Here is a 72,089-nt window from a genome sequence, read left to right on the forward strand (position 1 = left end):
CCCACGGATTGATAAACCTTAGGTCATCCACTTGAGGGAAATTTGCTACTATCCTACAAACCTCTGCACTTGGAGGCCCAACAACGTCTACAAGAAGAAGGTTGCGTAGTAGACATCACGTACCCTTGTGGGCACAAGCCTGGTGCGCCAAGGTGGGTTGTGCCCACTGATAACCCACAAGTATAGAGGATCGTTTGTAGCCTTTTTTGATAAATAAGAGTGTCAAACCCAATGAGGAGCTAAAGGTAGAACAAATATTCCCTCAAGTTCTATCGACCACCGATACAACTCTACGCACACTTGACGTCTGCTTTACCGAAAACAAGTATGAAACTAGTTTGTAGGAGTGATGCTAGAACTACTTTGCAAGAATAAAACTAGAAGTACTTTGCAAGATAATAAAAGTTAGGTGTTTAATTAGTAAAAGGGTTTGTGTCAACCAGAAAGTTATTTGTCCCTAGGCAATCGATAACAAGTACCGGTAATCATTCTTGTAATTTTATATAAGGGAGAGGCATGAGCTAACATACTTTCTCTACTTGGATCATATGCACTTATGATTGGACCCCTAGCAAGCATCCGCAACTACTAAAGATCATTAAGGTCGTGAAACCCAACCATAGCATTAAGTATCAAGTCCTCTTTACTCCCATACGTCATACCCCACTTACTCGGGTTTAAGCTTCTATCACTCTCGCAACCCACCATAAGCGAACCATGAACATATTGCAACACCCTACAGCGGGGGCCCCTCACGTTTGCGCGAGAACCGAGGGCACCGTAGGATAGCACCATAAATAAAATATACAATCATACAACCAAGATCACGATTAACCCACAGGACAAAGCGGATCTACTCAAACATCATAGGATAACCATATATCATTGGGAAATAATATATGGAGTTGAGCACCATGTTTATGTAGAGATTACAGCGGGGGGAAGAGGTGTTACACCGCTGCATAGAGGGGGAGAAAGTTTCTGTTGATGGTAGCAAGATTGTTGATGTAGATCGTCGTCCCGATCGTTGCCCCAACGGCACTTCGGCGCCACCGGAAGCGAGGGGGAGAGATCCCCCCTCCTTCTTCTTCTTCCTTGGCCTCCCCCCTAGATTGGAGGATGGTTCCCCCTCTGGTCCATGGTCTCCATGGTGGCGGAGGGGTGGGATCCCCTCCGAGATTGGATCTCCCTCTCTGTTCTCTTCTGATTCGCGTTCTCCAGATCTGGCCGAAAACTGTTTCTTATATTCCGGGAGATCCGTAACTCCGTTTGCGCTGAGATTTTAACACGATTTTTTCCGGATATAAGCTTCCTTGTGCCCGAAGTAGAGCTCCAACCGATGTTCGAGGAGGGCACAACCCACCACCATGCGCCAGGGGCCTCTGGCACGCCCTGGTGTCTTGTGGGCTGTGTGGGCCTCCGTTTGCGGTGATTCCAATTCCCAAAAATCACATATATTCCAAAATAATTCTCTGTCAAATTTTATTGCATTTGGACTTCATTTGATATGGATACTCTGCAATACAAAAAACATGTAGAAAACAGTAACTGGCACTAGGCACTGGATCAAGAGGTTAGTCCAATAAATCATATAAAAAGTTGCCAAAATTATGTAAAAGTTGTATAATATTGGCATGAAACAATCAAAAATTATAGATACAACGGAGACGTGTCAGCATCCCCAAGCTTAATTCCTGTTTGTCCTCGAGCAGGTAAATGATAAAAAGATATTTTTTTATGTGGAATGCTACCTAGCATAAACTTGATCATATATCTTGTCATGGCATGAATATTAAGACATAAGTGATTCAAAGCAATAGTCTATAATTTGACACAGGCATCCCAACAAACAATCATGTCTTTCAAAATATCAACGCTAAAGAAAGCTATCCCTACAAAATCATATAGTCTTGTCATGCTCTATCTTCTTAACACAAAGTATTTATCATGCACAACCCCGATGACAAGCCGAGCAATTGGTTCATACTTTTTAACGCGCTTCAGCTTTTTGAAATCTCACGCAATACATGAGCGCAAGCCATGGATATAGCACTACGGATGGAATAAAGTATGATGATAGGGGTAAATATAAAGAATACAAAAAGTAAGAAAGTCTCACATCGACGCGGCTAACCAACGGGCTATGGAGATGCCCATCAATTGATATCAACGTGAGGAGTAGGGATTGCCATGCAACGAATACACTAAGAACTATAAGTGTATGAAAGCTCAATATGAAAACTAAGTGGGTGTGCATCTAATCCTATAATGAAAAATTCTCACTAGTATATGAAAGTGACAACCTAGGAGACTCTCCATATGAAAAACATGGTGCTACTTTGAAGCACAAGTGTGGTAATGGATACTAACAATGCCTCTTCTCTCTTTGTTTATTTTTTTCTTTTTATTTTTTTCTTCTCTCATTGTCCGGAGTCTCATCCCGACTTGTGGGGGAATCATAGTCTCCATCATCCTTTCCTCACTGGGGCACTGCTCTAAAAATGAATAATGATGATCATCACACTTTTATTTACTTATAACTCAAAAGAAACAAAAATTACAACTCGATACCTATGACAAAGTATGACTCTATATGAATGCCTCTGGCACGTGCAATGATCTAGCGTAACATGTATGAAAAATGATGAACGGTAGCTGAGCCACAACTACTATGTCAGCTATATGTTCATGCAAAGCAATATGACAATGAATGCTCAAGTCATCAAACGGAAGCGGTGGAAGTTGCATGGCAATATATCTCGGAATGGCCATGGAAAAGCCATAATAGGTAGGTATGGTGGCTGTTTTGAGGAAGATATAATAAGGCTTATGTGTGATAGAGCGTATCATATCACGGGGTTTGGATGCACCTGCGAAGTTTGCACCACGTCTCGAGGTGAGAAAGGGCAATGCACGGTACCGTAGAGGCTAGCAAATTGCGGAAAGGTAAGAGTGCGTATAATCCATGGACTCACATTAGTCATAAAGAACTCATATACTTATTGCAAAAGTTTATTTGCCCTCGAAGCAAAGTACTACTACGCATGCCCCTAGGGGGATAGATTGGTAGGAAAATACCATCGCTCGTCCCCGACCGCCACTCATAAGGAGGACAATCAATAATAAATCATGCTCCAACTTCATAGCATAACGAGAGACTATACGTCACTACTAGGAAAAACGCTACCAGTAGCGTAGGTTTTTTGCATACTAGTAGCGTGGGTACCCGCGCTACTACTAAGACGCTACAGCTAACTTTTAGCAGTAGCGCGTTTTTACCCCACGCTACAGCTAAAAAAGTAAGTAGTAGCACAGTGCACCCATGCTACCACTATTCAGCACCTATGCTACTACTATCTAAGTACTAGTAGCGCCCCACTTACACCTACGCTACTACTATCCAAGTACTAGTAGCCCCCCATTTTTCCCCCACGCTACAACTAACTAACAAGAAATAAAAAAACAAAAAGTCAGATGCAGTATTCATGGATGGAAATCAAGACACGTCCAATATAAATAAACTAAGTTCACAGAACCATCTTAGCACTTGCAGCATTCATGGATACAACATTGAACATCTCAACTCGAGATCACGAGATCCCATTTAACATCAGATGCAAACAACTAGACCACTTCTCTAGATGTATCTACCAATGCTCGGAGTTCAAACGTCGATGGATCCGAACACTCCCTCCCGCCAGACGGTGACGTCGAGGTCCTCCACCTCGGAGACCTCCGGTGTCGCAATGACCTTTACGATCATCTATGTGGCGCGATCGCCGGGCTTCATGATGAAGTCTGCCTCCGAGTGGTTGAAGAGTACGACGCCCACCAAGCCGCAGTAGTCCACGTCAATCACCCCTACGCCCACGTCGGAAAGTGAAAATTTGTTAGTTGGCGTCCACATCCAAATCTGTTAGGGTATTTTCTTTCTTTTTAGCACATGCACATGAATCAATAGTAATGCCTAATAACAAGAAAAAATAACCATGAATCCTAAAAAAATATCATTCTCTGGGCCAGGTTGATAGTTTCGAGGCACGAGAAAGGATAATATTGGTAAAAGTCTTAATTAACTAGAACAAAGTACTATAATGCATATGAATAATCATAAGTCACTCTATAAAAGAGAGAACAATTATGGAAAAATATTTAGGACCAGGAGCTCAATACAAACATTAGGACCTCAAAATGCAAGTTGAATTATTTTCTACTAACCACGACCAGAGTACATAACATGATGTAGTGTTCAACTGTAGGAAGTAGAAACTACCTAAGCAGGAGTATCAATAGCATACATGGAATACACAAATTAGATACTACAGTTATGTGATCGCATCATTGTTCAGCTCACCAACTATGACAATGTAAGGTAATCGTGGTGATGCTCCACAGTTGTAAATAATGTAAGATTGTCCTTAACGTGAGCAACTTGTGCGAGTGATATGCTCATTGACATCGAGAACTAATGCAGGGTGATTTAGAGAGGTATGAAGAGGCAAAAAGTAGTTACAGTAGTCCTGTCACAGAAAGGAGTATAAAAGTACTTGACATGTTTTGGCACTGAATCAACACTATCACTCGTTCATTTAGCGATTAATTCACAAACAGAAAATGACAGTTCCATGGAAATACAGCAAACATATGTCATCAGGATTACACATCTTTAATTGCACAAATGATTTAGGGTAATTCAATGTAGAAATATCCGACAAACAATATTGCATGGTAGCAAAAAAATCATTCCAATATTGAGATCGAGCATACAGAGAGGATGAGTGTATATTACTAGTCTGCTAGCTGCAAGTCAATTAGGAAAATAAAAAGGTACCCCTTGATAACCCATTGAAGTTTGCACCTGATACATTGGAATAAAAAAACTGCTATGTTTTGTACTGTACAAAAAATAAATGACAATATGAGGAGATGACCCTTTAAATGCAGCATATAAACATTACTGTAAATCATTTTGACCTCTGCACCATATATGATTGCGTACAATAAAATTTATAAGTATTGTATTAGTAACCCCCTAAGGTGCGGAACAAAGTTTCGAATAATAAGATCAGAATGACTCACAATCATGTTCTGGCATAACTCCCGAACTCGCTCGTGCAATCTGAATAATTTAACACATGGGTAAATGTCAGGTAGATCTAATCTAGACAGATTATTAGAACTAAGCTATCAGCTGATAAAACTGCAGCAGGCAAGTATTCTCACCTGAGTGGATTAGTGTTGCGTGTGAGGGCAAGCAGCTAGCTTGATATTTAGCCATGGATGCATAGTGTTGGCCTAGTCGACGCCGAGTACTTTCCGGGGACGACGGCGGCAACGATCAATGACAACAACGATGATCACCATGACAAATCGACGATGATGACCACGACGGTTGCAACACATAGAAACACACTCCGTGCATGCATTAATCCAAAAGCAGTCCAACGAAAAAACTGACTGAAACTTTAGTTTCAGTCCAAACTATTCACAGGCTTAAATACACAAAAGTAATTAGGTGGATTAGTAGTAGAAGAAGTGACCTAGGTAGTACCCAAGTGAGATGCTAGTAAATTACTTGTGCATAAATTATGGTGGCTGGGTAGAGAGGGAATTATGGGCTTGTTTAATGAATAAATTAACAGTCAATCCGTGGACTAGTAAGCGTCTATCTATAAGCTATTTCCTAGTAGTGCGTGCATACTTTGGGAATCACAAACCTTAACACCAATATTCCTACTAACCACAACCGTTTACTAGTACCTCCACATATTATCATCTCTATATCGCAAAAATATTGCAAGGAATCAAACATATCATATTCAGTGATCCATAAGTTTTATGTAGGATTTCATGACTAACCATGCAAATGACCAATTCCTGTTGACTCTCTAAATAGATATAAGTGAAGCATGAGAGTTTAATTCTTTCTACAAAAGACCATGCTCTAACAAATATAAGTGAATCAAAAGAGCATTCTTCAAATAACGGTTTTCCATGTGAAGAGAAACAGGCAGTCCAAACTTCAAATGATATAAGTAAAGCACGTGAAGCATTCTATAAAGGGCATACTCAAAAGATATAAGTGAAGTGCAATGAGCATTCTATAAATCAACCATGGACTATCTCATACCAACATGGTGCATAAAAGAAAAATGAAAACTAAAATCAAAAGACGCTCCAAGATTTGCACATATCACGCGAATGAAACGAAACAGAAAACATACCGATACTTGTTGAAGAAAGATGGGATGCCTTCCGGGGCATCCCCTGTCGGGGAACGCAGTATTTCAAAAAAATTCCTACGATCACGCAAGATATATCTAGGAGATGCATAACAATGATACGGGAGAGTGTGTCCACGTACCCTCGTAGACCGAAAGCGGAAGCGTTTAGTAATGCGGTTGATGTAGTCGAACATCTTCACGATTCAACTGATCCAAGTACCGAACGTACGGCACCTCCGTGTTCAGCACACGTTTAGCACGATGACGTCCCTCGAGCTCTTGATCCAATTGAGGACGAGGGAGAGTTCCGTCAGCACGACGGCATGGTGACGGTGATGATGAAGTTACCGGCGCAGGGCTTCGCCTAAGCACTACGACGATATGACCAAGGTGGTAAACTGTGGAAGGGGCACCGCACAGGGCCAAGGCAATTGATCTTGTGTGTTCTAGGGTGCCCCCTGCCTCCGTATATAAAGGAGGAGAGGGGGAGGCTGGACGACCCCTGTAGGGCACGCCAGAGAGAGGAGTCCTACTAGGACTCCAAGTCCTAGTAGGATTCCACTTGGTGGAAGGGGGAAGAAGGAAGGGAGAGGGAGAGGGGAAGGAAAGGGGGGCGCCGCCCCCTTCCCCTAGTCCAATTCGGGCTGTCAGGGGGGGACGGCCAGCCCCTTGTGGCCCTCATCTCTCTCCAGTAAGGCCCATTAGTTCCCCGGGGGGTTCCGGTAACCCTTCCGGCACTCCGATAATTACCCGGTACCTCCCGGAACTCATCCGGTGTCCGAATAACATCGTCCAATATATCATTCTTTATGTCTCAACCATTTCGAGACTCCTCGTCATCTCCGTGATCTCATCCGGGACTTCGAACAAACTTCGGTCATCAAATCACATAACTCATAATACAAATCGTCATTGAACGTTAAGCGTGTGGACCCTACAGGTTTGAGAACTATGTAGACATGACCGAGACACATCTCCGGTCAATAACCAATAGCGGAACCTGGATGCTCATATTGGCTTCTACATATTCTACGAAGATCTTTATCGGTCAAACCGCATAACAACATACGTTGTTCCCTTTGTCATCGGTATGTTACTTGCCCGAGATTCGATCGTTGGTATCCTCATACCTAGTTCAATCCCGTTACCGGCAAGTCTCTTTACTCATTTCCTAATGCATCATCCCGCAACTAACTCATTAGTCACATTGCTTGCAAGGCTTATAGTGATGTGCATTACCGAGAGGGCCCAGAGATACCTCTCCGATATACGGAGTGACAAATCCTATTCTTGATCTATGCCAACCCAAAAAAACACCTTCGGAGACACCTATAGAGCATCTTTACAATCACCCGGTTACGTTGTGACGTTTGATAGCACACAAGGTGTTCCTCCGGTATTCGGGAGTTGCATAATCTCATAGTGAGAGGAACATGTATAAGTCATGAAGAAGCAATAGCAATAAAACTAAATGATCATTATGCTAAGCTAACGGATGGGTCTTGTCGATCCTGTTCATCAAATGACAACACATGTCTATGGTTAGGAAACATAACAATCTTTGATTAACAAGCTAGTCAAGTAGAGGCATATACTAGGGACACTCTGTTTGTCTATGTATTCACACATGTACTAAGTTTCCGGTTAATACAATTCTAGCATGAATAATAAACATTTATCATGATATAAGGAAATATAAATAACAACTTTATTATTGCCTCTAGGGCATATTTCCTTCAGTCTCCAAGCTTAGACGCTTGAGTCTCCTTGAATATTTACTTGGGTGCCTTGGGAATCCCCAAGCTTAAGCTCTTGCCTCTCCTCCTTCTCCTCATATCGAGACCTCCTCGATCTTTGATCACTTCATCCACACAAAAACTCAACGGAAAGCTCGTTAAGATCCGTTAGTATAATAAAGAAAATAACTACTCTAAGTACTGTTGCAAACCAATTCATATTTTGTTTTTGCATTGTAGCTACTGTAATATAACTTTTCCATGGCTTATACCACCGATAGAATCGATAGTTTCATCAAAACAAGCAAAACAATGCATCAAAAATAGAATCTATCTTAAACAGGACAATCTGTAGCAATCTGAACATCTACCATACTTCTGGTACTCCAAAAATTCTGAAAAATTAGGACAACATAAACAATTTGTATAGCAAGACTGTGCAAAACGTTTCAGAAACGTTTGACATTCTAGTAAAAAAAAGAAAATTCATGCGCTACAGCCAAAGTTTCTGTTTCTGCACTTCACATACCAACAAGCAATCTAATCATCCTAAAGGCAAACCTTGGCACATTATTTTTATAATACAGTGGAATTGTACAACGGGATAATTATTTTTGTTGAAAAGTTTCTGTAATTAAGATTCACAAAGTTTTTGTGAGCATGAACAAAGTTCAAGGACGTCCCCCACTTTCACAATGCTTGTCTCTCTCACTTTCGCTTTTCTTTTTGTGAAGTTTTAAGGTTCCCCCTTATATGTTTTTGTTTTTAAACTATATAAAAGCACTCAACAGAAATAAATGACTCTCTAAAACTTTCGGGTTGTCTCCCTGGCAGCGCTTTCTTTAAAGCCATTAAGCTAGGCATAAAGTGCTCAAGTAATGGATCCACCCGGATCCCAAGGTATATCAAAGCCAATTTGAATCAACAATGATTTAGCATTTAGTACTAAGCACAAAGCAACATATATCAAGCAATGACGAAGTCTAACTCTCTTCCTATGCATCCGCATGTCATACAAGAACAATTCATGAACATCAAGTAAAGGCCAATACATAGCATAAGCAGTTTCTTGCCAATTTTTCGTGTTGGAAACATAAAGAGGCAGAGATGTAGTTCCTCTCTCATAATAATTGCAAGTAGGAGCAGCAAGCACATGCATACTATATTCATCAAAATCATCATGTGCAATGGTAAAAGGGAACCCATCAATACAATCCTTAACAAGAGCAAACTTCTCCGATATAGTGTAGTTGGGAGAATTCAAAAAGATAATAGGACTATCATGTGTGGGTGCAATAGCAACAATGTCATTCTTAACATAAGGAACTATAGCAACTTCATCTCCATAAGCATAATTCATATTGGCATCTTGGCCACAAGCATCAAGTTCATCAAAAAGGGATATTTCAAAAGAATCAACGGAATCATAGCAATCATCATAGCATTCATCCTTTGATAAGAACGAAGGGGCATTAAACAATGTATGAGTTGGAGGGTTACTCTCATTAGAAAGTGGGCACGGGTAGCTAATCCGCACTTCTTCCTTTTGTTCTTCGCTCTCCTCCTCATCTTTTTCATCCAACGACCTCACAGTTTCATCAATTTCTTCTTCCATAGACTCCTACAAAATATTAGTCTCTTCTTGGACAGCGGAGATTTTCTCAATAAATTCATCAATATCAGAATTATATTTATAATTATCATAGCGATATTTAAGGATGTCAAAATTTCCAGGTTTATAAACATCATCATCAAAAGCTTCATACTTTAAAAACAAAGATTCAATTTCATAAGCACCCTTAAAAGCAACAAATTCTTCTATTCGTTCCACATAATAATAATCATATATACCACTAGCATAAGAAGCTAAGGTTTCATTATCATTAAATTTGCATGAAAAGGGAAGGTGTGGAGCATTCATCCTAGAGCAACAAGTAAAATCATATCTCAAGCATAAATCCTGAGCATACCAATGCAACATATAAATTTGATCCCATAAAAGTTTCCCTTTTTATGTCAACCGATAATCCCTAAACTATTCACGTTGATCCAACGTTACTCCCATTATCATGTTGAATGGGGTTTTCTCAGGATTATCAAAGTAGTGCATAATATTTTTCACATAACGAGCATCGAGGGTTTTAGGAGGTTTCGCATCTCCATGAGTAGCAAGTACCACTATTTTTTTGGTGTTTCATGTTCCATATCCAAAACTAAAGATAGAGAACAACTTAGAACAGAAAAAAAAACTACTTAGTGATAAAGCAAACAAGAACACACGAGAATATTCACCCCACGCTATAACTCCCCGGCAACGGCGCCAGAGAAAAAGGTGATAACCCACAAGTATAGAGGATCGTTTGTAGCCTTTTTCGATAAATAAGTGTGTCGAACCCAACGAGGAGCTAAAGGTAGAACAAATATTCCCTCAAGTTCTATCGACCACCGATACAACTCTACGCACACTTGACGTCTGCTTTACCGAAAACAAGTATGAAACTAGTTTGTAGGAGTGATGCTAGAACTACTTTGCAAGATAATAAAAGTGAGGTGTTTAGTAAAAGGGTTTGTGTCAACAAGAAAGTTATTTGTCCCTAGGCAATCGATAACAAGTACCGGTAATCATTCTTGTAATTTTATATGAGGGAGGGGCATGAGCTGACATACTTTCTCTACTTGGATCATATGCACTGATGATTGGACCCCTAGCAAGCATCCACAACTACTAAAGATCATTAAGGTCGTGAAACCCAACCATAGCATTAAGTATCAAGTCCTCTTTACTCCCATACGTCATACCCCACTTACTCGGGTTTAAGCTTCTGTCACTCTCGCAACCCACCATAAGCGAACCATGAACATATTGCAACACCCTACAGCGGGGGCCCCTCACGTTTGCGCGAGAACGGAGGGCACCATAGGACAGCACCATAAATAAAATATACAATCATAGCAACCAAGATCACGATTAACCCACATGACAAAGCGGATCTACTCAAATATCATAGGATAACCATAGATCATTGGGAAATAATATATGGAGTTGAGCACCATGTTTAAGTAGAGATTACAGCGGGGGGAAGAGGTGTTACACCACTGCATAGAGGGGGAGAAAGTTGGTGTTGACGGTAGCAAGATTGTTGATGTAGATCGCCGTCCCGATCGTTGCCCCGGCGGCACTCCGGCGCCACCGGAAGCGAGGGGGAGAGAGCCCCCCTCCTTCTTCTTCTTCCTTGGCCTCCCCCTAGATGGGAGGAGGGTTCCCCCTCTGTTCCATGGTCTCCATGGTGGCGGAGGGGTGGGAGCCCCTCCGAGATTGGATCTCCCTCTCTGTTCTCTTCTCTTTCACGTTCTCCAGATCTGGCCAAAAACCGTTTCTTATATTCCGGGAGATCCGTAACTCCGATTGCGCTGAGATTTTAACACGAATTTTTTTCCGGATATAAGCTTCCTTGCGCCTGAAGTAGAGCTCCAACCGACGTTCGAGGAGGGCACAATCCACCACCACACGCCAGGGGCCTCTTGCGCGCTCTGGTGTCTTGTGGGCTATGTGGGCCTCCGTTTGCGGTGATGCTAACTCCCAAAAATCACATATATTCCAAAATAATTCTCCGTGAAATTTTATTGCATTTGGACTTCGTTTGCTATGGATACTCTGCGATACAAAAAACATGTAGAAAACAGGAACTGGCACTGGGCACTGGATCAATAGGTTAGTCCAATAAATCATATAAAAAGTTGCCAAAAGTATGTAAAAGTTGTATAATATTGGCATGAAACAATCAAAAATTATAGATACGACGAAGACGTATCACCCACCTGGGAGACCTTCCGGACTCTGTTTTTCTTCCGTATACTTGTCCTCCAAGATAAAAAAAATCTATATATACTTCCCGAACCTGTTAACCACTGTATCACGAAGAAATCCTCTGTTCTCTTTCCTTGTTGTTTTCTGCGCAATTTTGAAAATATGTCGTCCCAAGACTCCGACGGAGAGAGCTATGTCTCACATCTCATTGCTGACCCAAAGACCTATGGGGGTCTATCTCCTTATGGTCGAACTACGGATGGCGGGGAGGATGCTCACTTGATGAGGATCAATGATTCAAGCTCGGAGGAGGAGGATGTTCCTCTACCTCAACCTGGGGATATGCACGTGGAGTTCAAGAAGTCAAGTCTTCCTAAGAGAGTTAACCGGTCTAAAAATCAATCTATTCATTCTCGTTTTTGGCAGAAAAGCAAAGGGGATTCATGTGACAAGATCTTGAAGCTGGAGTTGGAAGTCGATGATTTAAAGGAGGAAATTGCTCTCCTCAACTACAATATGAAAAAGTTGAAGGCACAATTGTCACCACCACCACCATCATCTTCACCACCAAAGGAGAATTGAGTATCGGGTATGGCCACTCCCCTTGGCTTCCGCCAAGCTTGGGGGAGGTGCCCCGGTATCGTATCATCCCACTATCTTTTTGCCTTTACTTATTTTAGTTCGATCTTTTTGCTTTAGATAAATAAAAGTTAGTTCGATCCTTTCTTCCTTGAGAGTTTGCTTAGTAATCTATCCTTGTAATCGTGTGCAAGTTATATAATAAAGTTTAGTTTGAGTTTTTTCTTTCTTTACTTTCATGTTGCAATTAAAGAAAAGAAATAATGAAAAGATCATATACTAATCCTATGGTAGGTGATGACACCACATAAGGAAAAGTATAAGTAGAAAATTTTACTGCAGATTGACAAACATAGCATTAGTCAATGATGCAACTCATGAAAGAATTAATAAGGGAAGAGAAGATTCACATATAAATATACTATCCTAGAAATCTTTTGTGATTGTGAGCCCTCATCAAAATATTATATGCCAAAATTGTTGACGTTTGACAAGGAAGACAACTTAATGGTTTATGTTTGTTTATATTCACATAGAAGTCATTTTTGTCATAGATCCATCAACATGTGATGCTTGCCCCTACCTTTGCTAGCCAAAAATTCCGCACCAAGTAGAGATACTACTTGTGCATCCAAAAACCCTTAAACCCATATCTTATTTTCAAGTGTCCACCATACCTACCTAGGGATTGAGCAAGATCCCTCAAGTAAGTTGTCATCGGTGCAAAAAGGCAATAAACATTGCTTCTAAATGTGTGAGATCATTTAGTGTAAGAGAAAATTAAGCGTTGCACGAACTTGTGATGGTGAAGAATAAAAGCGACAGACTGCATAATAAAGGTTGCTATCACAAGGGGCAATGCAATGTGACATTCTTTTGCACTAAGGGGTTGAGCATACAAACGAATAAGCGCATGACAACCTCTGCTTCCCTCTGCGAAGGGCCTATCTTTTACTTTTATGTATTTACTTTTATGCAAAGAGTCAAAGCTTTCCTTCTATTCCTTTTTTCTCCTTTGACAAGCATTATGTGGTGAGGAAAGATCTAGGTACATATGTCCAGTTGAATATAGATAGCATGAGTTATTATTATTGACACCACCCTTGAGGTGAATATGTTGGGAGGCGAAACTATAAGCCCCTATCTTTCTATGTGTCCGGTTGAAACGTTTTGCTCATGTGTACGCGGTGAGTGTTAGCAGTCATAGAAGACTATATGATGGTTGAGTATGTGGACTTGCCTAAAGGCTCCGATGCCTGACCCTTCCTGAAAAGATGATGAATTGTAGTTGCAAAGTTGACTGAGAACATAGTTTGTTGGTTTCTAATAGAGTTTTTGCTTTATACTTCGATTGTGTGATGAGCTGTTACCTATTCATGAGAAGTATATGACAAAAGTTCTATGACAAAAGTCCTATGTTTAAATTTGTTGCTGTTATAATAATCAACATGATGCTTTTATGTCCGTATTTTGTTTTTATCGACACCTCTCTCTCAAAGCATGTGGACATGTGATATGTCTCCAACGTATCTATAATTTTTTATTGTTCCATGCTATATTATATTCTGTTTTGGACATTATTGGGCTTTATTATACACTTTTATATTATTTTTGGGACTAACCTATTAACCGGAGGCCCAGCCCAGAATTGCTGTTTTTTGCCTATTTCAGAGTTTCGCAGAAAAAGAATATCAAACGGAGTCCAAACGGAATGAAACCTTCGGGAATGTGATTTTTGGAACGAACGTGATCCAGAGGACTTGGACCCTACGTCAAGAAAGCAACCAGGAAGGCACGAGGTAGGGGGGCGCGCCTACCCCCCTGGGCACGCCCTCCACCCTCGTGGGGCCCATGTTGCTCCACCGACGTACTTCTTCCTCCTATATATACCTACGTACCCCCAAACTACCAGATACGGAGCCAAAAACCTAATTCCACCGCCGCAACCTTCTGTACCCATGAGATCCCATCTTGGGGCCTTTTTTGGAGCTCCGCCGGAGGGGGCATCGATCACGGAGGGCTTCTACATCAACACCATAGCCTCTCCGATGATGTGTGAGTAGCTTACCTTAGACCTTCGAGTCCATAGTTATTAGCTAGATGGCTTCTTCTCTCTCTTTGGATCTCAATACAATGTTCTCCCCCTCTCTTGTGGAGATCTATTCGATGTAATCTTCTATTGCGGTGTGTTTGTTGAGACCGATGAATTGTGGGTTTATGATCAAGTTTATCTATGAACAATATTTGAATCTTCTCTGAATTCTTTTATGTATGATTGGTTATCTTTGCAAGTCTCTTCGAATTATCAGTTTGGTTTGGCCTACTAGATTGATATTTCTTGCAATGGGAGAAGTGCTTAGCTTTGGGTTCAATCTTGCGGTGTCCTTTCCCAGTGACAGTAGGGGCAGCAAGGCACGTATTGTATTGTTGCCATCGAGGATAACAAGATGGGGTTTATATCATATTGCATGATTTTATCCCTCTACATCATGTCATCTTACTTAAAGCGTTACTCTGTTCTTTTGAACTTAATACTCTAGATGCATGCTGGATAGCGGTCGATGTGTGGAGTAATAGTAGTAGATGCAGGTAGGAGTCGGTCTACTTGTCTCGCACGTGATGCTTATATACATGATCATACCTAGATATTCTCATAACTATGCTCAATTCTGTCAATTGCTCAATTTGTTTACCCACCGTAATACTTATGCTCTTGAGAGAAGCCACTAGTGAAACCTATGGCCCCCGGGTCTATTCTCCATCATATAAATCTTCCAACACTTAGCTATTTTTATTGCCTTTTATTTTACTTTGCATCTTTATCATAAAAATACCAAAAATATTATCTTATCATATCTATCAGATCTCACTTTCGTAAGTGACCGTGAAGGGATTGACAACCCCTTTATTGCGTTGGTTGCGAGGATTTTATTTGTTTGTGTAGGTGCGAGGGACTCGTGCGTGACCTCCTACTGGATTGATACCTTGGTTCTCAAAAACTGAGGGAAATACTTACGCTGCTTTACTGCATCACCCTTTCCTCTTCAAGGGAAAACCAACGCAGTGCTCAAGAGGTAGCAAGAAGGATTTCTTGCGCCGTTGTCGGGGAGGCTTACGTGAAGTCAAGTCAAGATTTGACTCCCGACAACGAGCCATTTCTGGCGCCGTTGCCGGGGAGTCTACGCAAAAGTCAACATACCAAGTACCAATCACGAACTCTTATCCCTCGCATTACATTATTTGCCATTTGTCTCTCGTTTTTCTCTCCCCCACTTCACCTTTGCCTTTTATTTGCCTTCTTTTTTGTTTGCCTTTTCCTTGCCAGATCTATTGTTTGCTTGTGTTACCATGTGCCTTCTATTTGCTTGCATCTTTGCTTGCTAAAAATCTATTGATATGGATCCTCATCCCCTTGCTAATCTTTTTAAGAGATCCAATTATGATGAACCAATTGCTAGTGAGTTGTGTGCACTAGATTATCTTTATGAGGTTTTGCTTGAAATTCGTGAATCTGAAAATTGTGATGAAGAAATTTATGAAGCGATTCACGATAGCTCCTTGAATAAAAAGCATGATTGCAATGATTTTATTATAAATTCTCTTGATGTCAATTGTGCTAATAATATGCAAAACCCTAAGCTTGGGGATGCTAGTTTTGCTATGCCTACTACTTGCTGCAATGATCGTGATTGGGGTGATTCTTCTGATGATCTTGAAAATTTATTTAAGCCCCATGATGAATATGAGATTGATAATAGTGTTTGCAATAATATTGAAAGTGGGTTTGGAAGAGTGTCAACTTTAGATCCCACATATTTGGAGAATGTTCAATCTTATGAAGTTTTTGATAAAAGTGGGTTTGGAGAGGTCATGACTTTAGTTAATGTTAATCCCACTATTTTGGAAGAGTGTCAACTTTGCATACATGTGGATCGTGTTAAGAATATGTTTTGTGATAGCTATATTGTTGAATTTGCTTATGATCCTACATGTAATTATTATGAGAGAGTAAAATATGGTGGTAGAAATTTTCATGTTACTAAATTACCTCTCGTTATGTTGAAATTGCTATTGTTTCTTTCCGCTTCCTTGTAAGTGCTAGTTTTTGTTTGCCTTGATAATTTGTTTGCCTATAATATGCCTATGCATAGGAAGTATGTTAGACTTAGATGTGTTTGTCACATGCTATATGATGCTCTCTTTGTGCTTCAATTCTTGTCTTCGTGTGAGCATCATTGAAATCTTAATGCCTAGCTAGGGGCGTTAAACGATAGCGCTTGTTGGGAGGCAACCCAATTTTATTTTTAGTTTTTTTTTCTTTTTGCTTCTGTTTAGGAATAAATATTTGATCTAGCCTCTGGTTAGATTTGTTTTTATGTTTTAGTTAGTGTTTGTGCCAAGTTAAACCTATAGGATCTTCTTGGATGATAGTTATTTGATCTTGCTGAAAATTCCAGAAACTTTCTGTTCACGAAAACAATTATTAAAAATTACCAGAACGTGATATGATATTGATTCCAATTGCAGAAGATCAATAAACAAATTGTTTAGGTGGTCCTATTTTGGCTGAAATTTTAGAGTTCCAGAAGTTTGCGTTAGTTACAGATTACTACAGACTGTTCTGTTTTTGCCAGATTCTGTTTTTCGTGTGTTGTTTGCTTATTTGATGAATCTAGGGCTAGTAAAATAGTTTATAAACCATAGAGAAATTGGAATAAAGTAGGTTTAACACCCATATAAATAAAAAATGAGTTAATTACAGTACCTTGAAGTGGTGTTTTCTTTTCTTTCGCTAACGGAGCTCACGAGATTTTCTGTTAAGTTTTGTGTTGTGAAGTTTTCAAGTTTGGGGTGAAAGATTTGATGGATTATGGAACAAGGAGTGGCAAGAGCCTAATCTTGGGGATGCCCATGGCACCCCAAGATAATCTAAGGACACCTAAAAGCCAAAGCTTAGGGATGCCCCGGAAGGCATCCCCTCTTTCGTCTACTTCCATCGGTAACTTTACTTGGAGCTATATTTTTATTCACCACATGATATGTGTTTTGCTTGGAGCGTCTTGTATTATTTGAGTCTTTGTTTTTAGTTTACCACAATCATCCTTGCTGTACACACCTTTTGAGAGAGACACACATGATTCGGAAATTGTTAGAATACTCTATGTGCTTCACTTATATCTTTTGAGCTATATAGTTTTGCTCTAGTGCTTCACTTATATCTTTTAGAGCACGACGGTGGATTTGTTTTATAGAAACTATTGATCTCTCATGCTTCACTTATATTATTTTGAGAGTCTTAAAATAGCATGGCAATTTGCTTTAATTATAATATCATGAGAAATTTGATGCTTGATAATTGTTTTGAGATATAAAGGTGGTAATATCATAGTTGTGCTAGTTGAGTAATTGTGGAATTGAAAAATACTTGTGTTGGAGTTTGTGATTCCCGTAGCATGCACGTATGGTGAACCGTTATGTAACGAAGTCGGAGCATGAGGTATTTATTGATTGTCATCCTTTGTGTGGCGGTCGGGATCGCGCGATGGTTAACTCCTACCAACCCTTCCCCTAGGAGCATGCGTAGTAGTACTTTGCTTCGAGGGCTAATAAATTTTTGCAATAAGTATATGAGTTCTTTATGACTAATGTGAGTCCATGGATTATACGCACACTTACCTTTCCGCAATTTTCTAGCCTCTTCGGTACCGTGCATTGCCCTTTCTCACCTTGAGAGTTGGTGCAAACTTCGCCGGTGCATCCAAACCCCGTGATATGATACGCTCTATCACACATAAACCTCCTTATATCTTCCTCAAAACAGCCACCATACCTACCTATTATGGCATTTCCATAGCCATTCCGAGATATATTGCCATGCAACTTTCCATCGTTTCGTTTATCATGACACGCTCCATCATTGTCATATTGCCTTGCATGATCATGTAGTTGACATTGTATTTATGGCAAAGCCACCATTCATAATTATTTCATACATGTCGCTCTTGATTCATTGCATATCCCGGTACACCGCCGGAGGCATTCACATAGAGTCATATTTTGTTCTAAGTATTGAGTTGTAATTCATGAGTTGTAAGTAAATAAAAGTGTGATGATCATCATTATTAGAGCATTGTCCCAAGTGAGGAAAGGATGATGGAGACTATGATTCCCCCACAAGTCGGGATGAGACTCCGGACTAAAAAAAAAGAGGCCATAAAAAAAGGAGAAAAGGCCCAAATAAAAAAATAAAAAAAAATGAGAGAAAAAGAGAGAAGGGACAATGTTACTATCCTTTTACCACACTTGTGCTTCAAAGTAGCACCGTGATCTTCATGATAGAGAGTCTCTCATTTTGTCGCTTTCATATACTAGTGGGAAATTTCATTATAGAACTTGGCTTGTATATTCCAATGACGGGCTTTCTCAAATGCCCGAGGTCTTCGTGAGCAAGAAAGTTGGATGCACACCACTTAGTTTCTTTTGTTTGAGCTTTCATACACTTATAGCTCTAGTGCATCCGTTGCATGGCAATCCCTACTCACTCACATTGATATCTATTAATGCACATCTCCATGCCCGTTGATACGCCTAGTTGATGTGAGACTATCTTCTCCCTTTTTTGTCTTCCCACATAACCCCTACCATTATACCTTATTCCACCATAGTGCTATATCCATGGCTTGCGCTCATGTATTGCGTAAGAGTTGAAAAAGCTAAAGCGCGTTAAAAAGTATGAACCAATTGCTTGGCTAAAACCGGGGTTGTACATGATATGAATATTTTGTGTGGGGAAGATGGAGCATAGCCAGACTATATGATTTTGTAGGGATAACTTGCTTTGGCTATGTTATTTTGATAAGACATAATTGCTTGGTTAGCATGCTTGAAGTATTATTGCTTTTATGTCAACATTAAACTTTTATATTGAATCATATTAAATCTGAACATTCGTGCCACAATAAGAAGAATTACATTGAAATTATGCTAAGTAGCATTCCACATCAAAAATTCTGTTTTTATCATTTACCTACTCGAGGACGAGCATGAATTAAGCTTGGGGATGCTTGATACGTCTCCAACGTATCTATAATTTTTTATTGTTCCATGCTATATTATATTCTGTTTTGGACATTATTGGGCTTTATTATACACTTTTATATTATTTTTGGGACTAACCTATTAACCGGAGGCCCAGCCCAGAATTGCTGTTTTTTGCCTATTTCAGAGTTCCGCAGAAAAAGAATATCAAACGGAGTCCAAACGGAATGAAACCTTCGGAACGTGATTTTTGGAACGAACGTGATCCAGAGGACTTGGACCCTACGTCAAGAAAGCAACTAGGAAGGCACGAGGTAGGGGGCGCGCCTACCCCCCTGGGCGCGCCCTCCACCCTCGTGGGGCCCATGTTGCTCCACCGACGTACTTCTTCCTCCTATATATACCTACGTACCCCCAAACTACCAGATACGGAGCCAAAAACCTAATTCCACCGCCGCAACCTTATGTACCCGTGAGATCCCATCTTGGGGCCTTTTCCGGAGCTCCGTCGGAGGGGGCATCGATCACGGAGGGCTTCTACATCAACACCATAGCCTCTCCGATGATGTGTGAGTAGTTTACCTCAGACCTTCGGGTCCATAGTTATTAGCTAGATGGCTTCTTCTCTCTCTTTGGATCTCAATACAATGTTCTCCCCCTCTCTTGTGGAGATCTATTCGATGTAATCTTCTTTTGCGGTGTGTTTGTTGAGACCGATGAATTGTGGGTTTATGATCAAGTTTATCTATGAACAATATTTGAATCTTCTCTGAATTCTTTTATGTATGATTGGTTATCTTTGCAAGTCTCTTCGAATTATCAGTTTGGTTTGGCCTACTAGATTGATCTTTCTTGCAATGGGAGAAGTGCTTAGCTTTGGGTTCAATCTTGCGGTGTCCTTTCCCAGTGACAGTAGGGGCAGCAAGGCACGTATTGTATTGTTGCCATCGAGGATAACAAGATGGGGTTTATATCATATTGCATGAGTTTATCCCTCTACATCATGCCATCTTACTTAAAGCGTTACTCTGTTCTTTTGAACTTAATACTCTAGATGCATGCTGGATAGCGGTCGATGTGTGGAGTAATAGTAGTAGATGCAGGCAGGAGTCGGTCTACTTGTCTCGGACGTGATGCCTATATACATGATCATACCTAGATATTCTCATAACTATGCTCAATTCTGTCAATTGCTCAACAGTAATTTGTTTACCCACTGTAATACTTATGCTCTCGAGAGAAGCCACTAGTGAAACCTATGGCCCCCGGGTCTATTCTCCATCATATTAATCTTCCAACACTTAGCTATTTTTATTGCCTTTTATTTTACTTTGCATCTTTATCATAAAAATACCAAAAATATTATCTTATCATATCTATCAGATCTCACTTTCGTAAGTGACCGTGAAGGGATTGACAACCCCTTTATTGCGTTGGTTGCGAGGATTTTATTTGTTTGTGTAGGTGCGAGGGACTCGTGTGTGGCCTCCTACTGGATTGATACCTTGGTTCTCAAAAACTGAGGGAAATACTTACGCTGCTTTACTGCATCACCCTTTCCTCTTCAAGGGAAAACCAACGCAGTGCTCAAGAGGTAGCAACATGTTTTTCGATTTCGGTTTTTGCTTGAGGACAAGCGAGGTCTAAGCTTGGGGAGTTGATACGTCCATTTTGCATCATGTTTTCTTACTGTTATTTATAATGTTTTTATCCATAATGATGCTTTTTGGAGTAATTCTAATGCCTTTTCTCTCATAATATGTAAGGTACACACCAAGAGGGAGAATTCCGGCAGTTGGAAATCTGGACCTGGAAAAGCTACGTCAGGCTACCTATTCTGGACAACTCCAAACAAGCTGAAACTCCACGGAGATTTTTTATGGAATATTTGAGGAATATTGGAGCAAATAACTACCAGAGGAGGCCCACTAGGTGGGCGCAACCCACCTGGGCGCGCAAGGGAGCCCAGGCGCGCCCTGGTGGGTTGTGCTCACCCAGCCCACCTACGGTGCCCATCTTCTGGTGTATAGGTCATTTTGACCTAGAAAAAAATAAGGAGAGGACTTTCGGGACGGAGCGCCGCCGTCTCGAGGCGGAACTTGGGCAGGAGCACTTTTGCCCTCCGGTGGAGCGATTCCGCCGGGGGAACTTCCCTCCCGGAGGGGGAAATCATCGTCATCATCATCACCAACAACTCTCCCATCTTGGGAAGGGCAATCTCCATCAACATCTTCAACAGCACCATCTCATCTCAAACCCTAGTTCATCTTGTGTTCAATCTTGTTACCGGAACTATAGATTGGTGCTTGTGGGTGACTAGTAGTGTTGATTACATCTTGTAGTTGATTACTATATGGTTTATTTGGTGGAAGATTATATGTTTAGATCAAATATGCTATTTAATACTCCTATGATCATGAGCATGTTTATCATTTGTGAGTAGTTACTTTTGTTCTTGAGGTCACGGGAGAAATCATGTTGCAAGTAATCATGTGAACTTGATATGTGTTTGATATTTTGATAGTATGTATATTGTGATTCCCTTAGTGGTGTCATGTGAACGTCGACTACATGACACTTCACTATATTTGGGCCTAAGAGAATGCATTGTGGAGTAGCAATTAGATGATGAGTTGCGAGAGTGACAGAAGTTTAAACCTCAGTTTATACGCTATTCCTTAAGGGACCGATTGGATCCAAAAGTTTAAGGCTATGGTTAGAATTTATTCTTAATACTTTTCTCGTAGTTACGGATGCTTGTGGGAGGGTTAATCATAAGTAGGAGGTTTGTTCAAGTAAGAACAGCACCTAAGCACCGATCCACCCACATATCAAATTATCAAAGTAGTGAAAAAAATTGAACCAACACGATGAAAGTGGCTACATGAAATTCCCGTGTACCCTCAAGAACGCTTTGCTTATCATAAGAGACCGTTTTGGTCTGTCCTTTGCCTCAAAAGGATTGGGCTATCTTGCTGCACTTTTGTTACTACTATCGTTACTTGCTCGTTACAAATTATCTTGCTATCAAACTACTCCGCTACTTACAATTTCAGCACTTGCACACATTACCTTGCTGAAAACCACTTGTCATTTTCTTCTGCTCCTCGTTGGGTTCGACACTCTTACTTATCGAAAAGAGCTACAATTGATCCCCTATACTTGTGGGTCATCACGACGTCCTCGCTTGGGGGCCGCGCCAGCCGGCGGCCCTCCATGGTCCACATGGAGCTCCGCGAGGACGGCCCGTCCGTGGCCATCGTGGGCGCCACCCGCGCGGTGGGGCAGGAGTTCCTGCGCGTCATCACCGGAGCGAATATCTCTTTAAATGAAATACCCCGGTTTAAACAAATGTGAATGAGTGTAAAATATCACTCATCAGGACACGGATGTGGGCACATCTCGTATCCCGTGTCACACTATTTCCTTTGCCATTGACCTGGGGCTTCACTTCCCGTGGCTCACGGTCGAAGCTTCACTTTTCGGGGCTCACGGCCGGAGCTTCCTTCCCGGCTGGCGAAGATTTATACTAGGTTTAACTTTTGTTTTATGTTAAAAAATTGCCATGTCCGCTTTTGTTTAATGAAATATGTCGGAAATGAAATGAACGTGTTTCGATTTAAATCATCCGGTTTGCATGAAAATCGTTTAGTTTGCTCAAATTGCAATTGAAATGTGTCAACATGGTCCGCGTTGGAGATGCCCTTACTCTCCATCCTTCAGAATATCCATAAATGCTGCTTTTCGAAATGAAGTTGTGAGTCCAAAATTCTCAGTGGTTATCCTCTCCCCCATATGGTTTTAGAAAAATGTGACCCCAACAAACAAGCATTTTACAACTCGTCGTAAAAGTGGTAGAACTTGATTGTAAAAGCCAGACATATCAACCCGTTAGAGATTAATTACTCTCTTCGTCAAACTCTTATACTTATTAGTTTACGGAGGGAGTAGAATAATTCTTGCTTATAACTGCTTCAAGTGTAGCGACCGCCATTGGTTTCCGTCGTCTTTAAGATTCACGTTTCATCATTGACAAAGAACAACAGTTCCGTCATTTGCTTTTTCTCTCTACCAAAACACCAAGTTGGAAGCTTCAAAAGAAAAAGAAAAAGACACCAAGGTGGAACACGATCAAAATTCAAAAGCAGCATCCCGCTGTCCCGTGGGCACGGCACACTGTTTCCAGCGTTACTAAATTAGATCTCTGGTTTGGCAGTTTGGCAGCAGCAAAAAACAATTTGGCATCGGGGTCATTCCCCGGGCACGAAACGCCAGAAACGGGCAGCCAGCACAGCACCCAACCCCCCTCCCACCACCACCCACCTACCCAAATCCAGCCTTCCTAAAACCCTAAGGCCGCCACACCCGCCGCCGCCGCCGCCGCCGCAATGCAAGCCGCCGCCGCCGTCCACCGGCCGCACCTCCTCGCGGCGTCCCCGCTCGGGGGCCGCGCCAGCCGGCGGCCGTCCACGGTCCGCATGGCGCTCCGCGAGGACGGGCCCTCCGTGGCCATCGTGGGCGCCACCGGCGCGGTGGGGCAGGAGTTCCTGCGCGTCATCACCGCCCGCGACTTCCCCTACCGCAGCCTCCGCCTCCTCGCCAGCGAGCGCTCCGCGGGCAAGCGCATCGACTTCGAGGGACGGGGCTACACCGTCCAGGACCTCGCGGCGCCGGGGGCTTTCGAGGGCATCGACATCGCGCTCTTCAGCGCCGGCGGCGGCGTCAGCCGCGCCCACGCGCCCGCCGCCGTCGCCAGCGGCGCCGTCGTCGTGGATAACAGCTCGGCGTACCGGATGGACCCCGACGTGCCGCTCGTCATCCCCGAGGTCAACCCCGAGGCCATGGCCGACGTCCGGCTCGGGAAAGGGGCTATCGTGGCCAACCCCAACTGTTCCACCATCATCTGCCTCATGGCTGTCACGCCGCTGCATCGCCACGCCAAGGTACCATTGCACAGATGTGGCCTTTTGTTCCCTGCTTTCTAACATTCACACTTGAAACTAATGTTAATAATTTGAAAAAAGGGAATACTCGAGACCAAAGAAAATCAAATTCTGTGATTTGAGTCTTGAAATAAAATACTAGACTCATCTTTGGGATTACACATGCTTCTTCATAGGCAGATTTAATTCCACATATTTCATTACCTTTCTCTTAATTGTGATGTCTTTAAGCTATAGATACCTAATAGTTTTTCTATGAATTATACCAAGCCTGTCAATAGGGATTTTTGCATGATTAGGTATTTTTATTTATGTGTGCTGATCTGCTTCATATGTTAAACATCATTTTTATTGTGAGTCCAGTATTTTGTAATATAATTACCGATATGTGTCATTTAAAATGACCAAATAAATTGGTGGCAATCTTTTCATTGTCAATGTGACAGGTGAAAAGGATGGTTGTCAGCACATACCAAGCAGCAAGTGGTGCTGGTGCTGCAGCCATGGAAGAACTCAAACTTCAAACTCAAGAGGTGGGCTTTTCTCCCTACTATCTATCTTACTCGTGGTGCTAATTCAGTTTAACTACTGACATTGTATACTTTATTTAGGTCTTGGAAGGAAAGCCACCAACCTGCAACATTTTCAGTCAACAGGTTATAACTTCAATACCTTGTGCACATGTTGAGTTGATTTCTTACTGTCATGAGACATGCTTAATGTGTTTTTCCTTCTGCAGTATGCTTTTAATATATTTTCGCATAATGCACCTATTGTTGAAAATGGCTATAATGAGGAAGAGATGAAAATGGTGAAGGAGACCAGAAAAATCTGGGTAAGTGGAAGCTTGATCAATGCCCCATATTTATTTATTTTTGCATTATTCCATCAAACTTTTCTCCTAACTTGACTATTTGGGCAAACAGAAATGGCATACTAACTCTGCTCTGTTTCTAGAATGACAAGGATGTAAGAGTAACCGCGACTTGTATACGGGTTCCTACGATGCGTGCACACGCTGAAAGCGTGAATCTACAGTTTGAAAAGCCACTTGATGAGGTTAGCATACTGTAATTGTGTTATGTATCAGTTAGTATATGGAATTCTTTCCTGAATTATTGCAATCTCAGACCCCGAGTCACTGGGTACAAATATGTTTATTGGCCTAGCATTGTTTTTGGTAAGTAGAATTGTATACTGTAACTTGTCCGTTGTCATTGTTGGGTAGGTCATTTAATTAATTTCATGTTGTGAATATTACAACACTTTTGACACTTAATACAATTTCCATTTCTTGTTCCATGTAAAGAAATAACACACCTTATTAGATGATCCTCTTTTCTTCTTAATGATGTGTTTGTTGTTCAAATTCTGAAACTGTTTGCATATGTTCTTAAAGGACACTGCCAGAGAAATCTTGAGGGCAGCTCCTGGTGTTACCATTAGTGACGACCGTGCTGCCAACCGCTTCCCCACACCACTGGAGGTAATTGGGTAGTTTGATTTTCTGGAGATGGACATCTTTGCACAGGCGATTTCTTTGTTTTTATTCATGCACATTCCACCCATGCGATTCCTTGTGATCTCGAGGACAGTGATTTATTATTTACTAATGATATTCCACCTATGAGATTCCACCGTTTCGCGGAGCTTCACTAGCCTATACTTGTTAGAAAAGTAAAGCAGATTTTCTTTATTCTGATACAACTCTAATTTTCAGGTATCGGACAAAGATGATGTATCAGTTGGTAGGATTCGTCAGGACCTGTCGCAAGATGATAACAGAGGGTATAATCATGTTTAACAGTTACCGCTGTAATCATCTGTTTGTTATGCACCACTTGTACTTAAAATGTTCCTGTATACCGGAACCTAATCAGCTCCTCAATGGCAGGTTGGAGTTATTTGTCTGTGGAGACCAGATACGTAAAGGCGCCGCGCTGAACGCCGTGCAGATTGCTGAAATGCTACTGAAGTGACCGCTTTTCTACCATTGTCTCATGTGCCACATTGCTCTATCCGTTGATGGATTGATGTACTTCTTGTCACTTTCAACCCAGTTTTGGTCGTCGTCTTTTTTGTAATCTGTCAAGAAGTGTAAGACGGGCTTTAGTCATCTGTTGCACACATAAGTGCAGTCAGAAGTTTAGAAAAGGAGGGTTTTCACTTGTTTGGATTTTGCCTTAGGTTGGTCTTCGTTGCAAGTTTGTTGTTTGTTTTTTGAAAGCTGGTCTTCTGTAACTTTACCCCCAAAGCCCTCGAGATAACGAGGCGTCCTGTGGGGATCTATATGAAGGGCAACGTGTGTACCATGCAACAAATCGTTGGGCTAAATGCTGTAACTTTTGAGGTGCAAAACCAAGGTCCGCTGTAACCTTTGCCCCGAAAGCCCTGAGATAAAGAGGCGCCTTGTGAAATCTAAATGAATTGCATTGTGTGCCATATGACAAAGTGTCGGAGCCAAAAGCTTGCACCGAACCTATTGGATGCAAACTGGGGGCTACGATTTCAGTGATTTTGAAGCGGTTTAGATGATGAAGGTGCTAAAATAGCTCTCACATGTGGTTCGATGCATGTGCTTACATGTACCTTGTCTAATTCATGAACAGAAGCCTAGTCAGATCAAAAGTTCTCACCAGGAGCGCCGTGTTACATCAACTAAAACGTACAAGGACCCCAATAGCTGGCGAACGTTCGCCAGCAGGGGATGACATTTGCAAACAATTTGGGTGGCAGTTTTAGTTGTAGAGGAGGGGATGGCATTTGCGAATGATTTGGGTGGCAGTTTTAGTTGTAGAGGTGTGGCAACTTTAGTTGTAGGGGTTGACAGTTTTTATTTTGTGAAGGTACTTTTTCGTGAAACCAGCACTGTTTGATCTCGATCAAATGGCTCTGAAGGGGTTCGCTGGGACTTTACTCCCAGTGAACGTCAGCCTTTTAACATTATACCAAGCATACAAAGGATATTATCACCACTTGACAGTAAAATTTCCAGGGGTTGGCTTTTGTACCGGCAGGAGGACAATTGGGAGCAATCAAAAGCTGGATCCCACATCTTTTCCAGTGCTGACCATGGAAACTTTCACTGCATCAAACTCAGAACACACATCAATTCTTTTCTTTTTTGTGTGTGAAAACAAACGCATTAATTCGACAATCAATTGCAGCGCAGTTTGCTGCTGGCCTGGAATGGACCCAGGGAGGCCTACAACTCTACCAGATATAAACCCTCTGTTGCAAAACTATTGCCTGGTGTAACCTTGGCTCTCCAGGGCAGGAGGTTGGAGGCACATGAGGAAATTTGGGTGCAAGGCAATTTAACCATATAACAATAAAATGTTGGAGCTAAAAACTTTCACTGAGCCCCACCTCGCCTCTGCTTCCAATCCTCATCAAACACAATCAACCATCTGAAGCAACCACCGTACCGGCTGCAACATTTTTAACTGTATAAACAGTGCAAATGCAGAAAAATGTTACGACTACAAACTCAAATCACCATCAGACGAAATGTTCATTGTCCCACGCAAATGAACCCAAACAAAATTTTCATGCATGCCGTCAACCCTTGAACCTAACACTACGGCTGACGTTCGGATTGATGCCAGACATTTCTCCTCCGTATGGACCAGAGGCCTTCTTCACGCCACGCCCTTGACCTCTCCACTTGAGACGCTGCTTCTCACTCTTGACCCTGTATTTCGTCCGTGGGTTCTTGAGCTTCTTGTTTCTGGGGCGAGTCAGCCCTCGGTTCTTCTCGATCTGGCGCGAGATTCCCCTCCTCTTGCCATCTCCTTCACTTTCTTCCTCCAGCGGCTCAGTGATGATAGGGGCGCTCTGTTCTTTGCGCAAGCGCTTTTCGGTCCTCTGCCTTTTGACATCTTTGTAGAATTCATCTTCAGACTCCGATGCTTCATCGTCGCCGTCCTTGTTATCTTCACGCGTATTGGTTCCTACCCGAGCAAGAACACGTAGTTCGTGTTTTCGACGTCTTTCACCAATCTCATCTCGCTTTGGAATGTCATCATCACCAGAAACAGACTTGAACTGATGGCCAGAAGAGGGGGAAAAAAGGTTAGGAATAGCTACAGCCATTATAACAACAAATATAACAACAATGGAAAGACCACAGAAATCGATAGACAAAGCACAAGAACATGTTTAAAGGGTTGATTTAGCTTTGCATATGAGCAATAGTGAACAATTATAAATTCATCAAGTATTTCAGACGATATCTTTGGTAAGACAAGGGTTACAAGGTTTGCGTTCTAAAAACAGCACTTGTATGCACTTGATAGCATAAGTCATTCTATTAACATGACAGATAATATAGCACAAAGGCTCTTGTGGAACAGCAGAGCAGAAAGACTACAAACTCTAACAAAGCAGCAAGATTCAAGCATGACCCAACATTTTGACCCAGAAAATGACCAGCATTGTTGGCTAGTTCATATTTATCAAAACAAATGTTGATAGGAATGCGGAAATGTGATGCCAAGGTTTTTAAAGTTGGAACGCAATCATAGCTAGTGTCCCTTAGTGTAGCACAATTCATTATTGATATGTTTTACCAAAAATGGTACTCATTCCAATAATTACCATGTCCTATTATACTATCAAAATATCAATTCCCTTTTGCAGAGTAAAAATCCTACTGCACCCGAGAAATCTTGGGATCAAAATTTAAAACAAACCAGCAACTCCAAAATCATTTAATAATCCTCAAAATTCACGAACATTCTGGATACAATGATAATTCAAATAATGTATAGTACTCCCTCCGTTCCAAAATAGATGATCCAACTTTATACTATACAAAGTTGAGTCATCTATTTTGGAACGGAGGGAGTATGTGCTGGCTGATAATATCTGTAACATGGCAGGGTATAAGGATGTAGTTTCAGTTCAGTTAAGGTTCTACTCCCTCTGTCTCATAATACAAGACGTTATTACATCCAATATACTCACACATTGGATGTAATAACGTCTTATATTATGGGACGGAGGGAGTATCAAATTACCATAAGTAACAGCACGTAGGCAGAAAATCAGCCCACTGTTGGCAAAAAAGATGAATACACCATTTGAGATCAATACTTGGCTACTTCAAAGAACTTCTAAAAAACTGTGTGCCCTGATGAAAAAAACAACTTGAAAAGGAGAAAGTAGACCAGAAGACTGCAGGTTTTGTTATCTCAGTGAGACTTCAGATTTAGCAAGATTGTAGGTTTCTATCAAATTACCCCCTTGCAGAAAAAAAGTTTTTTTTTTGAACAATCTTGCAGAAGAAATGTGACAAAAGGAAAGTGGCAATGTTAAAAAAATCGTAGGTTACCAACTAAAAATGTAACAGATATCAACTTGGTTGAGATCAGAATGACTCTCTAATGTAGTGTTCAACTGAATACTAGCAAGAATATACAGCAAGAAACATATGATCATTGAAATTCGGTCCTACATGACAGTATGTGTACTTGCCTGTGTAGTTTTGCAGTTATGAACTTGTACTTTGCACCATATGCATAAAAGACAATAGTCAATTAAGCGCAGTTTGGATCATTATCACAAGATATTCAGATTTCGCGCAAGCTAGTTATGAAGGTACCCAGCAAAAATAAGAAACCTGCATGAAAATACCCCATACCTTGTTTCTATTTGAGCCAGTGGCATTCACCAGGAGCTTCCAGGTTTGATCACTCAACTAAATTTCTGCACTTCATCATCAAAGTCATCCAATGTCTGCAGTTTTTTCCTATTATTGGTTGCCCTGGTTTTTGACAACTTTGGCTTCAACCCTTTTTCCTTCAACCCCTTCTCAGCCCTTTTTCCTTCATCCTTGCTCTTCCTTTTGGCAATTTCATGGTGCCCATTAGAAGGCCCATTCTTTGTCAATTTGCCTACTTCAGCACCCTGTTTTACTCTGTCCAGAACCAGTAAGTTGCTAGATTTTCCCTCCTCATCATCGTCGTCTAATCCGAAATCTTTCATTGACAGCTTACTATCCTTCTCTGCTTGTATCCTCCTTGTCTCTTCACAGTCAAGATCATCAGCATCATGCTCATCGCCATCATAGTATAATGTATTTCCGCTACCCCAATCAAATTCATCCGAACTATCATCACCGGTAAAAATTTGTTGGATTGCCTTGTGCGCTCTCTTGATTTTTGCCACATATTTTTTGCCCCATACCTCATAATTATCTGCGTCCGTGTCGCCGTCCTTACCTCCTTCGCTGTCATCACTTCCATCGCCGTCCTTGCCTTCTTCGCCATCATCAGTTTCATGGCCGGAAACACCCTCGAGATCGTTGACAGGCTGCACCGGATCCTCCTCCTCTGGGTCCCTCGAGTCGTCGGCGTTGAGGGGGGTGGCGTCCCGCTGCTTGGGGAAGGCGTCAATCTCGTCGTCGTCAGAGTCGGACACCGCCGCCGCCTTGCTGGATCGCTTGGACTGCTGCGGCCGTGTCGACCTCAGCCTCTTCCCCATGTCGGGTGGCGGCAGGTGTATCGAGGACTCGGGGTGGGGGAAGCGTTGCGAGGAGGCGGAGAGGCTGGTTCAGGGTTAGGGTATCTCTAGCCCATCCCAATAGTGAAATATATGGATTTTAGTTTTTTTTTTGGGGGGGAGAATTAGCGCCTCATTTCATTTAGTTTTCTGATAAAAAAATAGCTTCACCACCGCCACCCCGAGGCCCTCCTCGGTCGCCGAACCCTTCCTTCTTCCTCGGGCATCACCGTCGGCCCCGACACTGACCCCGTCATCCATCCTTGAGCACCACCGTCGTCCCCATCGCCAACCCCCTCCTCCGTCGTCAAGCACCGCCATCGCCCCCATCGTTGCTCGATGCTGCCATGGCACGTTGTCGCATGACTTGGTATGCGCAACTCATACCGGGGTGGCGCACCCAAATCATGAAGAAGCAACACACCAGCGAGGCTCGATGAGCAAGGATCATTGCGGTTGGCCTTCCTTCGAGCTCGGATAAGATGTAGCCTATTTTTGATTGGGCCAAGGCTTTGAACCCCGAGTTAGTTGCCTGCATTGATGATGAGGTGGTCTCATACATGGCTTTTGGTTGGCAACACTTAAGGGTTAAGGGTGTGATGATGCAATTACTCGATGTTTGGTTGCTCATGACCTAATGTTGGCCCTTCTTGGTAGTGGTGACCTTATCAGAAACTACACTACCGGCGGTAGCAATTTAACATCATTTCAATCCTAACCACTAAATAAATGACAATTTGTCTTAATAGATCTAGCTACTAACGAATATCAGTACCAAATTAACAGTCATATGGGTCAATGGGGCGGGGGGGGGGGGGGGGGATGGTTCATCAATGCCGATCAAGGGGGAAGATCAACATTCTCCTCCTCCTCCTCCTTCTCTTCTTCTTTAGATCCTTTTGTTGTCTCTATTAGCCCACGTTGCCTCAACCCACTCTAATATTTTGCTCTTCCAAGCTTCGTTATCATGTGCCTTCATACCATGGCTGAAGTCAATAACATTAGCCATCGCATCATCTTCATCTGGCACATAATCATCATGACCCCTCTCTAAGATCCAGTTATGAAGAATGCAACATGAAAAAATAAGCTTAATTTAGGTGGGAAAAATGGTTGAATGACTTCTGATCAAGAATCTTAGCTATATTATTCAAAGCACCAAATTCCCTCTCAACTATAACTCTAAGGCTAGAGTCTGAGATTGAATAGTTCGCTAATAGTATTAGATAGTTCCTTGTAGAGAATTCATTAAGATGATACCTGGTTTCCTTCAAGATTGGAAGAACCACATGTCCACATGCATATCCAATATCTCCTTGGTAGAAATTACCACCTGGGATATTGATCCCATCAGATCGAGCCATGCTGTCAGCAATAATGTTTGCATCATGGGATGGTCATTCCCAACCAACTAACACATATGTGGAGTGAGATCAAAATCAACATCAGCAAGCACACTCTGGCTTGTGTAGTGATTTCTACCCCTGTACGAAGTAGTATGTGACCTCAGCACTATAGCAGTCACATGAGTATAATCAATTGCTCAAATGTAATAATGTGATGGCATGAATAGACTATTATGGTTCACAACAATACAATCATGCCATGGCATGAACTAACAATTAGTACTGATCACCTTGAAATATGGATACTAGTGATATCTCACTCACATCTTCGAAGGGGTTTTACTAGTAGGTACTTTGATCATCTCACCTCTGAGCTCTCCAAACGCGTGCAAGACTTGCTTGAAATACCAGGGAATTGTCTCATAGAATCTTTTGTGTTGTGAATCAACCTAAACCTCTAGTTATGATTCACAACATGAAAGGGCATTGCTACTTGTTCTTCCACATAGGCGTGGATACTATCTTTTAGCAACCCCCTCTTCCTAAACGGCTCCGTAAGCGTGACAAAGGGGGTACTTCTTACTTGAAGCATGTTCACAGCCTCTACATCGCAGTGGCGTACCTGGCGGGTGTGCCACGACACACCATAATTTTGGGACATATTTTTTACCATGTAAAAACTAGCTGACTTTCAAGGCCCATCCAAGCCAATTGAAATAGATCTTACTTTTTTTAAAGTGTGTGCACCCTACATTTTATTTCTAGGTCCGTTAGTGCTGCATCGTTACTTTTATAGCTGTAGTTTTATTCATCATCCTCACCCTATCTCGGACTAAAATTGGATCATAGTTGATCACATGTTGACGAACCACTCTCGTGTGTACCAACATTATTCAACTCTGAATCACAATTATGAGTGCAGATGCTTGAACTAGTAGATTCATCCGTTCGAATATTGTAGTAAGTAACGGCAAAATTGATCCTACACCTTACCTAACGACCAAACAATGGAAGGATGAAAGATGGTTGTATGGTGCTTATCTCCATAGGAGACGACGAGGACGAGATGGAGACATCAATGAAGGGACGAGCAGCTGACGAAGGGCAACATGTCCCAATGCTAGAGATCTTAGTCCACACTACCGTCGTTTCCAAGAACCAAGGTTGAGTTTGTCCTCTAGCTAGAGGTGAACGAATAAAAGAGGGTGAGACAACATATTTCACGCCATGTAACGGGTAGAAATTTTCTTCTCCCGCCAACTCCATGCGTGTTCCCTGCGTATGTTCGTCGTTTCCATCTTGCACTCTAGGATACGAGGTGTATAAATCGGCACCTCACGTGAGCAACCAAACGATCTATTTTTGTATCCACTTACATGTTTGAAGTTCGTGCGGGCAACCAAACACGCCCTACATTTGTGTAGTGCATCAGCGGCAAATGTTGGGAGGTCAAAAGTTTTCACTTGGTGGAGCAGGTCACCTGGTTTCAAAATCTGAACAGACCAGCCAAGCTCAGATTTCATCCTTCCAGGCATGCATTGATCGTGCTGCCATCTCCGTGAATTTTCAATCACCCAGGATGAAAAACAGCAACAACACTGGTCAGTAAAAATTGTGTTAGGAACAGGGTGGCTTCTGTACCCGGACGAGGACAAACAACCGACACTGGATCCCACGCCTTTCCCATCCGAGCTTCACTCCGGTGCCGGCCACGGGAACTCGCACCGCAACAGGCCGAGCAAAGCCATCAACTCCGCCATTGATTGTAGCACAGTTTCAGTCCAATGACTCAGCGAGGGCGGTGGACGAAATAAATCAATCCCCTGACGCGTCACATTCAGTTCGTACTACCGCTTTCAGGAGAGGAGTAACTGACAGGGAGCGCAGCAAGGCCCCATCCCATCGCGCCCGCTGTCTTGCACCGACGCGCATCCATCGCGTGCCCCTTTCATGCTCCCTCCCTGAAACTATGCTCACACACAACACACCACTCTTGCTCGCAAATATTCTTGGCTGTAATTCTACCCATAGAAAACAGAAACAGAACAAGGAAATTACTGGACAAACTTTACTGATGCATGATGGTTCATTATTACAGCACAGCGGCATTTTTACCGGCATAGCAGCAGGCCAGCATCATGCATTATCAACACATAGTAGGATCATGCACCAGACGCTCCAGATCATGATTTACACGCATATAATATATAGTGGTGATCCGCGAGACAGTACGACATGATAGATAGGGATGCATCCAGTTCAGGCATATGGTGTGTAGACGCCATGGGCGGCGGAGGATGCCTGGAGGGCGGTGGTGGATGTGGATCATGGGCACTTGGGCCTCTTGCGCGCGCCGTGGCCGGTGGTCTTGTCGCGGTAGCAGGGGCATTCGTCCTTGTTGCCGGCGGTCCCCGACGGCACGCAGTTGCACTCGGCGCAGCATATCCCGCAGTACTTGAGGCAGTCGTCGTGCCGCCCCGCCTTGGAGCACCTCACCCCGCACTTGCCGTCGCAGAACGCTGAGCAAAAGCACATCCACCAGTCACCACGGTTAACATCAACACATACACAGGGAACGACCAAAGAACTTCAGCACAATGGCGATACACAATACAACATCAATCCATCACTTGACTAACCTGATCCAGCCATGGCGGCACGCAGAGACGAGGATGCCAAGAGGAGGAAGAGGAGGAGAGCCACAGTGCTGGCGGTGGGGCGAAGCTTCATTGTGGTGTGCTCAGGATGTGCTTGAGGTTCTTGGCTCTGGCAGAGCGCTGCTGCCTGCTGGTTGGTGTGAGCTTGAGGGTAGGGAGCTGGAGGAGTGAGTTGGTACCAGTGTCTTGGGGCATTTGGGGCTATTTATAGGGCCCAAAAGCTTGACAGATCTTGAAATGGTCACAACTATTTTGGACCGTTCATAATTTTTAATCCAAGGGTCAAGACTAACGCCAGGAGAGGTAATAGTTTACGCACACCTCAAGAAAAGGGAAATGGTAAAAACAGTACTAGCATATATTATTAGAGCGTCTGAGGGAAAGGAAACTGTTGCATTTCTAATTTATGTGATTAAAACGGAGAAGAAGGAACTTATTGCGTGCCTAACTTACTCCTATGTGATTAAAGCCATTAAATACCACAGTTTACGTGAAAAATGAGAATAACATGACATGAGATTAATTTGGAATAATTTCGGTCTTTCTATAACGTACTAGTAATAGTTTAAAAAAGGAACACTTCTATGGTTAATTAAGTAAAATGACGAACACCATAGAACAAACGAGACAACCATCATAGAGATTAGCATGGTTAAGTAAAATGACGAACTTCATAAAACAGAAGGAACATGGTTAAGCAGAACAACATGACACGAGATTAATTATTTTTTGCTGCCGGTGACACGGGATTAAACTGGATGAGAGATTCGGGAGAAGAGATATTTTTTCCATGATTTTCTCTTCTGCCGATTTGGTGAGAGATTTCAGATTTGGGAGAAGTGTTTTCTCATCAGCCCGATGTAAGAGGTGACCGGTTGCAGCCTTCTTAATTTACACATGCTAATTTCTTGACCCACCATTTGATAAAATTAACGCTTCAGATCTACTCTTACCTCTTACATCTCCTTGAGGTACGTTCTTAGAATTCAGAATTAGGGTTTAGAGTTTAGGTTTCAGTGAGCTCACTTATTTGCTCTTCTTTTCGCTGAAATACTGAAAGAAAACCCACTGTTTTTGCTCATTTATTTATTAATGGCCTGTGTGGTGAACTGGTGTCAGTGGCACACACAGATTACTTAGGGCAACTGCACCGTACGACCCCAAACAGACGTCTGTTTTGTTCGGATTTTATTCGTTTGGGTGGCAATGGGGCAGCGGCCGTTCGAATTTCTAGATGCACCGGCCGTGCGCCCAACGCGCGGCCGCATCTTGGCCGCAACTCGTGTGCATACATTTTTCGGCGCATTTCTTATTATTTTCATCAGCGATTTTTTTGATACATTGGAGTACATTCACCAAATCTTGACTAGAATAGTAAGACTAAGAAAAACAAGAACCATAAGAAGACATTTTAAAAGATATCTAACCATAACTTTTGCCGCAAGCTGGATTAGTATCTTCTTGATGCCTTCATTGTTGATCCGCGGATTCTCGATCTTACATTCTTCTTTCTTCTTCGAGTCTAAAGAAGGAGACGTTGCTTCTTCGCATCTAGTCTCATCTCTAGCCTCTATTCTAGCAACAAGTGCACGGACATTTATCAAATTTTGTTCTATCAATAGATCGATGTATTCTTCTTCCCAATATCAAAACTTGCGTGCTTCCTACACAATAAAAAATTGAGTATAAGCAAAATGCGCCGAATCCGGGAGCACAACCGAAGCTAAACTAGCACATACCTCATCATTTTTGCACTTGACGAACACCCATCTGGGATGTTCCGGCGTTGTAGACACGCGGCGCACGACCTTTCATGGACAGTAAGTCGTCGCACTTTATGAGCGGCAGCGATGCGCCGACGAGCCTTTGGGCTAGCACCGAGCCCGGACGACGGCCGTTGGTGTATTTGTTGGCGAACCGGTGACGGGGTAGATCCGAGCGGCTAGAGACGGAGTCAATACCTGCATGCGGCATGAGGGCGTTGCCGAGGCTGTGCGGTCCGGTACCCAGCCAGTCCATGGTGCGGCGCGGCCTCCGGCAGCTGGGTGAGCTCAAATCCGGCCGGATCCGCTCCAAATCCGGCCGCCGGATATGCTGAAATCAGGCGGCCGGGGTTGGACAACTTGGGGTGTCGAGAAAACGGGGCTGCGACTAGTGTAGGGGGCGAGCGCGCGACCGAGCTGGACAGCGACACGACCGAGAAAAATGGCGGCGGTGGCGGCTAGGGACGAGAGGGGAGTGGGGCGGCGGTGCAACTGGAGTGAGGGGAGAGGAATAGAAAAAGGGACGCATGCGTACCCGACGGGCGGGCCAAGGGAGAAACATGGGCACGCGCGTGTCAGTTTGGCCGCAAACGCGGCCCAAAATTGAACCGGGAATGAGTCCAAGAAAAAACGAAAACCGATATTGGTCCATTTGCTCTCACGTGTTGGGCCGTCTATTCTGTTTGTTTACCCCAAACGGACACAGTCAGATCGTTTGGTTCGTGTGTGTTGGAGTTGCCCTTGCAACTTAAAAGAGACGAGGGACATGGCGAATTGGTGATGTGTTGATGGGCTGTGAGCTAGCTGTAACCCAAAATGCAGACCTTTTTCTTACAAACGGTCGTCAACTCTCATCATGCTTAGATCGAGCAGTGGGCTGTTTCAGTGAGATTTACTTTACTTAACTCTCTTCCCTTTACGTGTTTGTTAGAGCATCTCCAGCCTTTTGCCCTCTCAGGAGGCATTTTTTCGCCCCTTGGGGGGCTGCCGGCGAAAAATTTGATCTGGGGGGCGAAAATTTTCCACTCGTTGCATCCCCACGAGCGGTGTTGGACTCCCACGAACAGAGCGGCATTTCGTCGAGCATCTTGCCCGCGGCGGCGTCGACTACCTCCTCGTCGCGCAGCTAGAGCAGGTCGCGCCCGTCTTGGCCTCGACCTTGACCTTGAGCCCCTTGGCCGCGAGCAGGTCGAGGCGCACGTCGTAGGCGCCGGTCGTCTTCTCCGCCGCCGGAGACGCGCTGCTCGAGCTCGGCGCGCCCGTGCTCCTCATGGGCGGCCTCGACGGCGCCCCCGTGCTCCTCGTGCGCGGCCTCGACTGCGCCCCCGTGCTCCTCGTGCGCGGCCTCGACGGCGCCCCCGTGCTCCCGTTCTGCGTGGCCCGCGCCCTCCCTGCCCCGCCGTCGCGTTCGACGCCACCGAGAAGACCTGGGCGCGGTGCTGTGGCGCCCCAGACCATGGTGCCGAGCACGCCCGTCCGGCTGCTGTTGCCTGTGCATGCCCGACCGCGCAGAGGCGGGCGCGGGCGCGGGCCGTCCCGGCCACACCCCGGCGAGCGCGGGCGAGCTCCGCCCCGGCCACACCCCGGCGGGCGCGGGCGAGCTCCGCCCCGGCCACGCAGAGGCGGGCACGGGCGCGGGCCGCCCCGGCCACACCTCGGCTGGCGCTGGCGAGCTCCGCCCCGGCCACGCAGAGGCGGGCACGGGCGAGCTCCGCCCCGGCCACGCAGAGGCGGGCACGGGCGCGGGCCGCCCCGGCCACACCCCGGCTGGCGCTGGCGAGCTCTGCCCCGGCCACGCAGAGGCGGGCGCGGGCGAGCTCCGCCCCGGCGGGCGCGGGCAAGCTCCGCCCCGGCCACGCGGGGCGGGTGCGAGCTCCGGCCACGGCTCTTCCCCGTGCAGCTCGTTGTGGAGCGTCCTCTCCCGACCCCTATGCGGCGGGTAGGCAGAAGGAAAGGGAAAAGAGAGGAGAGAGAGGGGGGTGGGTGGCTGACGTGGGCCAATTAGATTGGTTAAGCAAAAGCGCCGGTGTCCCCAGGTGCCCCCCGATGGCCTGGGTGTGGGTTGGGCGCGCCGGCTGTATTTTTTGTCTAAACCGGCGAAAAGTGAGGTCCTGGGGGGTCCGAGTGGGGCGATTTTTGCCCGCCGGCGCCCAAAAAGTGGCTTGGGGGGGGGGGGGCTTCTTGGGGGCGCTAGTGGAGATGCTCTTAGCAGCTCGCTAGTCTAGGTGCTCTGCCCACAGCAAACGTTGTCATCCTCGGCACTACGACATGCCATCACGCAGCACGCATGTCCGGCAGGTTAGTTCGCCGGAGCACGCTAGCCACACCGCTGCCTTCCGCGTCGGCGCCTTCTGTTGTACTAGACCGGAGGCGCCGGCCAGTGTGCCCTGCCTGCCGTCACAGGCCGGCCGGTAAACAACCACCAATCCACCACACAGATACACAGGCAGATGGATGCACAGGCGGCAACCGCTAAGGGCATCTTCAACCGTAACGGTTCGTTTGGCGGTTCAAACACATTTTTCTCGCATCCGGAGACAAACTAAGGAGACTTTATGAACGTTCGGATCGCTGCTATGTCCGTATCTGACTAAGCCACAAAAACCTTCTCCCTCGTCCGCACCCTATCTCATCCGGCGTTGGTTATCGCTGCTATAGAACGTCAGCAATGCATTCATGTCAGTCCAGAGTGGGCGTGATCGCTCACAAGAACCGGCATTGAAGCAGCGCCGGCCTAGAGCGTTGTCCGTGCCGCTTCCGGATGCACGTGACGTCTCTTCAAATTCAAATGACACCAGTTCGTCCATCTTTCTCCATTAAAGGTAGGCGATTGCAGAGGAACCTACTCTGGCATCACCTGACCATCCCTCTGCCGCCCATCATTAAGGACCATACCGCCTACCTTGCCATCCGTCGGCTATTTAAACCCCAGGCCGGCAACACGGCCGCATCCATCCACCATCGGGGCCCCTCTCTATCTCCTCTCCGCACCACACCCACCATGGCCTCCTCGAGCTCTAAAGCTTTGTGACACGGCCTCTCGTCCGACCAAGAAGGAGCTCGCTGCCATTGTTGCCGGCTCGTAGGCCGCCAGGCGCTCAGGCTCATCAGAGGCCGGCGTTGTGGACGCACCAATTGCAGAGGCAGCTGATGATGAGCCGGCGCCACTGTTTGCGCCGACCAATGCCGGCATCACTATGGGTCGTGCCCACTACACAAACATGATGTTGGAGGAGCGAGAGGCCGCGTTTCGGCAGGTGGAGGCTGACCAAGCCTACAACCTCCGCCTCCTCGATGAGCACCGGCAGAGAGGAGCTACTGGTCGTCGACATTGGCATCACGACAGACCTTGACGAGCAGGAGGCGCGGCTCGAGTCCTACTGCTCCACCGCAACATCTGTCGCAACAACTGGCGCTACTGCCAGCAGGCAAATTTGGAGGCCACCTACAAAGAGATCGACGAGGCAGCCGATGAGGTTGATGGGCCCAACTCTGACGACGGCAATGAGGTTGGCAGCTCCGCTACGGGCGTGGCACGACACCACGACGACGACGTCGGCACGTCTGTGGCCCTGCCGGCAACGAGGAAGAATGGTGCGTGGTAGGTCGCTGGCGCTCGGGTCCCAAGAAAGCCACCGCTCCTTCCCTCCTGCTGAAGTAAGCTTGGCGGCTTGATCATTGTCGGCCGATTAGCTGCTCAGGCTGCAGAGGCGTATCTGGAGATTGCGAAGGCGGGAGCTGGAGCTTCACTTTGCGGGGCTCACGGCTGGACGTAGGGAGCGGGCGCCGGCGGTCATTTGATTAGGTTTAGAGTAGGGTTTAGTTAAAATTTGTCCAAAATATAATGAATTTCGTTCGGCTTATATGAAAATCAGCCGGTTTGGATGAATTTCATTCAGTTATTTTAAACCTTGTAAAAATATACAGATAACATTAGATGGCCGTCTCCTGCATTCATGTTCACAGACTGGTCCCCTGATCCACGGACAGATGCAATGTCCGTTTTGCAGGTCATCTTTGGAGATGCCGTAATAAAGCGTAGATAATGGCTCCGGTGCGTACAAGTAAAAGAAGTTACCGAAAGGAGCATGCCATCCTTGCAAGGCAAGTAGGCACCTATAGCATGGGTTCACTCATTTGTCACCTGTTGGCTGTTAAGCACTGGAGCCATGCAGCTTGTAAGGCCAACTCCAACCGGCCGTCTCAAACGGACACTACTTATTTGTTCGGGATATGTAACTTCCGAACGTTCGGATCTTGGGAATAGATCCGAACCACTATTTTCCTGCACGATCAGCATCGAGAAACTCCCGCGATATTTCTCCCCCACCGATCGGTAACTGCGTAATTTTTTCCCGATCGAAACGCTCCCCCGCTTTTTTTTCATGCTGATCACTGCTCGATCGCTAAATTTCTTTTTTGTCACTTGAAACACTCCCTCCGCTGTTTTTTTCTCGTGCTCAGCATAAAAGGAGTAAAAAATTATTGTGCCCTTCATGGATCGAACCCAGGTTTGCTGGGTTATGAATGATTCCAATGACCAACTCACCTAATATCATTTTCTTGTCTTATAAATGGAAAATTTCTATTTGACCTTCTTTGAACCCCGTTGCAGCAAAAGAAAAGTTGCTCCTTTATGGTTTGTTGGCCTTCGTTAGTACATCATTTCGTACTGGACTATAAGTTGTGGAATTAGGCATACATACAATTTTTTTTGGTTAACTTTGATCTAAGGGAAAACAACCTGTTGAAAATATACCCGATAGTTTGTATGTAAATGGCATGGTAATTTGCGCATAACGGAGCTGATAACTATTTGCACAAACACCATGGCAACTTTTGATTCAGAGGGGAAAAAGTTATTGGAAACATCCCCTGGTAACTTTTGTCTGATGGTATGGTAATATACACATCATGGACCTGATAACTTACGTACAAATGCCGCGATAAGCTTGACCCCCAGGGGGAGTTGTTGAAAATATACCCCCGATAACTATTGTGTAATAGCATGGTAATATAGGCACAACAAGGTTGATAACTCATGCACAAACAGAGTGACAGCTTTTTGTCTGAGAAGAAAGTTGTTGAAAAACATAGCGTCGGTAACTTCTATCCAAATAGTATGGTAATATTTGCACCGTGTACGTGATAACTTATGTACAAACATCCCTGATAATTTTTGTGTAAATAGCATGATATGTATCGCACCGCAGCGCTGATAACTCAAGTACAAACATCGCGATAACTTTTTCACCCAGGAAAAAAGTTGTCGAAAAATGTGCCTCCGGTAACTTCTTTGTAATTCCTATGATAATATACACATAGTTGAACTGATAACTCGCGTACAAACACCGTGATAACTTTTCACCTAGGGATTTTTTTGTTGAAAAACATGCCCCCGGTAACTTCTGTGCAACTATCATGGTAATATATGCACCGTAGACATGATAACTTCGGTTAAAAATGCGGTAATTTTAACCCATGGAAAAAAGTTTTTAAAAACATAGCTCCGGTAATTTATGTGCAAATAACATGGTAATATATGCACCTCAAACTTGATAATTTGTGTACAAACAATGCGGTAGCTTTTTTAGCCATAGGAAAAAGAATTTGTTGAAAAACATATTGCCGGCAACTTACGTGTAAATAACATGGTAAGTTAGGCACCGCGGACCTGGTAACTTATGTACAAACATCATGGTAACATTGATCCAAGAAAAAGTTGCTGAAAATATAGCCTGATAAATTCTGTGTAGATAACATGGTTTTTTACATGCCGCACACCTGATAATTTATGGTCAACACCATGGTAACCCTGACCCAATATAACAAAGTTGTTCAAACATCATACCGTAGGGCTGATAACTTTATGTACCCTCGGGGTTGGTAACTTAAGTTAAAAAAAGAAAAGAAAATCTTGATATAAAAGTAAAGAAGGTTCCAATATCTAGTTCATATGTAGTAAGACAACAATTATAGTTGGTTGAGCTGGTTAGTGTGTTGCACATTTGGAGTAGAGGTCATGGGTTCAAACCCATGTGCATGCATTTTTCTTTTTTTTATATCTAGAAAAAACGCAGCGGTAAGTAATGATCAAGTAGGTGAACTCCAATTTGTTGGACAAGAAACAAATAAGGTGAGTTGGTCGTCGGATTAGTACTTGATACAAGAGGGCAAAGTTCGAATCCTCTCTAGCTGAATTTTCTTTTTTGTCGCCCTTGAGTGGGAGAAATAAAAAGGAAGGAATCGTGCTGATTAGGAAGAAATCGAGGGAGGCGGGATATGATCGATCAGGAGTAGGAAGGAATCATGCCAGGGAGGTGGGATGGGATCGTTCGGATCTATCCTATAGGCACGAACGTTTGGAACATATCGCTGTCCTTGTTTGTTTGGGTTGTCAGACCGCATCTGCTTCAAGTCCGTGTTTTTTCTGTTTGTTTGACTTGCCAATTTGGCCGGCGTCTGCTTCATGTCCGTGTTCTTTTTTGTCGGTGTGCCCAATAGACCGATCCATTTGATTTGTTTAGTTTTTTTCTCAAGAAACACATTTTTATCATCAAACATAGCAAGTAGATTGAAAAATAAATCTAGCATTTTTGTATAGTATCATATGTCATGCCGGCATACAACATTGCACCAAAAAGATCACACGAGCCCCGCATTCCACGACCATAGTTCATGCATCTCAACTGTAAAACATAGGATTTTGGGGGAACTGGCTCAACCCTCTATGGGGTGGCCTATCACATATATATATATATATAATGGTGACGTACAAGTCCTATACCAATACGGTATGAATTACACAGTGGGGCTACAATATGAAGTCTAACACCCTCCCTCAATCTCAACTCACTCCTGAAGCATCTAGAAGGTTGAGATTGCGCCTACAGACCTCAAACATGGGAGAAGGTAAAGGCTTGGTGAAGATGTCTGCAAGTTGATCTTTTGAAGAGATAAACCTGACTTGTAGTAGCTTCTGTGCAACACGCTCCCTCACAAAATGATAGTCAATCTCAATGTGTTTAGTCCGTGCATGGAACACCGGGTTTGACGACAGAAACGTAGTACCGATGTTGTCACACCAAAGGACCGGAGGATGTGGCTGAGAAACTCCTAGCTCTCGAGTAGGGACTCAATCCATATAAGTTCGGCAGTCGCATTGGCAACCGATTTGTACTCAGCTTCTGTGCTGCTGCGGGAAACAGTGGCTTGCTTGTGTGCACTCCAGGCGATCAGATTAGGACCCAAGAGCACAACATGTCCCCCCGTAGATTGCCTGTCATCTGGACACCCAGCCCAATCAGCATCTGAGAATGCAGAAAGAACTCCGGAGGAACTGGGGCACAGATGAAGACCGCAGGAGACAGTGAGACGTACATAGCTCAGTATGCGCTTCACAGCAGACCAGTGCACATAAGTAGGAGCATGAAGATACTGGCACACCCTGTTAACCGCAAAAGAAATATCAGGACGCGTGATCGTCAGATACTGCAGTCCACCAACAACACACCTGTACTCAGTCGCATCCTCAGAAGATAGAAGAGCACCATCAGTAGCTGAAAGTTTGTTGGTGGAGGACATGGGCGTAGATGATGTCTTGCACTTGAGCATACCAGCACGGCGCAAGAGATCAAGAGAGTACTTATTCTGGGTGAGAGCCAAACTGCCATGAGACTGATGAGCGACTTCAATACCCAGGAAGAAGTGAAGCTGTCCCAAATCCTTAACTGCAAAATCTCGGCCAAGCACAGTCACAAGAGAATCAGCAGCCGCTGGAGAAGAGCTAACCAGGACAATATCATCCATGTACACAAGGAGATACATGGTCACACTCGGTTGCTGAAACAAGAACAGTGATGTATCAACCGTTGAGGGAATGAAGCCATGAGTACGTAGAGCTGAAGCAAGACGAGCATGCCAGGCATGAGGTGCCTGCTTCAGTCCATCACTACAAGAAATATGTCAACTTGTGACCCTCACTATTGGCCGCTGAAAGGTCATAGTTTTTCATTTGTGACATTTTTGTGACCAAAAACAGAAGGTCAAAAGCTGGCAGTCGTAAACTGAAATTAACGACCTTCTCTCAGAAGGTCGTTGAACTCATGACCTTTTGTTTTGGTCACTGGCTGTCTGCCCAGGCCATGTCGGATCCGACATGGCAAAATTGCGACCAATTGAAAAGGTCACTGACAAGATTCAGCCCGGTCCGATTAGGTGTTTTACATGGGCCGAGCCCAATAATCCAGCCTATTTTTGTTTTTTTGTCTTTTTTTATTAGGTTCATGGGCCAAGCCTGATATTGCAGCCTTTTTTATTGTTGGGCCATGGCCTTCTTACCATCAATTGATTTTCTATTTTTATATCATTATATTTTAGAGCTGGTCCCACTAATCAGATGGGTCCCACTACTCATATTGCCATACATTGGTCCCACATGTTAAAAATTTCCAAAATTTCAAATTTTCTCAGATTATATTCATAAGTGGGACATAAATTGGTCCACTTGGTCAAGTTTCCATTTCACATCTTTTTAACATACACAATTCATCAAATATAATTCATCAAATAACACTACAGTAGCCTTTTACAATCCGTTACAAAATTACAATTTATAGTCTACTACAGAACCAAAAAACTCTTCCTATGTAGGGCTTCGCTGCTTCGCACTTGGCTTCACGGCTTCACACTCAAAAAGATTAGGCCTGGAGCTCCTGTAAAAGGGTGAACATAAAGGCAAAAAATTAGGCCTGAAGCTCCTGAAAAAGAGTGAACATAAAAAGCTACTAGCTTAAATAAAGAAAAACAAGTAAGAAAAGCACATATATGTTGTCCCTAGAAGGCGAACGCATAGAACAGCAGGAAAATTGCACAAGAACAGAGCATAGAAGCAGATTAATTATATGGAACCAAAAACTGAATCATTGCAGATCAGATTACATAGGAACAGAATGTAGAAGCAGATTATATTGAAGCAAAAACCAAATCATTACGGAGCACATAATAATACATGAAGAGAAAGAAGCAACTATATAGGCCAAAACTGGACAAACCACAAACAACAGCACAACGGCAGAAGTAGCCCTATTTGCATCATGTTGAACAGCACAAGCAGCCATATATGCATCGCAAAGAAAGAACACTCGACATCCAACACTGAAGACATGCATTGCAATGATTTCTAAGAACATCTAGCATACTAGTTTCCGCAAAGAGCATAAGCAAACATGATACAATATCATTTGCATCTCATCAACCAAATTATTCAAGCAGCACAACATGCACATGAACAAAGACAGGTTCTGGGTCCTGTTTGATTCACCTAGTTGATGAGGGCGGCAGAGCGGGAGACAAGCTCAATGTCGTTCCCATCGAGGATGATCTTATCCTTGACCTTCTCGGATTGCAGCTCCGTCAGATGCGGCAGTAACACCTCCGACAACCACAGCAACAGCAACAACACCAATAAGGACCTGCGTGATATTTCATATCATCATTACAGAAGAAAAAAAATAAGACACAAGCAATCATAATTTCTAACAACAACAATCATCATCAGTTAAGCACATAGTGAGCAAGAACAAACAATGAATCTTGCATCCATAGTATCTCCTATCAATTTCAATAGTGCAAAATCAGCACACTTCAACATAAGCTCATAAGTTAAGCACTTGAGCCAAAAAAAGAAACACCATCAGACCAAAATACTAAAAAAACTGCACGTTTAATCAGTTAAGCCTACAACAGATTCAGGAGAAGCACATGACACCACAACAAGCACATCAACAGGCAGCAGCTATTGGAGATGATGCTCTAAGCCGGCAACATCGCATAAACACTGGCGGCAGCTTAGCATATATAGCAGGAGTGGTGTCTGCTGACCTACTGCCGAGGAAAACACAATTATCTCAACTCCATACAAACACTATGGAAGCAGACTGCTACAAAATAGGCAACCTAGCCGCCTCATACAAACAAAGAGAGAAGCATAAATGAAGTGCAAAATTATGTATTACTAAGTAAATGTGTAGACAGTGGAGTGGAACATGCATATAAATTTCACTGGATATGATCACAGATTCATATGAGGTGTGCATATAAATTTTACAGGATAGGATCATAGAATCGCACAACCACTAGCCTACCAATCACTTCAACCCAAACTAAAAATAGCAGAACTACATGGGAAGTTATTTATGCTGTAATTTTACTAACAGGAGATCATACAGACCCATACAGACCTACTTCAGTACTGATTTGTGTATATATAAGTCCCAAAGCCGGTCCAGTTTGAGAACTTAAGATCTGAATTTGAACATTCTAAATTTCACAGTTAGTTGAGGCTAACTTTTTTAGATGTAATGTAACAATTGAGACATCAATGGGGCACAACTTAGTTAGCTACTAATGTTCAGCAAATTCAAAGATTGCATGTTCTAGCTAACAAAAATATAATACCATGCTTAGGAACTCGGAGCGAGAAAAAGTATGTGTCGCTTAAGAGCTACCACAATTGATATTGGTCAAGGATAAAAACAGGTAGATATCATATAATTCTCATCAGGATCATACATTGAATTCATTAAAGTCTATAGATTCATTTCTTAGATATTGAATTGGGAAATCACAAGAAAAGTAGATTAACCAATGTGTCCAGATAACACAAGAAGGCAAGCACTAGTAAATCTTGACTCTCGTGCCACTACATGTACATAACAAGTATTTGACACATTCCTGCAAGCATGCAAATACAGTAAACAACAGGATTAACCGAAAAGGTTTCCATTAGTTTTAATTAAACTGAAACCCTTCTTTAATTATAATTAAAGGAAATGTTTCAATGTAATTTAATTAAACAAAGAAATTCAGTTAATTAATTAGAGTTACTGGACTGAATTATGTTAACAAGACTATCAAGAAGAGATACTGGACTGAAACAAGCTAGCAGCATCATGACATACAGGGGATATCAGTCTTGACAACAAACCATCAAGAGCATCTCAGAGCACCACATGGACCTCACTCGGTATGACTTTGTTGCACTAAAACATTACAGATTAAGAAGAAATTCTGGAAATTTTAATTGAATTCAGTTAAATTTGTGCTACTGCTGCTGTTATATGCTTTTTTATTTGAGATAACAGTACATAAATCATCAGACCAGATATTGATTATATGCTTTCAATGAATGTAAATACATATATGAAGTTTCAGTTATACTTCAAAACAAATAATTAATCTAATGAATTATACACTCAATAACAACCAACATAAGCATAGTCAATTATGTATGACAAACTAAAACAGTTTCTGTTGAACACGTGTAGTGGAGAAGAGGGGTCAGTGACGAGAGCTCCTCTCCTGACGGCAAAATAGGGCCACCCGCTAAGCCGTATAGTTCTAATCCGGCGGCGCCTGCAGAAAGATAGAGAGATTGAGCGAGTCAAACAAAGAGAGGGGGCAGGTCCAATATACAAGTTATTATGGTCTATTAGCATTCGCAACAGACTAAATCGAGCACCCTGGTATGAGCAAAATGCATTACCATTTTTGTTAATAAATATGCATCATGTTCAGGTACTGGTCATGCTATTGAAGCTGATCATTGCGACTAACACCAGCACGGTGCTCACGGACATACTGCTAGTACCGACATGCAGACAACACAAGACAACTACCAAGCATCCAACATCAGTGTCTTATCTCCTCTAAAACTGCAACCTTATTTTGCATCTACACTAGCCCCTAATCGTCCAACAATTTACAGTAATTTGAGGAGTATTTGCTAGGATCATGATGTCAATTTTAGATTAAATTGCAGTGTTTGTCATCCATAGTTGTATGGTTCTATCTAGGATTACATAAAAACAGAGAAAACAGGGAGCTACCCAGCATCCACGACTAGAGCTAGTAGTAGGAACACATGGTAGAGTAATTAGGCAGCCTTGAGGAACCCAAATCCATGGCTGCTAGATCGAATGAAACAAGGAGGGGAGAGGTGGCGGAGGGGAGTTGGGGGCACCTTCACCTTGGGTGGCTGGACGACGGCGCCGTGGATTTAGAGGTCTAGGTGGAAGAAGCCCTTGACGGCGGCGACTGTGGTGGCTGGGTGCGCCCCTCCTGCTCCTCCTCCTCGAGCAGGACAAGGTCGGCGGCTACACGGTGAGGACAAGCCCTCCTCTCCTCTCCGGGCATCGTCCTGGTCGCTTGCCGGCGCGGTCTACCTGTAGAGACGAGACAAGAAGGGGTCAGGGGTTTGGAGTGGCTAAGGTTCAGGGAGCGGGGGAGGAGGAGGGAGACTCGCCAGATCGGATGGGGAGAAACTGCACAAACCCTAGCCATGGCTGCTGGCTAGGGTTTCGTTGGCGAGGAGGGAGGAGGGAGGTTGGCGCGGCAGGCGGCTGCAGGGGGAGAGGAGGAGCCGTCGGTGCTCTGCTGCTCAGCTCGCCGAAGCCCGACCACGAACAGGTCGGCGGCGTGACCGGAGAGGAGACGAGCTGTAGGTGGAGGAGGACCGCGGGCTCCGGCGCGATCTTGCGGAGGGAGACCACGGGCTCGGCGTCGCCTGGAGGTGGAGCCAACGGCGGCGTGCGCGAGTGCGGGGAGGGTGGGAGCCGCTGCGGGTGCGGGGAGGGGGTGGGGAAGGAGGTGGCGGCGGCGATCTGGAAGGGGAGGAGGCGACGAGTGGCTGGGTAGGGTTCGCGAGGACGAGGAGTGGGTGCAGTGGGTTATGGATGGATGGATGGACGTGCAGTGGTTTAGGGCTAGCAATGGATGGTAGGATGTCTGCCATCTCATCGATCCGTGTCATAGATGGTTCCACCAATCAGAATCCAGCTTATGTAATTGTGTTTTTTTGTTTCTTTTATATTTTTTACCCTCTTATTTCGGGTAAACACTCAACATATTGGCCTCATGTTGTATGTTTAAATGACCCAATATTTCACATATGTGTATCTTAAAATTTCAATCAATGATGATTTTGTGGTCTTCATTTCCATTGCACACAAAAATCATTTTCCATTTTTTGAGTGCCCAAAAGAAGGTTTTTTTGTGAAGAACCTACCAAATAATTGTTGCAAAATTGGACCAAATAATTTTTCTAAAATACTAGGCATATTTAATGCACAATTGACCAAATGGTTGGGTGTAAAAAGTTTTGATCCACCTCTCGTGAAAAAGACAAATTTTCGCCGATTTAGCTGGAAGCGGGTCAAATTTGAACTGTAGCTGCCTTATAGTTTGCTCTTTATTTTTTCAAAAATCATTTCTAGGTACATAAGTATCTATTTAATCAGAGAAACACCAAAAAAAATTCCAAGATTCAACCACTAGCTAGGAACGGTCATTCCCGCCGTTTTGACCGCATTTTGAAACGGGCATAAAAAATTCAAAAAAATCAAAAAATTGGAAAACCTTCGCATTGTGTCATTATATGTGGCCAAGTTCCCAGGAAAAATAATAAACTTGTAATACGGCAATTATTTTTAAAAAGTGTTCTCAGAAACGAGCTATCACGTGTGGAGATCAATGACTTTCATGCCAAATGATCAATCTTATGGCCACATTCATGGCATAGTTTGTTCAAATGATCTCATATTGTGCATAAGGGTGGATATTGGAATGGCAAACAATATTGCCTAAGGAAGTTTTCATTTTCTTTGGACGAAAAAACCATTTTCCATTTTTTGAGTGCCCAAAAGGAGGGTTTTTTGTGAACGACCTCCCAAATAATTGTTGCAAAATTGGACCAATAATTTTTCTAAAATACTAGGCCATATTTAATGCACAATTGACCAAATGGTTGGTTGTAAAAAGTTTTGATCCACCTCTCGTGAAAAAGACAAATTTCCGCCGATTCAGTTGGAAGCGGGTCAAATTTGAACTGTAGCTGCCTTATAGTTTGCTCTTTATTTTTTCCAAAAATCGTTTCTAGGTACATAAGTATCTATTTAATCAGAGAAACACCAAAAAAATTCCAAGATTCAACCACTAGCTAGGAACAGTCATTTCCCGCCATTTTGACCGCATTTTGAAACGGGCATAAAAAATTCAAAAAAAATCAAATAATTGGGAAACCTTCGCATTGTGTCATTATATGTGGCCAAGTTACCAGGAAAAATAATAAACCTGTAATACAGCAATTCTTTTAAAAAAATGTTCTCAGAAATGAGCTATCATGTGTGAAGATTCGTGGCTTTCAAGCCAAATGATCAATCTTATGGCCACATTCATGGCATAGTTTGTTCAAATGATCTCATATTGTGCACAATGGTGTATATTGGACTGGCAAACAATGTTGCCTAAGGAAGTTTTCATTTTCTTTGGACGAAAAAACCATTTTCCATTTTTCGAGTGCCCAAAAGGAGGTTTTTTTGTGAAGGACCTCCGAAATAATTGTTGCAAAATTGGACCAAATCAATTTTATAAAATACTAGGACATATTTAATGCACAATTGACAAAATGGTTGGTGTAAAAAGTTTTGATCCACCTCTCGTGATAAAGACAAATTTTCGCCGATTTAGTTGGAAGCGGGTCAAATTTGAACTGCAGCTGCCTCATAGTTTGCTATTTATTTTTTCCAAAAATCATTTCTAGTTACATAAGTACCTATTTAATCATAAATACATGGTTTGGTGGCGATACGTCAAGGTTTGGGCGGTGGCCGAGGGCCCCAACTCTAGAGCGCGTAAACTCGCATGCCCGCCGCGTGGTCACCGCGTGACCGTGGCGTTGCCATGTGTTCTGGGTGGCCTAGGCATGTCTAGTGGGTTGGGCACTTCCCAGGTAGGTGCTAGGAAGAAAATTACAACATAAGATTCTCATGAGGAGACCGATCGATGCTCAAACATGAATTTGCAGCCAAGTGTTTGATTAGCGGTATGGGAAATGTACATGGCTAATGGGCGTGAGTTTTGGCTGAGGATGATCAGTTACTAAGAAGACCGTCTTCACAAATTTTCAGCTCAAAAGGAGGAGCCTAGGTGGTACTTGCTTTGCAAAGTACCACACTGGACATAAATACGAATGTTGAAGCTGGGCTCAAAATAATGAATGGATTGAGCTGGCATTTGGTGGAGGTTGGTTATTTGGGCATAGGAAAGCACTGTAGAAAATGGATACTATTTGGACATGCCAAAGTGGTACGTCCTTCACAAAGTGCTGCTCTGAACAAAATAGGAAAATGAATATTGTTGAATTATTTTTGAACCACGCAAGGAAGGTTTTTGACATATTTGATGAAGATATGATCCAAACAATTTATGAGAATTTTTTGGGAATTTTTGGAATAACAGAAATATAGGTTGCTTCACAACCTAGGGCAAAAATTGACACATGGACATGACACATAGGCAAAACTGATGAGATGGCGCCTAGTCATCGCAACCCACCACAATTTACAAGGCTATGACCATCTATATTGGTCGTTAACAACTAGAAATAAGGCAGCGGACTAGCGTTGTTTGCTTTATGACCATTTTGTGTAAGGAAATTACGACCTTTCTGACCAAAATGGTCAGAATGGTTTAGGGTTTGGAGACCCCCGAACAGCTTTTGACCAATTGGTCTCAAATGGTCATAGATCTATGACCAATTCTTCCAGGGTCACTGCCAGAAGGTCACTAGTTGACATATTTCTTGTAGTGCATAGAGAGCCTTCGTCAGACGACAGAGATGAGAAGGCTGAGTGTGATCAACAAATCCAGGTGGCTGCCACATGTAAACCTCTTCCTCAAGCAATCCATGAAGAAAAGCATTATGTACGTCAAGCTGGCGAAGAGACCATCCACGAGAAACTACCAGAGACAGAAGAAGCCGAATAGTGGTGGGCTTGACCATGGGCTGAATGTATCCTCGTAATCCAGTCCATGACGCCGTTTAAAACCCTTAGCCACGAGACGCGCTTTGTAGCGCTCAATGGAACCATCTGCATGTTTCTTCACCTTGAAAATCCACTTCGAATCAATGATGTTGACGCGAGGCGGAGGGGGAACAAGTGTCCAGGTCTCATTCTGCATAAGAGCATGATATTCTTGTTCCATAGCAGCCCTCCAGTGCGGGATACTCATAGCGGCTTGATAACTACGTGGTTCAGTGGTTGGATCGTCCACATCATGAGCCAGACAAGAAGCAAGGTAGGTGATCGTGCCACCGGTGCGTTCCTTGGGACGAATGATGCCACTGCGACTGCGTGTGTGCGGACGCCGCGGAGCAGCGAACATTGGGGCAGGCGGGACGTCCGGAGTAGGCGAGGCCGGTCCAGGGGACTCCGACGACGAGGGACCGGGCGACGGTGGGCTAGGTGACGGAGGCCCTGGCGTCGTGTGTGTCACTGCAGACCCAGGCGAGGTGGGCGGCAGGGACGCTCGCGCAGACATCGTGGGTGACGACGAAGGCGAGGCCGGGCAAGGAGGCGACGACATGGGCCGCTCATAGGAGGCCGACGCGGGCTCCGGCACAGTCGGCGTGGTAGACGGGGCTCCCGAGGCGGGGTCGAGGGCGGGAGGCGATGCATGCACATGCACTGGCCGATCGACGTGCGCCACGGGCGGCGCAGTGGGTGCGTCACGGAGAAGTTCCAGGCGAGCTCCACGTCCAATTCCTGCACCATGATTAGGTAACAACACAGGTGAATATGCAGCATCTTCAAATTGGCCAGACATAAGAGGAGATGAATGCATAGATGGTGCTGTGGTGGGTGGCTGAGGCATGGCATAAAAAGGGAAGACGTTCTCGTCAAAAACAACATCCCTAGATATGTAGACTCGATTGGTTGGCACATGGAGACGCTTGTAGCCTTTATGGAGAGAACTATACCCCAAGAACACACACTTTTTGGACCGAAACTCAAGTTTATGATTATTATATGGATGAAGATGAGGCCAGCAAGCACACCCGAACACCTTAAAAAAGGTATAGTCAGGAGTTTCATCCAAGAGAAGCTCAATAGGAGTTTTCATATTAAGGACACACGTAGGTAATCTGTTAATGAGAAAACACGCGGTGGCAAAGGCATCACTCCAAAAGAGAAAAGGTACAGAAGCATGAGCAAGAAGTGTGAGGCCGGTCTCAACTATATGGTGATGTTTGCGCTCAACGGCGCCATTCTGCTGATGTGTATGTGGGCATGACAAACGATGGGAGATCCCAAGCTTATTAAAGAAAGTGTTGAGGTTGCGATATTCGCCCCCCCAATCTAACTGAACATGAATAATTTTATGCTTGAGGAGACGTTCAACATGCAATTGAAACTGAATGAATATATCAAACACATCGGATTTGAGCTTAAGAAGATAAAGCCATGTGAAACGACTATATGCATCAACAAAACTGACATAGTAGTTGTGACCACTAACAGATGTTTGTGCTGGACTCCACACATCAGAAAACACAAGTTCAAGAGGACTCTTTACTTCTCTAGTAGATGAAACAAAAGGTAGTTGATGACTTTTGCCTTGTTGACAGGCATCACACACGGACATCTCTTTATTGCTAGACTCTAATGGTAGCTCATGGTGGTGGAGTATGTGGCGAACGATGGGTGTGGCGGGGTAACCAAAGCGAGAGTGCCACTAGGATGGCGACACACGAACACCGCTGAAGACGCGCGGGGCGGATGGATCCTCCAAGCGGTACAAGCCTTGGCTCAAGTGGTCACTAAGCAGAACGTCCCAGGTTGCTCGGTCCTTAACAAAAAGATTAAAATGGTGAAATTCACATAGGACACGATTATCAGGGGTGAGCTTAGGGATGGATAAAAGATTACGAGTCACCAAGGATACCCGCAAAACATTACGACGGTGGAGCTGCCTAGAGGGATGACTAGTTAAAAGAGATGTTGGCCAATGTGAGAGATGGGCATACCTACACCATTGGCGGTGTGAACCTAATCGTGCCCGTAGTAGGGCTGGTAGGTGGAGAGCTTGTTGAGCTCGTTCGTCATGTGATCCGTGGCGCCGGTGTCCATGTACCATGCTGGATCAACGGGATAGGATGGCGTGTACCCCTGCACAACGCGCGGGTCCTTGCCCTTGGCGGCGATGTGGGCAGCCGGGGCATCGGCGATGAGGGCAGCCGGGGCGGTGGCGGGGGGGGGGGGGCAAAGTCTGCCATGGCAAACTGGCGCTCGTTGCCTTTTCTGTCGTTGTCGATGCCAAGGAAGCTCCTCTAAAAGCGACGGTGACACTTGGAAGCGACGTGTCGTTCACGACCACAAAGCTGGCACACCACTCGAGTATTAGGGCCCCCACCCATGGTCGATGCAGGGGCGGGGCGGCCTTGCCAGCCGATGGGGCAGGCGAGCGCTGGCCGCGAGAGGCCCAGTAGGCCGTCGGCTGTGCGACGATGTTGACGGAGGAGCGACGAGCCTCGACGCGCTGCTCAGTGAAGAGGAGGCATGGGTAGAGCTCGTGAGGAGGCATCGCTGGCTTGGCGTTGTGAACGGCCTCCGCGAGATTGTCGTACTCGGCGTCGAGGCCTTTGATGACGAAGGCGGCGAACTCCTCATCGCTAAGCGGCCGACCAATAGAGGTGAGCGTGTCCGCCAACACCTTCATCTTGTTGAAGTAGGTCGTGGCGGAGGAGTCCAGCTTCTTGATGTCGGCGAGCTCGCTGCGAAGGGCCCTCGAGCGGGAGGTAGATATCTGGGCAAAGGCGTGCTCCAGAGTCGTCCAGGCGTCCATGGAGGTTGCGGCGAAGAGACAGAGGCCGGCGACCCCGTTGCCGAGGGAACCCTGGATGGCGGAGAGGATCGCCTGGTCATGCTGCACCCACATACGGTGTTCCGGATTGATGGCGGGGCCGTGGACGGTAGGGATGACCTGGAGGAAACGGTAGCGAACCATCAACAAACCCAAGGAGGGACCTGCTGCGGAGCAATGGTAGGACCTTGGCGCGCCAGAACAAGTAGTTGTCCGGCGTGAGCCTGATGGAGATCAGGTTGTCCAAGTGGAACGGCCCGGCGGGTGTGACTGCATCAGCGACCGGGGCGGCGGACGACAGAGCCGCGACGGGGGCCACAGCCACGGGCGAGGCCACGGGTGGCGTCGCGGGCAAGGTTGCGGGCGGGGCCGCGGGCAGAACCTCCCCCGAGGTCGCTGGGAGGATGGCAAGCGTCGGGGAAGAGCCAGAAGATGCCGCGGGTGGCCCCGCGGGCAGGATTGTCGGCGTGGCGACGACGGTTGCAGGCGGCGGCGGCGGGATTGGAGCCGAGAACATGGATCCCACGGCGGTGGTGCCAAAAAATTGGGGCACCGGCGGAGCCAGGGGGCGAGGTGGGAGGTTGAGGAGGGCGGCAAGCGACGCGGGGATGGACCCGGAGCTGGCGACGCCTAAGGCGGAAGCGGTCATGGCGCCGGCGGCGGCTACCCTAGGGTTTAGTGTTTTGGCGTGACGGCGGAGGCGGGTGAGGAGTAGAAGGTCTAGGTTAGGCTCGATACCTTGTAAAACGTAGGATTTTGGGGGAACTGGCTCAACCCTCTATGGGGTGGTCTATCACACACACACACACACACACACACACACACACACACACACACACACACACACACACACACATATATATAATGGTGACGTACAAGTCCTATACCAATACGGTATGGATTACATAGTGGGGCTACAATACGAAGTCTAACATCAACCCTAGTTCATAAAATAAAAAATGATCATGCATCTCAGTCTGGGATGAACTTTTGCTTCCCCTTAAACCAAGCCTTTTTTTGGAGGGTCATTTTGCTCGTTTCGGCCGCCATGATCTTCACTTCCTTGGAGATTGGTGCAAGCTCCACGCCTCCACCTCCTTGGCTATGGACTTGGCATTGGTCTCATCGATTTCGAGCTTCTTCTTTTGTATGTCAAAGAAGGTCTCCATCGCCTCCTCATTGTCTTGGTGCTTCATCTCTTCCGTCTTCTCATTTGACACCTCATTTTCGGTCATGAACCTCTTCAAAGTTTCTTGCAAGACGAGTGTTGAAGCATCATGCTTTCCATCCACTTTGGAATTGGTCTTCCCCCTCGACCTCTTCTCACTTTCACTTGGATCGACGACCAATGAGGCCCTCTCACCTCTTTTTGGGCTGCATATTGCTCCTTAAACTTTTGGAGATTGTGGATTTTCCTCCAACAATTGCTCAAGGTGAATGGTTTGCCCATGTTGGACCTTGAAGGTATCAAAAACTTGAAACACCTACATATAGAGATGAAACCAACAAAATACATTCATATGCATAAAAGAATGATATATGTTGTATGAACAAGGAAAGGAAATGTATACAATGTCTTTGACGCCAATGCCAGTCACAGGCCGGCCGGCGACATTCTCATGGGAGCCACAAAACTTGTTGCATTTCAATTGGATAAAGCTTCACCTCCTTTGAATTGACACGTGAGTCCGGTCACTCCCGAATTTTACTTTCCCAAAGGAAACAGAAACAGAACAAGGAAATTACTGGACAGACTCTACGAATGCATGATAGTTTATTATTACAGCACAATGACATTTTTACCGGCATACCAGTAGGCCAGCATTATGCATTATCAACATACAGTCGGATCATGAACCAGGCGTTTCAGATCATGATTACACGCATATAATATAGTAGTGATCCGCGACATGGTACTAAGTACAGTACATGATAGGGCATCTTCCAGTTCAGGTAGGTATATGCCCCATGTAGACGCCATGGGTGGTGCATGGATCATGGGCACTTGGGCCTCGTGCGCGCGCCGTGGCCGGTGGTCTTGTCGCGGTAGCACGGGCACTCGTCCTTGTTGCCGGCGGTCCCCGACGGCACGCAGTTGCACTCGGCGCAGCATATCCCGCAGTACTTGAGGCAGTCGTCGTGCCGGCTCGCCTTGGAGCACCTCACCCCGCACTTGCTGTCGCAAAACGCTGGTCAAGAGCACACACACCGCCACAGTTAGCATAGATGGCAGCGAGCACGTACAGCGAACGAACAAAAGATTTTGAGCTCCATTACTGACAGCCAGACAGACACATATCAGAAGGAACTTAAAGGGAAATGGTTGTGACTTGAACTGACCTGATCCAGCCATGGCGACACGGAGGGACGTGGCTGCTAGGAGGACGAGGAGGAGAAGGAGAGCCAGAGTGGTGGTGGCGGTGGTGGTGTGAAGCTTCTTCATCGTGGTGTTCTTGAGTTGCTTGGCTCTGGCAGAGCCCAGCCCTGCTGGTTGGTGTGAGCTTGAGACTAGGGAGCTGGAGGAGTGAGTTCTTGGGCCTGTGGGGTTATTTATAGGGCCCAAAAGCTTGTGGTACTACTCAGAATTCAGTGAGCTTGCACCTAGGAGACGGTTGGCGACTCATTTATTCTTCTTTTCGCTCAAAGGCAGAAAAACCCATTGTGTCCCTCAAAAAAAAAACCCATTGTGTTCTTGTCCCTTTATCTATGGCCTATGCGGTGAACTGGTAACAGTGGCACACAGGAACATGGCGTATTGGTGATGTGCTGGTCAGTTCACGGGCTGTGAGCTAGCTGTAACCCAAAACGCAGACCTTTTTCTCATGAACGGTCATCAGTTCATCATGATTAGATCGAGCAGTGAACTGTCCCAGCGAGATTTACTTTGCTTAACTGCTAACAAACACGTAAAGGCAAGAGATCAACAACTCCATCTATCGTAGCAGCTAGTTTAGCTAGTCTACGTGCTTTGCCCACAGCAAACGTTGTCCTCCTCACGCGGCACGCATGCCCGGCAGGCTAGTACACCGGAGCACGCTAGCCGCATCGCTGTCTCCCGCGTCGGCGCCTTCCGTTGTACTGGCCCGGGGGCGCCGGCCAGTGTGCCCTGCCTGCCGTCACAGGCCGGCCGGTGAACAACCACCAGTCCACCACGCGGATAGACAGGCAGGCAGGTAGATGCACACCGCGAGCCCGCGACGGGCACGAATGAAGCGAAGATGATGATGGCGCCGGCGCGTACAAGTAAAAGGAAGTTTACCGAAAGGAGCATGCCATCCTTGCAAGGCAAGTAGCCAGGTACAGTAGTCAGCTAGCCTCGATCACATATTTGTTACCTGTTGGCTGGTGACAATCTTACAGAATGGACGGTCGGTTTTATTCCAGGATTATAGAGCGACGGTCAAGAGGTAAGAAGTCTACAGTACATGGGGCCATCTATGTAGCCACACAACTGTTTCTACGGTCTGTATGGCTGTATCTCGCCAAACAATCTGCTACTCTAATCTGACTACGGCGAAGCTTTAGTGGAATAAACACCCGGTTCTCTCTAAGGGCCCATTAGTAGAAAAAGGGTATAATGTGAAGCACAGTAGTCCCGGTTTGAAACTGAACCGGCACTAATGTGACAATTAGTGCCAATTCCACCGGCTAGGTGGGCGGAGCTCATTAGTACCGGTTCGTGGTGAACCTTTAGTACCAGTTCGTACCACGAACCGGTACTAAAGAGGTTGTGGTCAGGCTGGGGGCCCACCAGCACCTTTAGCACCGGTTCATGCCACAAACCGGTACTAGAGGTTTCTAGTTGATTCATTCTGCAGCGCCTTTTTAGTCCAACCTCGCTCCGCTAACAAAGTTTTCACCATCTTAAATATGTTACTTCTCAAACTATCGCAACCACTTGGTCTTTATTGAACTCTATTTGTAGAATTTGTGGCCACAATATGAGTCTTCTCCGGTTTCTAAACCGGTGAGGGCTCATATTGACAATTCAGATTGTACATAAAAAGATCATTGATGATCAATGTATTTTTGATGTATTTCTCTGTAGCAGTAGCACGTTTTGGCTGAAAGACGGTACTGATCAATGTATTTTTTATGTATATTTTTACATGTTTACACAATCTTTTTCGAAGTATCAGGGTTTCGGACGAAAACTCATCTGTTACAAAGGCATTTCATTTAGTACCGGTTCTAAGGCTGGGGCTCCACGAGCACCTTTAGTACCGGTTCGTGGCATGAACCGGTACTAGAGTTCTTTAGTTGATTCTTTCTGCAGCTATTTTTTAGTCCCAGCTCACCAAGAGAGAGGCACTCGCAGCGGTTTATAAGCCCTGAGTGCAGAGATGATGAAGGAGAGGCGCAATGCTCACCTGCACGTTGCTTAGCTTCAGGCCTTGAAATGGTGTAGACTGCACGGAGGTATGTGTAGTTTCTCGAGGCCTGAAGCTAAGCAACGTGCAAGTGAGCATTGCGCCTCTCTTTAATTTTAGTAACTTATTACAACTCCAAACTTTTTTTTTGCGTTCAGTATGCACGATTCAAAGCCACATCATCAACTTTTAACCCTTTCTGACATCATTTGCTATTTTTCAATCATTTACTGATTTGTTTTAAGAGCTAAATGATCGTGAAATTGAAAATCAGTACGAAATGAACTCTGAAAAGGTTGAAACTTGACATGGTATCATCATTTCACCCACATAGCATGTGCAAAAAAGTAGAGAGGGTTACGGCAAAAATTGGATGCACTTCGTGTACAAACTGGACAATCTCTTTCGAAATATGAGGGTTTCAGACGAAAAAACTCATTTGTTACACCGGCACTTCATTTTTTAAACTTATTACAACTCTGGACATTTTTTACATTCAGTATGCACGATTCAAAGCCACGTCATCAACTTTCAACCCTTTCTGACATCATTTGCTATTTTTTCATTCTTTTACTGATTTGTTTTGAGAGCTAAATGACCGTGAAATGGAAAAGCACTACAAAATGAACTCTGAAAAGGTTGAAACTTGGCATGGTATCATCATTTCACCCACATAGCATGTGCAAAAAAGTAGAGAGAGTTAAGGCAAAAAGGATGCACTTCGTGTACAAACTGGACAATCTCTTTCGAAGTATGAGAGTTTCGGACGAAAAAACTCATCTGTTACACCGGCACTTCATTTTTCTAAACTTACTACAACTTCGGACTTTTTTTGCGTTCAGTATGCACGATTCAAAGCCACTTCATCAACTTTCAACCCTTTCTGACATCATTTGCTATTTTTCATTTATTTACTGATTTGTTTTGAGAGCTAAATGACCGTGAAATTGAAAAGCATTACAAAATGAACTCTGAAAAGGTTGAAACTTGGCATGGTATCATCATTTCACCCATATAGCATGTGCAAAAAAGTAGAGAGGGTTACGGCAAAAACTGGATGCACTTCGTGTACAAACTGGTCAATCTCTTTCGAAGTATCAGGGTTTCGGACGAAAACTCATCTGTTACACCGACACTTCATTTTCTTAAACTTATTACAATTCCAGACGTATTACCAATTTAAATATAATGATAAAACACACTAATATTAAACATAAGAAAAAAAAATCACTGAAAAATCTATTTTTAAAATTAAGTTATTCACAAAGTAGTGATTCACACAAATTTCAAATAATTCAAATTTAAACTATTCAAATTTGAAAACTACTAGCACTAACAGAAAGTATGTAATTTTTTGTACCTAAAGCAAAAATATTCACAAAGAAACTCTAAATACAGCAAAAAACTACTTAGAAATAAATAAACGAAAAAAACTATATAAAAAAATTTATTTGCGCGTTACCCTGTAGGCCTGCTTGGCCTTGGGCGTGGATATGTAGGCCCATAAGGCCGAGCAGGCTCACAGGGCAGCGCGTCAAAATTAGGCCCAGAAGCCTGCTTTAGAGAGTAGCTCGAAGAAGCAGCCGCGACTGGGTTTATAAACCAGTGCGGCTGCCCTTCGCTCGGCGAGGTGGGACTAAACTTTGTGCACCGCGGGGTGGGAGCGCGCCACTTTTAGTACCGGTTCGTGGCTCCAACCGGTACTAAGGGGGGGGTCTTTAGTACCGGTTGGAGCCACCACCCGGTACTAAAGGCCTGCCTTTCCGGCCGCTTCGCCTGGCCAAAATTGACCTCTAATACCGGTTGGTGGCTCCAACCGGTACTAAAGGCCACTCCTATATAAACAGCACTTACGAAATTTCAGTTAGTTTCTTCTTCGTCTTTGTCGCGCCCGTCCCTGTCGCCGCCTCCGTCGTGCGCGGCCGTCCCCGTCCCCGTCGACGTCGCCGCCCACCCCGTCGCGCGCACCCGTCCCCGCCCTCGTCGCCGCGCGCGCCCGTCCCCGTCGATTTTGATCACGTGCGCGCGCCGGCCGGTCGCTGCCCCGGCCCGTCCCCGTCGCCTCGCATCGCCGGCCGTCGCCCCGCTCTAAGATCGACCGCCCGCGCCGGCCCTGCCGCGCGCGCCATGGCCGGCGGCCTCACACACACAGTACACACACACAAACAGAGACAGATTTTTCTTAATGATTTTTTTCTTCTGTTTTTTGTTTTTTAGATTTTTATACTTTTATTTTATATAAATGTTAGATTAATGTTAATTGTTAGATGATTATATATATATATATAGAAATGTTAGATATATTAATGTCAAATGTTAGATGAATTAATTAGATAGAAATATATGTTAGATATTAATGTCAAATGTTAGATGAATTACATGAATTAGCTAGATATTAATGTTAGATGAGTTAGTGTTTTATACTTTTAGTTATAGATTAATTAGATATATTAATGTTAGATGAATTAGATATATTAAATTTAGGTATATGAGGTTTGATCATCTAATTAAAATTTTACTAAGTAGAACTAGCTACTTTATTTTTAGTAAGAAAATTAATAGAACTATTTATTTTTAGTAAGTGCTTAGTTGAATTAGTTGAATTAATAGAACTAGTTGAATTAATAGAACTACTTGAATTAGTTGAATTAATAGAACTAGTAAGTGTTTATCAATTAATGTTTCACCTATGAACATAGGAAATGTCGTCTGACGACGAAAACGATTTCGTTATGTGCGAATACTGCGAAGACGAGCGCGGCCTGTGCGACAGAAATTTCCTATTTGATGATAGACGCTTGAGCATCAAGCTGAATTGTGATGCCCGGGTAATTAAGCTACAGTGATCCTCTGCTAATGATGTCACGACACCTCGATTACTCTTGGTAATCTCGCGTTAGTTCGAAACCGATTCAAATTCAAATTCAAATTTGAATTAAAGTCAAACGATAAAAGTTTTCAAACATAAAAACTAAAATGTGCTAAATGTTACAAATAAATCCTTAGTAATAATGGTGGAGAACCCACATTTTTATAAAATAATTAAAGCACTAAAATAAGTAAAGCAGTGGTAAAACTATTAATTAAATGCCTTTTTAAGAATTGTAAAAATGTAAACTATTTTGATTGTGTACCAAACACTTTGTGGCAGTAGGATAAACTAAAGCATTAATTTAGGGACTAGGCTTATGTTTTATAAAACTAAAATAAAATAAGAACATATAATAAATAAGTAAAAGAAAAGAAAATACAAAACAGAAAACAGAACTAACAAAAAAAGGGAAAGTGCAGAACCCCCCCCCCCCCAATCCCCCCCGGGCCAACCGACCCAGCTACCGGCCAGCCCCGTAGGCCCAGCCGGCTGACCCCCACTCCCCCCATAACCCCCCCACTAGCCTAAACCCTAACCTAACCGCACCCCATCCCCCCCTCCACGAACGAATCCCTCTCCTCCCTCTGTTCCTCCCGATCTAGATCGGGGGAACTGCCCCCGACGCCGCCGGTTGCCGCCCGGCCGCGCCTCCGTCCTCCCCCGCGGAGTCACCTCACTGGCGCCACCCCTCCGGGCCTCGTTCCTCTTCCTCCTGCACCGCGTCGTCTTCCCCAAGCTCCACGCGCGCTCCTCCATGGCGTTCGCCGTCGTCCGCCGCCGACCCGTCTCTCCGTCGCCGGCCATCCCCGAGCTCGCTGCCAAATGCCCTACAGCAGCAACGTGAGGCCCTCTGTCGCTTTCCCTCCCCCTACGTACTACTTCGCCGTAGGGTGCCAACGCCGACGCACCCGAGCTCGTGCTCCCCCGCTCGCACCTCCCCACTTGCGCTGGCTGCCGCCCGTCGTTTCCCCTCCTCTGCAGCTCGCTCAGCCCCGCGCGGCCCCGCAGTGCTGCCCGCGCCAGCTGCCGCCTCCCGTGGCCCCCCTGCTGTGGGCCTCGCCTCTTGCGTCAGCTCGCCTGGGCCGCTGCCGTCGCCCGCCCGGGCTCATCCGCCGCAGCGCCCCTGGGTCATCGCACCGGCGCTCGCGCGCTCACGGGCCTCTGCCCTGGCACCCCCATGCCCGTTAGCCCACGCGCCCATGCCCGCTAGGACCCCCCTTGCCTATGACACAGGGGCCCCACCCCCCAGAACGTTTAAAAAAATGGAAATTAAAAATAATAATAATAAAATAAATGAATAATAATTTAATTAGTTAATTAATTAATTAATTAACTTAATTAATTTTGATTAATTAAACTAAACAACTAATTAAACTAATTAATCATGATTAGTTAGTCTAGTCAATAACGGAGTGGACCCACCCGTCAGCTTGACCCAGTCAACACCTCTTTTGTCTAATGATGTCATGCTGAGGCAGTAATACCATTTTTGAATTAAATCAATAATAATAATTTATAACTTGAATAAAATCTTTAAAAATTAATATAAAATAAACCGTAACTCGGATGGGAAAACTTTGTACATGAAAGTTGCTCAGAACGACGAGACGAATCCGGATACGCAGCCCGTTCGTCTGCCACACATCCCTAGCATAGCAAACTCGCAACTTTCCCCCTCCGGTTCATCTGTCCAAAAACGCGAAACACCGGGAATACTTTCCCGGATGTTCCCCCCTTCGCCGACATCGCCTAGTACCACGTTAGGGCATACCTAGCACCGCGTATTGCCTCGTTATATTTTGTGATGCTTTGTTTTCTCCGTATTTACTGTTTCTTCCCCCTCTTCTTCTTCGGTAGACCCCGAGACCGACGCCGCTACTACCCAATACGACTATGGTGTTGACGACCCCTCCTTCTCGGCCGAGCTTCGAGGCAAGCCCCCCCCTTGATCACCAGATATCGCCTATTCTTCTCTATACTGCTTGCATTAGAGTAGTGTAGCATGTTACTGCTTTCGGTTAAATCCTATTTTGTTGCATAGCCTCTCATTGTTGCTACAGTTGTTACCCTTACCTGATATCCTACTGCTTAGTATAGGATGCTAGTGTTCCATCAGTGGCCCTACACTCTTGTCCGTCTGCCATGCTATACTACTGGGCCGTGATCACTTCGGGAGGTGATCACGGGTATATACTATATACTTTATATACATGACACATGTGGTGACTAAAGTCGGGTCAGCTCGTTGAGTACCCGCAAGTGATTCTGATGAGGGGGCTGAAAGGACAGGTGGCTCCATCCCGGTAGAGGTGGGCCTGGGTTCCTGACGGCCCCCGACTGTTACTTTGTGGCGGAGCGACAGGGCAGGTTGAGACCACCTAGGAGAGAGGTAGGCCTGGCCCTGGTCGGCGTTCGCGGATACTTAACACGCTTAATGAGATCTTGGTATTTGATCTGAGTCTGGCCATTTGGTCTATACGCACTAACCAACTACGCGGGAACAGTTATGGGCACTCGGCGTCGTGGTATCAGCCGAAGCTCTTTTTAACGTCAGCGACTGAGTGGCGCGCGCCGCATTGGACCGTAAGCTCGCGCTTGTATTAAGGGGGCTAGGTCTGCTTCTGGCCGCGTACGCAGCATGCAGGTGTGCAATGGGCGATGGGCCCAGACCCCTGCGCGCATAGGATTTAGACCGACGTGCTGACCTCTCTGTTGAGCCTAGGTGGGGCTGCGACGTGTTGATCTTCCGCGGCCGGGCATGACCCAAAAAAGTGTGTCCGGCCAAATGGGATCGAGCATGTTGGGTTATGTGGTGCACCCCTGCAGGGAAGTTTATCTATTCGAATAGCCGTGTCCCTCGGTAAAAGGACGACCCGGAGTTGTACCTTGACCTTATGACAACTAGAACCGGATACTTAATAAAATACACCCTTCCAAGTGCCAGATATAACCCGGTGATCGCTCTCTAACAGGGCGACGAGGAGGGGATCGCCGGGTAGGATTATGCTATGCGACGCTACTTGGAGGACTCCAATCTACTCTCTTCTACATGCTGCAAGATGGAGGCTGCCAGAAGCGTAGTCTTCGACATGACTAGCTATCCCCCTCTTATTCTGGCATTCTGCAGTTCAGACCACCGATATGGCCCTTTACACATATACCCATGCATATGTAGTGTAGCTCCTTGCTTGCGAGTACTTTGGATGAGTACTCACGGTTGCTTTTCTCCCTCTTTTCCCCTTTCTATACCTGGTTTGTCGCAACCAGATGCTGGAGTCCAGGAGCTAGAGATCCCGAGGATGATTCTACATGGAGTTCGGCTTCGAGGAGTAGTTAGGAGGTCCTAGGCAGGAGGCCTTGCCTTTTCGATCATCGCTACTTTTGTGCTAGCCTTCTTAAGGCAAACTTGTTTAACTTATGTCTGTACTCAGATATTGTTGCTTCCGCTGACTCGTCTATGATCGAGCACTTGTATTCGAGCCCTCGAGGCCCCTGGCTTGTATTATGATGCTTCTATGACTTATTTATGTTGTAGAGTTGTGTTGTGATATCTTCCCGTGAGTCCTTGATCTTGATCGTACACATTTGCGTGCATGATTAGTGTACGATTGAATCGGGGGCGTCACAGAATGAGACCTTCGAAGTGGATACAGTAAGTCACAATGACATGTCTTTTTTCATAATTAAGCATGACTTATATGCTTCATTTGCTTCAACTTATAATTTTAAATTTTCACTATCTACTAGCATATCCCCTGCCATGCAAGAATTTTTGTCTTGGATAAGATAGGTTTCAGTCCTAACAAAACTATGGAGGTAAAGAGAGTTTACTTGAAGACCGAGCATGGTTATACCTTCGATGTCAAATTATACAATGCAGACACCTACACCTATTTTGAATGCAAAACTTGGCCAGCACTATGCAAGGCTTATGCATTTGAGTCTGATATGCTTATCACCTTTGATATTCGCCCGGAAGATGATATTGAAGGTAATAGAGACATTTGGGTCGATATGCAGACGCCTCCATTTCTACCATTATGTGAGTTTCTCAACCATATTTATGTCTTCGATATTGTTTATTCATAAATAGTTGACAACTAATTTCTATTGACAGCTTATTTCCATTCAAGCAAACATATCCAGCGCTTGGTAGACAGGACCGTCCACTGTCCTGGGGCTGAACTAAACTGCGAGGAGATAAGTCATTATGTTTCATGGCTTGAGGATCTTGATGCTGTCAAGAGAAATTATTTTCCTGATTTTGAAAATCTTAGTAGTCAAAACGTGCGACCAATAGTGTTCGTATTGAACTACGGTCACATCTATTTAGGCTAGATGGTAAGATTTTTACTATTTGTGCTCAGTGCATCTTTTGCATACATTATGTTTCAAGCTAAACTTCATTGCTAAGTATGTTACTATACGATGTTTTTCAACAGGGACTCCCGATGACAGTTGTGCCTCAGTGGATCGGTACTAAAGGTCGCATGTCAATTGTTAGCTTATGGCCAAGACATCCTACATTGCACATGAGTGCATTCAGGATTTCTAAAACCGAGGAATGCTTAATAGTGAAAGACTGGAGCAAAATTGTGAACGATCACAGAGAAGTACTAGGGGGCAGCAATCAGAATCTCAGCCCATGATTAGGAGACAGGTTCATCTGCATACTCCAATATGATGAATCAGGAGAGCTACACATGTTCTATGCTATTTTACCTGAGAGAGACCAACATGAGTGATTAGCTAGTTCATGCTCTTAGTATTTGTCCTCTCATGTCCGTGTTCTTCGTCCTAAACTTAATCTCAAAGTGATTTGCTTTTGTGGTCTTATGAACGCTTATAATCTCATGACCATGTTGAACTCGATGATATCTTTGCTTCTGGTACAAGTGAATGTTTCTTCTTTAAGCTAGAGTTGGTGGTGATTAGATAGCAGTAATGACTATGATGATTAAATAGTGGTAATGACGACTATGATGATTATTAGCTAGCTAGTACTGTTGTTGGTGATGATATGATGCAAGAGTTTTTATATTAATATGATGATGATGATGAGTTATTATATCATTTATGAAAGAAACCGCAAATTATAATGAGTTGTTAAATCACTAGGTGAAAGTACCGCGGATTAGTTTGAAGTGGATATGGATCGTCCTAAGTGATCAACTATATCCATATTACTTGATCACTTAGGACGATCCATATCCACTTCAAACTAATCCGCGGTACTTTCACTTGGTGATTTAACAACTCATTATAATGTAAAAACAATCTCTAAATTAAATTGAAAACACAAAATTAAAGGAAAAATAAAAATAAAACAAAAACCCCCCAAACCTTTAGTACCGGTTGGTGTTACCAACCGGTACTAAAGGTCTACCCGCCCCCGCCCAGGCTCGTGCCACGTGGTGGCACTTTAGTGGCGGTTCGTGCTAAACCGGTACTAAAGGGGGGGCCTTTAGTCCCCACCCTTTAGTGCCGGTTACAGAACCGGCACTAAAGGCCCTTACGAACCGGTGCTAAAGCCCGGTTTTGCACTAGTGCGGGACCTGATCTCTAATGCTAGATGGCCATACGGAGACCGAACAAGTGATTCATCCTTGAATATCAATAGGCCACAGATGAATCAGACTGCACGATAACTGGAAGCTCAGTGTGTTACATGGCCAAGGCCATGCCATGCATCAAAGCATTTATCTCTGCTTCCAGTGCGTCATTACAATGGAACAAATTTCTTTGCTGCCGTTCAGGTCATCTGGATACTTAAAACCTCTTGATGGTTTAATTAACGAAATCACACTACTGCAGGACGGTTCTAGCAAATGGTTAAAACAACCTTTCGTTGACACATTTTTGAATCGTCGCCTTAAGGTCCATTCATCACACATGCTTTTTGTGTTGAAAACGTTTGTAGCCTGGCAGCTTATCACACATGCTTGTGGGCAGACAATACTGTGTGGCATGGCATTCATCACGAACGATGTGATGCCAGCAGCGTATGGGATACTTCATGCATCACACACATTATTAAGATGGAATCGTGTGTGATGGTTTATCGATCCCACATGCTCATCTCTTAGCAACCGTGTGAATTGTAAGTGGTCATTGCCCATGAAAAATAGAAAGTAACTGTGTGCAATGCAATGACCCAATAAGCAGGTTTATTAGCCCATTATTTAATCCTTGTAATAAGTACATTCACATTTCATATCGAATAAATGTTCACCATGATTTCATATCGAACACACTATATTTCATATGCATCGCGTGTTCACTAGGATTTCATAATTTACATCACAGTGCACCATATAGGTAGTACACCACACCATAGTACATAAGCACTAAATTGCACATGTAACATATAAAACCTTTAAAAAATAGCACCATACACGGTAAATAAATAGATGAATCTCAACTGGAAACTGCCAAAGCGGAAGGCAAACATTAAGCCTTCGACAATGTTGATGGTCCTTGCAACTTTAGGCCATCGCCTGTGGATGATCACCCGTCCATCATTCTCCCTCTTGAGGAAGACTTCAATATTATACTGCAGGTGTTGTATGAATACTTTCATTGCACCATGGATCAGTCGGACATGAGCAAATTACAGAATTTCAACAATACAAGCATAGTGATTGGTGGGAAATGGAGTAGAAAAAAAATCATGTCTTACCAATCAAATCCGAAGAACACCATGAAGATGCAGATGAGATTAGATTGGAGCTTTACAAACTAGAGTGCATTAGAAGTAGAGTTGATGTAGATCGTTGATGCATATTCCCGCAGCTAGGATTTACAACCTCACAACCGCGAGAATTTCCCCTCGGAGAAAGATCAAACGGACGACCTCTCTGCCGGTATCAACGCGTACATACTCAACGATCCAACAGGACTTCGACTTTGCCATCCAAAGATAAGAGGTGTCGGAGTAGAAGAACGGAGGAGCAACCTTGCGGCATGGAGCCACTTGCAGGAGAGAGAGAGGGCGTAACCACGGGCACATAAAAAGATTTATTCCAAAGGGCTGCCCCTCCCCTCTATTTATAGTAGACCAGGGGAGGTAGCCTCCTTGGAGAGAGGGTTGCCCCCAAGGGGTGTGTCCCCTCCTTCAACCCTAGCCACACCTAAGGGGGCTTGGCCTCCAAGACAAAGGGGGAGCCCCACTAATGGGCCAAGTGGTCCATGTAGTGTGCCCCACTTTGCCCTTGCCAAGTGGCAGCCATGTGACGTCCTTCAAAATATTCAGGGACTTATAAAAACCTTTTCACATCGTCCAGATGCATTATAGGGTTAATCGGAACTTTTTCGGTCCTTCGGCTTTCCCAAATTTCTCCCAAAACCTCCCGGTTCTCTATCCTTACCCAAAACTTTCTCGATGCAAATTACATAAGATCCTACACTTCTAATACTCAACAAATCGGTGATCCGTAAGCGTGTGACCCACAGGTTCGGTATAGACATGGCTGAAACACCTTTCGTTCAAGGATCAATAGCGGAACCGTGGATAACCATATTGACCCCTATACCCACACAAATAATTATTGAGTGAATCTATTGTTCCCATGTGCTATTCCTTTTGCTTGGTGATACTTTACAGAATCCAAGGTGAGATTTATCGAGATCGCCGTGGTTCAACACTTGATCACTATGCTAGTTTCCACGTTACCAATTTTGTTCTACTTTCTCATTTCCGTGCTATGGCATCCCCATGAACAAGTCACGTTGTGTCTGACTAGGCGATGGTGCATACCATCACATCGGACCCTAAGAATATCTCTTCATCATTGGAGGAGCAAATTCCAGTTTTGAACCAAAACAAGACAAGTGTTTGAAAAAGTAGATATGTTGGAGACGTATCAAAGTGTCGGCGTGGCATCCGTTGCACCCGATGCCGATTCTATGGCCATCGTGCATGCAACTGGATCAACCCCCGCGCATCCACCCCCTCGTGATATGGCTCCCTGACTGCCAAGCATCGCTGCAACCCATCCCCGGCCTCCCTTGGCTCGACCGCTCCCACATCGCCTGGTTTCATTCAGCCTGTGTCTTCCGGGTCGTGAACCATGTTGTCAGGCTCCCCTGCTAGTGTGCGTGTTGGTGGCCATCGTTCTGCATCTTCCGGAATGGTGCCCACACCCACGCCGTCAACCTCATCCTCTTCGGCTTCACTCACCACCACCCTCGCTGCTTCGTCGGGAGCGGGAGATTAGGGTGTGCATAAAAGGAGCCAATGGGTAGCTAACATCTTGGCCACAATGCAGGGCCGACCCTAGTGTATGGCCAGAGGGGCAACGGCCCAGGCCCAGGCCTAGGGAGGGGCCCATGGTATACATGTGTAGTATAGCCCAGCAAACAATTAGATAGAGCAAAAATTTAGAGAGAAAAATGAATGAGATGGGCTAGGCCTAGATAGCTAGCGAACTATTGATCAAAGCGATGTGTCGCTAGACGCCAGGCACGGCCGCATGCATACTCCTGAATCAACTCGATATGTTTCGCTTCGCTTTGGCTGTTCGTCTATTTGTCTTATTATGATCGCTCTGACCGTGTAAAAATGATTTGATTTTTAATGACAAAAACTCATCTCCTATGCATGCTATTTTTCGATGTATACACTCACTTCACACGTGGTGTATACTACACCGAATGGAGTACCAACCGTTATTCAAGATGGTGTGTTTGTGGTTGGAGCAGGTGGCCAGGGAGGTTTTTAGCCAACATGGGTAGCAACATAATTCCGGATCGGTCACCACCTCCTTCGACATAGGCATAGTGTCGGTCCTATATGACTCACTGTTGTCGATATGTCGGTTTCTTATTTTATGTCAGACTTTTGGTTTTTGGCTGTGTCCATCTTAATTATGCAGAGGCCAGGTGTGGCTCATTATGCTTTGTATCCGCTTGATACTATATTTAGAGTTAATAAAAATGTCCTTTGTCAAAAAAAGTATGTGATTCATCCTAAATTTCTATGTCCTATTCATGCCTAGGGTTCTAATGTATAAATTTATAATTCCTTGTATCCTCTTTTGTTCATAATTTTAGGACATTAGCCTGCCTTACAATATTGTGTAAGAAGCATTTGTCGGGTGCTGAAAAGGGAGAACAAAGAAAGAAAGTGATCTGAAAATTCAAACACTGAAGGGTTCTTTGAAAAAGTACTTTACATCTTTAAGCAATGTTTACTCTTAATATTATGTAAATGAAGTTATATATATTTGTTTACATATCACACACACACATACATATATATAGACTTAAAAGTTAGGGGCCCATGTCGTCGAGTTCGCCCTAGGGCCTTCCGAAACATAGGGCCGACCCTGCCACAATGTGGATGATCACATAGATTAGGATAATCAGCCTAAAGTCCGAGATGCACTCAACACCCTTCTTCATTGGCAGGAGCACAATGTTGGCCAAATTAACCCACTTAAGGTGCTCGGCTCAGAGATCGGTAAAATTGTTGATGACGGCCATGATGTCATGCATTGAAAGAAGCCCCCGTAAAACCATCTAGGCCTGGAGGCTTGTATTTAGGTAT

At 44.5% G+C, this 72,089-nt stretch overlaps 5 protein-coding genes across 5 annotated transcripts; 1 reads left to right on the forward strand and 4 right to left on the reverse strand.

Moving 5' to 3' along the window:
• The first annotated feature begins 23,679 nt into the window (after positions 1–23,679).
• LOC123122915 (aspartate-semialdehyde dehydrogenase) lies at positions 23,680–26,716 on the forward strand. The gene is made up of 8 exons (XM_044543293.1): positions 23,680–24,328; positions 24,775–24,861; positions 24,940–24,984; positions 25,068–25,163; positions 25,286–25,387; positions 25,728–25,814; positions 26,049–26,116; positions 26,223–26,716. The coding sequence occupies exons 1-8, from the start codon at positions 23,774–23,776 to the stop codon at positions 26,305–26,307; spliced, it is 1,125 nt and encodes a 374-aa protein (XP_044399228.1). The 5' UTR covers positions 23,680–23,773; the 3' UTR covers positions 26,308–26,716.
• Positions 26,717–27,672: 956 nt separating this feature from the next.
• On the reverse strand, positions 27,673–29,953 carry LOC123125581 (something about silencing protein 10-like). Its single transcript, XM_044546057.1, has one exon. It carries the CDS (start codon positions 28,421–28,423, stop codon positions 27,890–27,892), a length of 534 nt encoding a protein of 177 aa, XP_044401992.1. The 5' UTR covers positions 28,424–29,953; the 3' UTR covers positions 27,673–27,889.
• Positions 28,215–30,877, reverse strand: LOC123125580 (transcription initiation factor TFIID subunit 11). Its single transcript, XM_044546056.1, has 2 exons — positions 29,973–30,877; positions 28,215–28,375 (listed from the first exon to the last, which is right to left on the reverse strand). Exon 1 carries the CDS (start codon positions 30,812–30,814, stop codon positions 30,026–30,028), a length of 789 nt encoding a protein of 262 aa, XP_044401991.1. The 5' UTR covers positions 30,815–30,877; the 3' UTR covers positions 28,215–28,375; positions 29,973–30,025.
• A 3,344-nt stretch (positions 30,878–34,221) lies between these two features.
• Positions 34,222–35,013, reverse strand: LOC123122916 (peamaclein). Its single transcript, XM_044543294.1, has 2 exons — positions 34,818–35,013; positions 34,222–34,697 (listed from the first exon to the last, which is right to left on the reverse strand). The coding sequence occupies exons 1-2, from the start codon at positions 34,906–34,908 to the stop codon at positions 34,504–34,506; spliced, it is 285 nt and encodes a 94-aa protein (XP_044399229.1). The 5' UTR covers positions 34,909–35,013; the 3' UTR covers positions 34,222–34,503.
• A 22,039-nt stretch (positions 35,014–57,052) lies between these two features.
• LOC123122917 (peamaclein) lies at positions 57,053–57,865 on the reverse strand. The gene is made up of 2 exons (XM_044543295.1): positions 57,641–57,865; positions 57,053–57,489 (listed from the first exon to the last, which is right to left on the reverse strand). The coding sequence occupies exons 1-2, from the start codon at positions 57,741–57,743 to the stop codon at positions 57,296–57,298; spliced, it is 297 nt and encodes a 98-aa protein (XP_044399230.1). The 5' UTR covers positions 57,744–57,865; the 3' UTR covers positions 57,053–57,295.
• Positions 57,866–72,089: the final 14,224 nt, after the last annotated feature.

The sequence above is a fragment of the Triticum aestivum genome, chromosome 5D, assembly GCF_018294505.1.
Source record: "Triticum aestivum cultivar Chinese Spring chromosome 5D, IWGSC CS RefSeq v2.1, whole genome shotgun sequence".
Lineage (NCBI taxonomy): Eukaryota > Viridiplantae > Streptophyta > Magnoliopsida > Poales > Poaceae > Triticum > Triticum aestivum.

What these genes read in the sequence shown, in the direction of transcription:
- LOC123122915 (XM_044543293.1), top strand. Translation starts at nt 23,774, where the DNA reads ATGCAAGCCGCCGCCGCCGTCCACCGGCCGCACCTCCTCGCGGCGTCC. An exon ending in AGGAGACCAGAAAAATCTGG is followed by an intron (nt 25,164 to 25,285) that starts GTAAGTGGAAGC and finishes CTCTGTTTCTAG; the next exon opens with AATGACAAGGATGTAAGAGT. An exon ending in TCGCAAGATGATAACAGAGG is followed by an intron (nt 26,117 to 26,222) that starts GTATAATCATGT and finishes CCTCAATGGCAG; the next exon opens with GTTGGAGTTATTTGTCTGTG.
- LOC123125581 (XM_044546057.1), bottom strand. Translation starts at nt 28,423, where the DNA reads ATGGCTGTAGCTATTCCTAACCTTTTTTCCCCCTCTTCTGGCCATCAG.
- LOC123125580 (XM_044546056.1), bottom strand. Translation starts at nt 30,814, where the DNA reads ATGGGGAAGAGGCTGAGGTCGACACGGCCGCAGCAGTCCAAGCGATCC.
- LOC123122916 (XM_044543294.1), bottom strand. Translation starts at nt 34,908, where the DNA reads ATGAAGCTTCGCCCCACCGCCAGCACTGTGGCTCTCCTCCTCTTCCTC. An exon ending in TGCCGCCATGGCTGGATCAG is followed by an intron (nt 34,698 to 34,817) that starts GTTAGTCAAGTG and finishes GCTTTTGCTCAG; the next exon opens with CGTTCTGCGACGGCAAGTGC.
- LOC123122917 (XM_044543295.1), bottom strand. Translation starts at nt 57,743, where the DNA reads ATGAAGAAGCTTCACACCACCACCGCCACCACCACTCTGGCTCTCCTT. An exon ending in TGTCGCCATGGCTGGATCAG is followed by an intron (nt 57,490 to 57,640) that starts GTCAGTTCAAGT and finishes GCTCTTGACCAG; the next exon opens with CGTTTTGCGACAGCAAGTGC.